A 53871-nucleotide genomic window follows, 5' to 3' on the forward strand; every position below is an offset into this window, starting at 1 on the left:
GGTGTTGCCCCCACTTCCTTAGCTTCCTGTGCCACTGCGCGACGACTCTTCTTCACCCCTGCACGGAATGCATCCAGTTCACAAGGAAACATTTTTAACAGAATTACCCTTCGGGGAGAAGGGTATAACAATTTTGAAATAAACTCTACTAACAAAATAGATTCCCTCAGCAATTATGGGCTTGTGGGAACGGTATAGAAGAGGCTGCGAATTTTTAAATTACAGAAGTTACCAAAAAGTAAATATAAAATGTACAAATGTAAGTATGTAAATATATAAATAAATATCAATATATCAGTATATACCTTTTTGATTGTATGAACAATATAATTACAATGTTATTACCTAGAAATAAAAAGAAAGATATATTTATTAATATTATGGCAATGAACAAAAATATATAAGAAAAAGCCAAAGATTTGTATAATATAGGATATTCTCAAGTCGTTGTAGTCGGACTGTAGAGTAACAAAGCTAAGATCAAGGAAAAGGCAAAAACTGCGCTGAAAAGTAGAGTCCCGTTCTTTTAGTCCATGAGGTTCATGCGAGCGGCGTTTGTATTCACTGAGAGCAAGAGAGAGCCGCCTCGGCATTTGTGCTGAGACATCAATAGAAAAAGAATTGCGAAAATGTGTGTCTGCGAGAAGAAACGCTTGCGAAATGGAGAATAATTGTTGTACAAAATTATCCAAATAATACTCTGTTTCAAACATTTCAATTTAATTCATTTCAATTTAATGTGAACAAAAATTATCTTAATTTAGTTTTCTTACTAACTAAAGGCAATAGGAAAGAGGAAGAGAGTGTTTGCGATCAAGAATCGAAACGATCAATCAGTTTGAAGTGAAATCCACCTGCAGGAATTGGTAAGAGAGGAAGCATAAAAATCAAGAGTATCCCTCATTCCGCTCAAAAGTGTATCCTTCATCCAACATTTTTGTGTTATTGTTTATTTTTTGCCAAAAAGTTAGCTGTGTCAACTGTGTTGCACAGTTGTTGCACCGTTGCCAGAACAAAGTGGAAGTGGAAAAGCTGTTACATGGGAAATATTTGTACTGCAGGAAATGCGAAAATATTGCAACACAGAACCAGGGGAAAAGCATCCAAGGGACACACAGTGAGAGAGATGGAGGGATGAATTTCCATTTTGTAAAATTTCCCCACAAACTTTTGTCTGTTTCTCTGTGGCCCCGTGTACGAAAGATGGGTAAATTTGTTGTTTGTGCACCGGCACGCGTTGCTTCAAGGGAAATGGTTTTAGTTTTGTTTCACGTGTCTTCCTCTCCTCTCTCTAGAATAATTTTTTTTGCGCAGATATATCAAGGTACGGTGGTCAAATGGGTTACCTTTTGGACAAAAAATAAAAACAAGAACTGCCCCCCTAAAACTCACTTGAGTGTTTTTAATGACCCCTGCTGGCTGTAACCTTTTTGACCAGTAATTAATATAATATTCTGTGGCTATCGCAGTTTCGTGTTTATTTAGCGGACAGCGGGTTCATTAAAATGCCAAAAAAAAGTAAATAAACCCCTGGAACAACAAAAAATAGCAAATAAAAATATATTTACTTCGACTAAAGAATACCGCATAGAGAGGAGAAGCTATTACATGTCTTATTGCTAAATACTTTCTTTTGCCATTTTCTATGGTAATTCTGATCCAATCGGATTACATTTTTGTAAATTGGTAGATGATTCACTAGCACTATGTATTACAATGCCAATGGAAATCTATAAAACATTACATATGTGGGCGTCATGGTCGAACCAATAATATTGTCCCTGCTGGAAATTAATTGAACCATTTGTTTTCTGATTTGGATAAGGATTGTGCATATTTACATATGAGTATGAGAAATAGCACCAATATACCCTTTAGAACCCACAATTACATGGAACACAAACACATAGGTGAAAAAAGCTAACCAAAGCTCAACCACCACTCACTTTCGCACTATTTTTGGGTTATTTTTCTGCTGGGGATTCGCTCACTTAATGATTCGCTTTTTTTGGTTTGAGATTTTTGCGTGTGTTGTTTTGTTTTTGTTTCTTTGGTTTTACTGGCACACAATTTTTGCTTTAATTGAATTTCCTCTTCGTTTTTATTGAAATTACATTTTTAATGACATAAATATTTCAGCAGATTGTTGTTGGGTGCTTTTTTTATTGTCTTGTCAATTGTCGCTCAGCTAATTTTAAATAATACATGTGCGTATAAAAATATTTTAATGGTTTCCATATGCCCCTCCAAATTACACAAAGAAAGAGGGAGCGTGAGAATAGAGATGGAATTCATTTTATTAAAATAAAAGATCGAAAGAGTTTAAAATTGCATTTTAAACAGATCCTTAAAGACTCTAAAGCATTTCTGAGTTCTTGGGTGAAAAAGAGCAACATTCAAGCTTTAATCTTTAATAATATTATTTGCTCTGCGTGCATTTGTTGGCCTTTTCTTCATATTTTTTAACGCATTATTATTCCCCTTTATTCGAATTAATTCAATTTTTCCACAATGCTGATGTATTTATTTGTTGTTTTATTCACATTTTCCAATTGCATTTGCACCCACAATATTCCACTGAATTGATATCGATTTTATTTGTATTTTCATTGTATTTATAAATAATTACGTTTGCTTTTGTACGACTATGAGAATATCATTTATGATTTATTGCCAGTCGAAGGAGCATTAAATTATCAGCATGGTCAGCACTTTATATCAGCTTTAAAGCTTATCAAACAAAAGTTGGGGGAGACAAGAAAAGAGTAATCAGAAAATAGTACGAACCAGAGGGGAACGACTTGATGGATGCCCTGTGTGCCCTGTGGGTTTGCTGTGGTTTCACCTTTAAATTAGTTCAATTCTATGAAATATTATCCCATGGTTTCCTCTCCTGAAGCCACCACTCAAAATTGATTTTGCATATTTTCGTCACCTAGTTTCGGGTAACACATGGAAGCACACATTCCACAAATTACATTTTCTAGGGCACCACCAAATATTGACCCATGCCACATTTTGAGGTGACTAATTGGCAACGTAAGCGATGGGGAAAAACCAACCCGACGCATGAAATTTATAACATTTTATGGCCAATTAGTGGCCATCCCATAAACTGTTTCGCCTGGTCCCTCCTTCTTCTACCATAAAATGTGGCCTAGAAGCCGCAACAAAACAAAATATACACAAAAACGTTTTCACAGAGAGAGAGAGAGAGAGAGAGGTGAAAACCAAAGAGAAGTCTCTTTGAAATGCGCTTCAATTTCAAATTGAAACCAATTACGGGGCCGGCAAATATTTCTCAAAGCATTCTCATTCTCAATTCTCATTCGAGTCTGAAGCCAAGGAATGGCTCTTTTTTTCTTATTTGTTAAATGACCAACAATTTTCAAGAATATTTCTATTTTTACTTTACTTTTTCCCTTTTAGTCGAGATTTCTAGGTTTCTCCTGCTTCCTCTTGGCCCCACTCTTTGCCACTCGTTTAAGGCTATTAACAGCTTGTCAAAGCCATGGCCAAAGTCGTGAGTTATTAAAGAAAAGAAGAGAAAACAGTCAGTGAATGGTCTTGAGAGCACCTGGGTGATGAGGCTGCTGATGCGAGAGAGAGAGAGAGAGGAGAGCGGTGGGCGGTAGTGAAACTTTGGTGCACGGCTCTAGCGAAAAACTGAATGAGAACACTCTGCTTCCCACTCTGCTCCCCCCCACTGGCACTTTTTTTTGCACCTCTCCTTCTGCTTCTCTCTATATGTCTGCCTTCATGGGGGCCCGAAAAAAGTTTTAACTTCTGCATCGCGTGGCCCTGCCTTCCTGGCTTCCTTACTTCTCTTTATGTCTTTTTCCTTTTTATCTCTCATTTCTCTACCCCTTCTTTATGGCTTTGAGTACAGTTCTACTTCGTCTGCTTCTCCTTCTACCTGTGCTTCTGCCTCTTTGGATTTTTTTTATTACTTGCGCACTTTTGCAGTTACGCCGCACCATGGAAATGCGATTGCAACTCAAGTACTAAAACGTCACAAATTCATACAAACAGACACAAATAAGAATTCGCATAAAGCAAGTACAGTGCGTGTCAAAGTGTTAAGGCATAGCTAAACACAGTTGATTAAGTTTCTGTGGTAGACTGCTGCGACAGAGATTTATTTGCTGGATCGTATGTAGTATTTTATAAATTCCATAAAGGAAAATCTTTCTGGATTAATTTATTCACAAGGCACATAATTTATGTACCTCCTCTTCAGATTCTAAAATTGTGACCACACTTAGAGATTACTCATTGCGAAACGCACTGTACTTATGCACGAGAATGTATATATGTATGTACAGCTATGTATGTAGAACTTCTTGTACATAGCTGGCCGACTGACTGACAGTCACGGGTCTATTTCAGTTAATTATCGCACACACCAGCAGAGCAGAGCAGCGCCAGCAGCAGGTTAAGCCGAGGGTTGGACCGGGTGAGCACCCGTACCCGTAGCCCCCTTCATTGACTGACATTTCGCCTCGATAAATGATCTAATGAAAAAACAAGTTGAATTTGAATTGTTGTTGCTGTTGCCTGTTGCCTCTGTTATTGCTTTTGTTGGCTTTGAATCAAAGGCAACGGACAGTCATATAGAGAAGCAAACTTGGGGGGAAAGAACAGAGGCATTATGACAACATCTATATATAGTCGTTAGTACCACCCCAAAATCTGATCGTGTGCGCTTATAGATATTCCATTTTAAGTCTCTGTACATCGCTCGCTTGTTGACCCAATATTCGGTGTACATATAATATTTGTTTTCATTTGAGTTTTCATTGAATTCATTTGGTCATAAACAATGTTCTAGAGGAAGATATCTATGGAGGATGATAATTCTATCTATAGATAGCAGAGGCAGCATTGTAATTCCGAGGTTTTGAAAAACTTTAATGGATATTATTTATGTAAAAGTATTTTTTAAGTATTTTTTGAGCGAATGTAAGCACTAAATGTAATACATATATATTTATGTAATCTCTTCATGTGTATGAATATTATACCTATTTTATTTATTTATGTGATATTTTTACGGATATGCATGTACATATTTCAAAGTATTTAATGTACACCAATCACTGAACATACTTCTGTGTCATTCCCGTGATAGCCACCTGGTGGTCACTTCGATATGAAATATCATTAAACTAAAACCCCGTGACCACAAAAAATGGTTACAAATACGCTCCATACGAATGCCATTCGAAATGTTTTTCATTTATTTTTTATAATTTGTTTGCCTTTTGAAGTGGTGGTGGGGGACTGGCGGGAGTCTCGCTAATCATATCTCGTGGAACATATGACTGGTGTAGCTGCCAGACAAGCCTTTGTTTTAGCATGCCACATGCCGTTAAATAATCACGAAGCCAAGTGGCAACGAAAAAATATACGAGTATGTGGAAGGAAACGCTCTATTCAATTCTGTCTTTATCTGCCAACGACTGCGTTGACATTTTCTGTTCTGTTTTTTATATTTGCTATCGCACAAATCAGCAAAAATGTAGGGGGAAAAAAAGAAAGAAGTCGTTTAAAAAAAAGCGTGAAATATGCCTCGTGCACGATGGGACGGATCGAGACAGCCAGCTAGAGAGAGAGACAGCAGCAGACAGTAGAAATTGCGTGGCGTGGCGTGCCACGGCGGGGTCATCAACTGTTTGAGAGAGACCCCCCTTTGGGCCAAAATCAACAACAAACTTTATGGCAGCCGCAATAATAAATAGCAACAATAATAAGCCTCCCAAAGAAAAAAAAAACAACAGAAAAAAAGGCTTTAGAAAAATAATAGAGAAACAACCAGCAGAGGCTCAAGAGAGTGGAGTGTAAAGAGGGTTGGAAGGTATGGAATGGGATTGAACAAAAGACCAGAAGTTTGATTAATGGAGATTAAAGGGGTGTACCTACAAGAGGGGTAAACATAACGTAACAAAGAAGATGAGATGAGAGAAGAGAATAAGTAAAGCCGGCTTTTAGTTCTATGGCCTCCTCTCCAGAGGTCGGGCAAAACGAAAGAAAAACGAATGAAAAGTTATGGAAAAGTTACTGGCTCTTAAAACAAGGAAATTGTTCTCAAACAACTTCTACCGACTGCCAGCAGGCTAATTGCCTCTGAGCCTCTCTCTTAGCCAACACACAGACTGGGAGAGAGGTTTACTCTCGTTGGAAATTGAGGTTACAGCAGATGAAATTGCTTCTGGCAGTTCAAGATAAATACATAGATTGATAGATAGCTGGATTCTTTTGCTAAACTTGAAACTAGAAATAGAAGCTGAAAGAAGAGAAAGTGTTAATTATAGGCAAAATGTAATGTATTCTTGATGGGAATTGGTAATTCACGTATAAACGATATTATGATACTATGCATAACAAACATGGACCAATCCGTCTATGATAATATTTCTTCAATTATGTTTTTACTTAATCTAATCTGAAGATGTGAGAAACCAACAATAAATCATAGTTTGAAATGCTATTTATCGATGGTGTTTTCTACCCATACTTAGCTAGGGAAAACAGTTTTCTAACATAATCTTGTGATTTGGGTTGGAATTTTACTTGTTGCCTTAACGAAGTATCCTCCATAGACATATGGCAAAAACACCATCCAAATATCATTATTTAAACGAATTACTTAACTCAAAGGTCAAATTTCTCTACCCTTCTGAACCTTCTCTCGCTCTCACTCTCCATTTGTGAATCAAAAAACAAATCAAATAAAACAAAAACAGAAACAGAAAATATACACAACTTTTGGGAGCTTTCGAGCTATTAGCCGGCAATTAAAACGGAAAATGAACTTTCAACTCTCTAACAAAAAAACAACAACAGCCAAAACACTAAAAACAAAAACAAAACAAGAAATTAAAGAAAATGAGAAGAAGCCTAAAAACTAAACCAAGCCAAAGAAAGTCAATAAAACAAAAGTCAAACAAAAGCCAAAGCAAAACAAAACCAAGTTAAAGCCACACAAATTAGAAAACAAAAGCACAACTGTTTGTTAACTCTGTTTAAGGGCGTGGCGGCGGGCGGGAATGGCGGTGCGAATTTCGGAGGCGTGGGTGTGAGACTTTTGGCCAAAAAACAACGTTTGACACCCCCTACCGTCGGAAAAAATGTCAAACTTTAAAAGTTTTTGTCAATTGTTGTTCTGGGTTGTTGGGCAATTTTCGGGCTCCGCAAAACTAGCAGGCCAAACAATACAGAGAAAGAGATGGACAAGAGGGTCAAATAATATTTGATACCCATTAATTAATTACCAAAGAAAAATCTTAAAAATGTTTCATTTTATGATTTTTTAGAAGATTTACTCAGAGATCTCCTGAGATCCTATTCCCTTTTCCTCCCATATACCCTTGCTACCTTATGATCACAGGGTATATAGTAAACAGATAAAAAGACAGCAGAACAGAGAGACAGAAAACAGATGGTGAACATAGCGTGAGAGAGAGAAGATATCCAAAAGAATCGAAAGAGAGACAGAGACGAAACAATGCCCGAGTGGAAACTGGTTCAAAAGTTGTACTCTTTTCGGTAGCATCAATTTCGAGCCAGGCCAAGCCCCGGCCCCGACACAAGAACAAGTCCATTTATTTTTTTGTGATGCTGCCGGCTAATTCGCATAGAAATTTGATATGGCTAAATTAGAGGCCATGAAGATGCGGACAAAAGTTTTGAAGAAGGTCAACAGAGATGCTGAATTTTGATAACAGTAATTTGATAGAAAGTTAACCCAGAGGATGCCATGTACTCAATTTTGGAGGTCGTAGGAATGAATTTCAATTGGCAGAGCTTGAAAAGCTGTGTATTTTATTTAATATTTATAACATACAATTCATTCTGTATTTAAACATTTCCAAAGGCAATAGACAGGAAACTTTTATAATTAAAATACTTTTAGCGATTCACCTTTTTTAGACAATTTCAGATTAAAAATGTCAATCAACTGAATTTTGAAGAGAAACTAAACCCATCTATTGCTTTGGGAGTACAGGTATGAATTCTTAACAATACAAAGATCATTTCAATTGTGTGCATAGAATATTTGCCCCAACAATAGCGACCATGGGCGGTTAGGAAACCTTATCTAATCAAAAAGTATTCTTTGGAGTACTATTTTACCGTGAATTGTTCAAATTTGTATGCGATATGAATTCCTGTTGCTTTCAGAATTCACCCTCATTTTCCCTGAGGGCCAATCAACGTCATCATCATCTCTCAAGAATGCACAATGGAGAGAGAGAGAAAGAGTACTGACAAAAGTCTTTTGTGTCCAGTTATTCCACTACGCTTGTCTCCCCTTCTCCATCTCTCTTGATCTCTTTCGTAGTCTCCTTTGCATTTGGCCAAGCCAATTCACACGGCACTAATTGAATTAGTTAACTGACTTTTGAGTCAGTTTTCATCATCTTCATCTTCGTAGCAATGATACCGTTAAACGGGTAAGAACTTGCAATAGAATGCCAAGTGCGCAATTAACAAGTTTGTAGCGCTCCCCGGCCTGGGGCTGGAGTGGGAGTGAAAAGGGTACATAACGGGTTAATAAGCCAACTCACTCTAAAGAAAAGTCGAGCATTAAATGCACTTTAAAAATGTAAAGGCTTGATCACCTTCTTTCTGCGTTGACAAACTTCTCTCACATTATACCACATATGCCCTCTGAAAGGGTATTGAGGCAGACAACCTAAAGGGTTTCTCCACTGGGGACTGTCTGGTTGGTTCTGGTCAGGTCTGGTTTTGGTGACTGGGTTTGTGGTGCCAGTCCAGCTGCCGTCGCGTTGTGCACATAAATTGAACAGCTGCGTTTATGGAGTCAAGGAGGTGGACAGAGTAAAGAGAGACTTCCTCAATGTCAAAGTTCCCAGCAAGGCATTGAAAGCTTAAACAAAATGTCAAGTATTTTTCCCAGCAGATGTCTCAAACTGGGGACCACAAACTTAAATTCCCAAAACCCACAGAAAAAGAGAGAGTCCTTGACCAATAATCCCCACTCATTAACCCGTCGCTTAGTTCATAAATTAAAGTCAAGCCAAAAGGCCGTCGCTGATTAGTTAGCTATTGTGTTCTCTCTCTCACTCGCCGTCTCCCGATTGACAGGTAAATAACAGAGTTGAACAAATTACGTCAGGCTCGAATCGAATCGGAATGGGCCAATAAAAAAATGTGCAAATCAATGCAAATGCTTTAGCGGTGTGGCGAGGGCAGGGGGAAAACCAACCGAAAGCAAAATTAATTAACTAAAGTGAGAGCTGGAGAGAGGGAGTGAGCAAAAGATGTCAGTGTGTCACAAGGATGCCAATAAACGGGTTCCGTTCCGTTGCGTTCCGTTCCTCTTTCTCGTTTCTTCTTGCGATTTTGAATATTAGACAAATTGATGTTTGTTTGGGTGCGAGTGAAACAGGAAAAACAAGAAAGAGCAGAAAACGCAATGAGCAGAACGACCCAAGGATTCCCTATAATTATTTGGAAAGTAGTTAAAAGCTAAACTTGTGGTGGAAATAATGAGCTATGAAGTTTGGATTTTCTTTTCGTTGCTTAATGTAAGGAAACCTCAGATAAATGAGCCACAAATAGAGTTGTGATTCATATAAACGATGTTGTGGTGGAAATAGTCGATAGATATGAAAGGAAATGATTCAAATGATGACTAAATGATTCAAATGAATCAAGCATACGACTTATAGTGATATAATTAACTCCAACAGCTCTCAGTAATGATATTACTTCTTCTTTTAAGAGTTCTGTGAATATCTAGATACCTTTTCTTTACTCTTTCCATCTATTCATATGTGTGATATCTGCCCATCCTCTTTTTAATGAAAGTGCAGCAGCAGCAGCCGTGGCAACTGGAAACAAACAGCGGCAGCAACAAGTGGCACTTGCAACACGGCAGCCTGTGCAGTGAGGCATGCAACAGATGAAGATAGAGGGAGGGGTACATAGAGCAGGGCAGAGAGACAGAGATAAAGTGGGAGACCTGCATAGGTACTTGTATAGGGTATAACACGCTTTAGAATCTTTAGTTTAATGATTTGTAACCGGTTTTCGACAGTCAACTCCCATGAGAGGCTGTTGGCTGGCTTGTTGCTGTTGCTGCTGCCGCTGCATTTTCTGTTGCCGAGGGTTATTTGTGCCGCACTCTTTGTCTGCGTTGTCCGCCTCTGTTTAATTACACTTTTTTTCAGTGAACAAATAAAAAATAATAATAATAGTAGCGGAAGTTATACAAAAGCGGCAGAACCGGCTATATAACACAGAAAAAACCCAACAACAAGGGTTGAGATAAGGCATGGAACATGTGGTCGGAATGAGAGGAGTGCAAGACAGAAGAGAAGTTAAGCCGCATATGACATGTGACAAAGAAGACGGAGGGAAGACGAGAACACAGGTTTAATAACATATAACGGCTCTCTTCAGACTGTTCCTTGGCTGTTATACACACAAGTTATAATGAGGGAAATATACAACATACATAAGCGGATTTCCATAGACTACCAGATAACATACCCAATGAGAACCCATGAAAAATTGCCCATTGCAGCAACAAAAAATTGTCCCCTAGGTCCCGTCTCTATTCACAGCATCGTTTTCTTTATGTCAAATATACCCCTCACTCCACACATGCAACATCATCAAAAATTCCAGTGCTGTCGGCTATTGTATTGCCTGCAGGGACTTTCAACAATATAAGTTTGCTTCAATTGTTTACATTTATAGCCTGGCCAAAGGCAGAGAGAACCTTATCTAATTAAATTGTTCTCTCGAATATTCCGAGAATTGAGTGTATGTTTGCTTTGGAAATTGTGTGCTCCTTTTATGGTAATGAAAATATGCCACATCCTTATTGGTACTAGCTGCTTTCATCACTACTTTGTAGTGTAAATATGTACATACATACGCATTTGCATGCATGTAAGCATGCATGTACATGCATATGTATGCAAATATGTATGCATATAATTCCCAAGTGTAAACAAAAAATTTCTCAAATGTCCTCCCCTTCTCCATGTTTGAGAGCAGCTTACCTTCAAAATGAACGAAGATGAAGAAGAAGACGAAAGGCCGACAGCTGCCATTCAGTTCCAATTGCAATCTCCTTCGTTTTTTTTTTTGCGTTTATTCCGCTTGCTTTTTTTTGTTGCAGCGCAAGTGGCAAGTGGGCTGCCTTCAATCAAATTGAATCAAATCACACAAAAAACACAACTGCAAATTGTAAAAAACTGTATTTATTATAGACATTGACTTGGCACACACTTTCTTCACAGCACAGATAGTAGAGCACAAATTAATTGGCTAGATTTTTCTCTTTCTTTTGCTTCTTCCGACGGCGGACGATGGAACAGCTGGCCCGACTTGAACACACATTTCGCACAGTGGACACGGACACCCGGCCGTAAAAAACTTTCGCTCAAAAACGGATGCAGCCGCCCAGTTGCTTGGCCAATAAGAAATGCTAGTTGGAGGGGCCGGTGGAAGGGGCACCACTCTGTCGGCCGCCTAACTGGTTTCTTGTAACAGGAATTTTGGCGTTGCCGAGGTATTGTAGGCGGCTAAAGAGAGACAGGGACGTGGGTACCATGACCGTGTTGAATTTTCATTAATTTTCACATTTCCGCCTTTAATTTTATTGAAATGGAATTCACATCCACCTGACTTATTTACGAGTTGTTCTAATTTATTTACTTGGCCCACAAACAAATTTTATTTTTCTCCGCACTTTCTTTTGGCATTTATTTACGGTGATCTTCTTTTTTTTCGTTTCGTTTCCTCTTCTCTTTTGCTATTTATAACAGAACACACGCAGCTCACCACCACCAAAACACACACGCAAGCACCTACGCACGCACACAGAGACACCCACTGCACTGCCTGCGCTCAGGTAAAAATTAGTGCAGAAATCTTTGATTTGTTTGCGCTGATCGTACAAATAACAACTTTGGCTTCGCATGCGTACCACAAACTTTACTTGTCCAGCGCGCGAGAGCAACAAGTTTTCAAACAGGGCTGCCACTTGCCACCGATGGCAATAGCGGCTGTATTTGCTGTTTTTTTATTTGTGTTTGTATTCACTTTTGTTGTTACCGTTCACCGTTCACCGTTTGCATTTGTTTTTGGCTTTACCTTCTTTTATCTATCGATAACCTATCGAAAAATACTGATATTTGAAAAATATGCTGCAACTATTCAGGACTATAAATTAAACTCATCCAGAAATTCAGCATGTCTGCATGTCGGTTAGTTTGTCGAACTCCCGGGACTACCATTTATCTTGTTGATTTAAGACTTCTTCCAATTTGATGTTAACCCGCCAGAAACTTTGAATTCGATATCGAAAACAAACACTTTTAATGTTAAATACCGACTTTTTACGACTATTGGGGAGCTTTCACCAGGTATGAGAAAGGAGAGGTCCTTAAAAGAAGCTAGTCCTTTTTACATGCATAACACACCTTGCCATTTACCTGTCAACTAGAGGACTAGAACAGCAGTTTCCTCTCTTTCTCTCCTCATTTTGGCGTTCCAAACATGAGCGCTGAAAATAAATATACCAAAAAGAATTTGCGATCACACTTCCAAATATACCGTAAATTCATAGCATTTTCCTTGATTTTTCTATTCTATTTAATATTAAAAGCTAGTTAGGATTCTCATCGCTAAAACTATAATTTTATTCCATTTAACAATCAATTCTTCACAAAATTGACTAGTTTTCAAGATTCTTTTTATCCGATTGTTGCACGAGGTTGCAACTAAAAGGTCAACCAACAATTTGAGAACATGTTGCTTGTTTACTGGCAGCAAGGTATAGTACGGTCGTTTTTTTACCCTATTTCTATTAATTTATATTGAAATTTTGCTTTAAAAGCTGATTTTAAACATAAATATTGACTTTATCTTAGAATGACATGCTGTTCACCTTTTCTGTGTTTTTTATTCAAGGTATTTATAATTTGTTGCACACTTTTCGCAGCCAGAATTAATTCCTTCAAGAAGCGAACATTTTATTTAATTTATTCTAAGAGAAACTACAATAAATGACACAATTGAATTAACTATGTATATGAACGACGAAAATACACATTTCACTAAACTATTTTGGCAAATTACATACCTATGCGGTGGGGTGGTTCATAAACAAGTGAAAACTTTGATCGAAAACCTTAAAAAATAAACACACACATTAAATATAAGGCCCTAGGATCGGTGGGTAGCTTTGCAGATAAGCGAGTCTTCCTCTGTAGCCTGGGAAGATGAGTTATTGCATTAAAATATTTCCAACTGCAGCTGAAGTTGATGTACAGCTGTTGGTGATGTCAGGAGCGCGTGGAAGGCGTCGAGCAGCAGGCCATGGATATGTCCTGGGAGCAGGCAAAAGTCGAGGTGCTCGACGTCTCGTTGAAGCCACTGTCCGCCCTATAGAGACCAACACGCTGCGCCGGCGGATTGGCCACAGGCGGAGCCGTTTCCACCTGCTGGGGCTCCTCCACTTCATCCAAATTGGCACTAAAAGATTGCGAGAGATTTTTACGATTGGCAGAGCGCCGGCGGCGGGATCCACGCGGCGTGTCCGAGTTGGAGGAGCTGCAGTTAAAGCTGAGCGTGGACAACTGCATGGCCTCGGCCTCCTCCTCCCCCTCCTCATCGTCCGTCTCTGGTTCAGCCTCGGGCTCGTCCGTGTCCTCCGTTTCCGCCTGCTCCACAGTCTCCAGCAGCGACTGGCTGGGCAACTGCCGCGTGCTGTTCACCCTCAGACGGCTCACACGCTGATTGATGCTGCTGTCCGACTGCTCCAGTGCCTGCATCGGCGAGGAGCTGCGATCCGGTGTGAATCTGCAGGCCGGTCGCCCCGAACCCGTCAGCTCCGACAACGTGTCGTGCTGCTCACTGGTGCTGATGCTCACCTCCACCTTGGAGTGCACCAGCCGACGGCTGAGATGCTCAGACGGAGCTATCGGCGAGGGCAGGTCCAGGTCGTGCATCAGCAGAAGCTTCCGCTTTGAGGAACGATTACCGTCGTCTGGTGTGCCCGTGGGCAGGCCGCACAGATTCCTGATGGGCGACAGGGAACCAAAGCTGCCATCGCCCTCGCCCGACGCCGAGTCCGAGAGTCTGCCGGCGAACATTGTCTGCTTGCCCTGCGGACTGGAGCCCACCATTTGGGGAGACTGCGCTGCCTCCTGCTCGCCCAGCACAATCACATTGTGCAGATCGAACAACTTGCGCCTCATGGAGCTGTTGAAGATGTCGCTGCCGCTGGAGCGGGACATGGCTCTGCCAGACATGCTGCCAGCCAGATGGGGCTGCAAGTACGGGCGCAGCGCATCCTCCAGGGCCTTGGGCAGAATTGGCGGCAGTGACAGCTCGGTCTGGACACTGCAGTCCCGATGCCGTCGTCCGCTCGAGGACTTCTTCGAGATGGGCGTGAGATCCTCGTTGAGTTCGTTGAGTATGATGCGATTCTTGCGCAGGGGACAGTCCACGGGGCTGGGCACTATGAGAGATTCCTTGAAGAACGCACTAATTGCCAGCTGGGCCTTGTTCTCCACCTCAGGGTCGGGCGAGTCGTGGAATTGCGTCTCGTGCGGCTCCACATCGGCGGGCTTCAGCTGCGCCACCTCATCGATGTTCCACTCAAACTGTGTGGACGAGAGCTGTGGTGTTCGTGACCGGAACAGCGAAGGACTGCAAATAGACAGAATAACAAAATGTTCTATGAAGGCGTGGCCGGGCGACAGGATGTGCGAGGCAGGCACTCACCTGGCAATCAGCGGCAGGTGCAAACGATCCGCCAGGGCACCTTCGAAGGGATTGCGTATCTTGTGGAAGCGCTTGGGCGGTGGCGTACACACCAGCGAGGACATTTGGGGACTACATCTCGTATTTTGCTTGCCGCCATTAGTTGGCGTTCCAGACGACGCCACGGAATTGTTGGCCGTGGCGCTGTTCCTGCGCACCCGGCATTTCAGCTCGGTGAGATTGGAGAAGTATCGACTCTTGAGGGAATGAGGTGTTCGCACCTCATCTGTGTACATATTTTTTTAGAGCACAATTTAGTTAAATTTTCTTGAAAATTGATGGCCAAAAATGCGCCTGCTTCGACTGCAGGCAGATGTCAGTATTTTCAAATGCATCAGTGTTGGCAAACACCGCTAGCGACCTATCGAATACGTTGCTGTTTGAATATAGAATTTAAAAAATATATATTTCAAGGGAAGATCAATAGATTTGTGACTCTTTCAAGTGGTCTATGCGCCTTTATCTATTTATTTTTCAATATTTTATTGCAACTATTTGCTTTTCGAATAATTTTAGTATTTTCGGAGTGCGCGCCACTCAATCGATAGCATGTCAGCTGTCGCAGCAACCCTGTTTCGATTCAGCTGTCGCTGCCGACTGCGTTTTTCGCGTACACATACGCGTTTGCTCTGCCCTCTGCCCGTGCGTGTGTGTGTGTTTGGTATGTGCGCGTGTGTGTGTTGGCTGCAGAAACAGAAACTAAGCGAAAAAGCACAAAATTAAAATTAAACAAACGCCAAATTTAGTGAAACGGAGTTCCTATTTTACAGCACTTGTGTGTGTTCATAGCAAAAGTGGCCAAAATTCGGCGAAAACAGCGCAAGTGTGACAAAGCATTCGTGCCGCAGCCGTGTTCCAAACGAACGAAAACAAAAGAGAATAGTGTTGATAGTACTACAAGCGTAATAAGTAGCAGCAGCAGCAGCACCCACAGCGGCGGTAGCGTCGTCGTTGTCGGCGGCCTAAACAGCAGCGGCAGCAACAACAAACGATTCTACACAGGGCCAGGGGAGGGCCGGGGAACGGCCGAAAACGAAACAGCGGCAGCAGCAGCAGCAACAACAACAACAACAACAACAACAACAACAACAACAACAAAGGCAACTGCAGAGTCAGCTGCCGGCCGGTGTGTGGCGACTGAGGAAAACGAAACTGTTGCTAGAAGTGGGCGTGGCGGAGGTGCTGAGGGTGGAAAAGAGGAGGACAGTGACGGCGACAGCGACAGCGAGAGCGGTGCAAAGCTAAGAAAGGGCCCACTGAATCGGGCGCATTTGTCGGCCTGTTTGCGCACAGTGGAAAAACTTGCCATTGAACTTGACGTCAGCACTGACGCCAAGAGCATCGCCAGCAGGGAGGCGAGCGGTGTCATGTCGGAGACGGGCTGCCGGCATTATCAGAGCTACTTGAAGGAGCACGGATATGATACATATCGGGTCATCGATGCGTACTTTTCTGCCTGCGTGAACCAAGATGCGCGTCTGAAGAAGGTGAGGGAGGGGGAAGAGAGCGAAAGAGAGAGAGAGCGCGAGTGAGAGAGTTACGGTTATGTGTGCGGTGGGGTTCACTGACACACAATCCATAGAGACGGGGGAAGAAGAAGATCGGCGTGTGTGTGTGTGCTGTCAATAAAGTGATTACCGAACCAAAATTTGATTGGCGGCCAACTCTTTTGGTGTGTGTTTTAAACACTGCCAACCGTTACAACTCAAATCTTGGCCTGGCCATCCCCTGAGCGCACATGTGCAGTGACATTTGTGTAACCCTTTTTGTAACCCCCACCCCTAGGCCACACACTGCTACTGCTTCGAGTGCGGCAGTGCCAACATCCAGCTGTACGCCTGCCTGCACTGCATCTACTTTGGCTGTCGGGGCGCACACATCCACAGCCATTTGCGGGCCAAGAAGCATCATGTGGCGCTGGAGCTGTCCCACGGCACGCTCTACTGCCATGCGTGTCGAGACTTTATCTACGACTCGCGCAGTCGGGAGTATGCGCTGATCAACCGGAAGCTGGAGGCTAAGGATCTGCAAAAGAGCCTCGGCTGGCAGCCCTGGATACCCACGGCCAAGGAGTCGAATCTGCTGCTGGCTAATTCCCGGCGCCGACTGGTGCGGCCCAATCAGACAATCGGACTGAGGGGTCTGCTCAATCTGGGTGCCACCTGCTTCATGAACTGCATTGTCCAGGTGAGTGGTGACTTCCAGGAAAGAAATTCCCCCCCCGCATCACCAAATTGTCATCCCCCCAGGCCCTGGTACACACTCCACTGCTGAGCGACTACTTTATGTCGGACCGGCATGACTGCGGCAAGTCCTCGCACAAGTGTCTGGTCTGCGAAGTGTCGCGTCTCTTCCAGGTGATGCACAACCTGCCGCTTGCCACTTGCCACTTGCCACTAATGTTGCAACTCTTTTTCCCTTGCCAGGAGTTCTATTCGGGCTCCCGTTCGCCGCTGTCGCTGCATCGCCTTTTGCATTTAATTTGGAACCATGCCAAGCATCTGGCCGGGTACGAGCAGCAGGATGCGCACGAGTTCTTCATTGCCACGCTGGATGTGCTGCATCGGCATTGCGTCAAGGCCAAGGCGGAGCACGAGAGCAAGAGCAACAGCTCGGGTTCGAGCAGCGGCACCAATTCCACCAGCAGCTCGACAACGTCCAGCTTTGGGCAGTGCAACTGCATCATCGATCAGATCTTCACGGGCATGCTGCAAAGCGATGTGGTGTGCCAGGCCTGCAAGGGCGTCTCCACCACATTCGATCCGTTCTGGGACATTTCGCTGGACCTGGGCGAGACCACAACGCACGGCGGGGTAACGCCCAAGACGCTGATCGACTGCCTGGAGCGGTACACACGGGCCGAGCACCTGGGCTCCGCGGCCAAGATAAAATGCTCAACCTGCAAGTCCTACCAGGAGTCCACCAAGCAGTTCAGCCTGCGCACTCTTCCCAGCGTGGTCTCCTTTCACCTGAAGCGCTTCGAACACTCGGCGCTGATCGATCGCAAGATCTCATCGTTCATCCAATTCCCCGTCGAGTTCGATATGACGCCCTTTATGTCCGAGAAGAAGAATGCCTACGGCGATTTTCGCTTCTCTCTGTACGCGGTGGTCAATCACGTGGGCACCATTGACACGGGCCACTACACGGCATATGTGCGGCATCAGAAGGACACGTGGGTAAAGTGCGATGATCATGTGATAACTATGGCATCGCTCAAGCAGGTGCTGGACAGCGAGGGGTGAGTGCGGGAGTCCACCGAGTTATGCAAACTTTAATTTTCGCTCTCTCTCTTTTAGCTATTTATTGTTCTACCATAAAAATGTGCTGGAGTACGAGTAAAGAGGGAGCACAAACGCACAGACCCATAGGCACACACAATTAGCATAACAAATACACACACAGAAACACAGACAAGGCCGCGGCAGCGTTTACAATTTAAGATTATAATTTAACGAAAAAAAATAAGGAAAATCCACTTATAAAAGTAAGCCCGCGGATTGAACAAATAGAAGGGGGGAAAAAAATTCAAAAAAAACAAAAACTTGTGCGCCCAACCAACTCTCTTTAATGTGTAATCTGAATCAATCCTGGCAATGCCCTTATTGTTCTAAGTATTTCGAAAATCCATAATCATAAAAACTAAACAAATGCTAAACAACATTTTGATTAACAGACATCGAGACGCAGAGATTTCGATTCCGATTTGGGAAATAGATCTTACATCGCGATCAAGAAAACAGCCACACACACAATGCAAACACTGATAGGCGAAAACCAACGATCTAGGCACAGGTGGTTTTGGGTCTAGCAATTTATTTGCAAAATGTTAAGAAATTTGAAGGTTAGAGCGGAAAAAAAATTTAATTTATGTCCAACTTGGGCTCGTCCGGGAATTGAACCCGGGACCTCTCGCACCCGAAGCGAGAATCATACCTCTAGACCAACGAGCCGGTTGAAGGTGGAGCGCCCTATTGTGGATTTAATGCGCGGGCTCGCTCTCTGTTGGTGCATGTTTTGTTCATGCGTCTGCAATGCGAGTGCGAAAGGGATGACTATAGTGCGAAACTGGGTGCTATTTCAAAACGTGACGCTGCACAGCACTGTACTTTGAAATAAATACTCAAAAATAAATACTTTTAACGCGCTTTCAACTTTCAACCAATCAACATGTTTTAAAAAATCAAAAGTGCTGGAAAGCGTGGAAATGTAATTTTGGTTGTTGTCCGTGCTAGAGTTGTGCTTTCCGTTAAATGAAATAAATTTTAAATATAAAGAAAGTAGTAACTTGTAAACGCTGTGTTGACAATGTGCTCTTTTGGGTTATGCTAGGAATACATTTATTTGCACATCTTTAGGAATATCTTTCGTTTGGGATTTTTGATTATAAGTCTATTAATCTACGACCTTTAACTTGGTTTAGTTGATTAAGTTATTCTAACATGTGAATCGATTTTAGTTAGTAAGAAAAATAAATAAAGAGAATGTTTGTTCACATTAAATTGAAATAATTCATTTGCAAAGGCGCGGTCCATGCATACACGAAGCCCCGCCAAACATCAGGCTCGAGGGCGGGCATCACGGACACACAGGGAGCAAGAAAACTTTCCAACATATCTTCACTCTATTTCCTATTTACATTCGATTGCCGCCATTATCGAAAATAAAATTATATTCTTTTTCGGACTTTGCTATTTACATTCTATTACATTCCATTCCCGCCATGTACTTTGAAATTCTACATCGAAAATAAAGAAATAAATAAATATATAAAATAAATACCATCAAGTCATGTTACATGAATCCTTCAACAGGTGCGAAAAAGGTGGGAGCTTCGAAAAGTTCGTCCTTTTTTACCTGCTTGCATTGGATAGGGTATCAAGGATGTCCTGGTGCGCCCATTAATAATTTGATAAAGTTATAGTATTACCGCTAGGATTCCTAACTAGTTGGTAATATTGTTTAGAATAGCAAAATTAAGGAAAGGGTATAACATTTACGGTATATTTTCGGAATATTTTTTAAATGACAAGATATATTTCGGTATTTGATCGAGAGTCTAGTAGTATATTTAATCGATAAATCCGCGGTCACACTGTTGGTAAGCACCGTTACTTGAAATTGAAAAAAAGTAAAGCGTCATTATCGTATATAAAGAAAAAATGGGTATGATTAGCAATTACAACAAGTGGGATAAGTGCGGCTAAAGATTATTTACATTCCGGTACCAGAAGGAACTGATGAGAACGCAATTCACGCACGCCTGAAGTCGATTTACGCGAATCTGCACGGATCGTCGTCGCACGGCGTCACACACCAGCGGGCAATAAAGCCCTCTGCTCAGAAGAAAACCGAAACGCAGTGGAACACACACGAGTACGTGGACGCTAATAATAATTTGGAGTACGTCGAGCACAATATCGAGTCCAATGTGCCATCGAAGAAGGTCATTATTAAGACATGCATTTGCGATCGTCCAGGAAAGGCGCTCGAGTGTGGCCGCTGCCACCAATACTTCCATGGCCGCATTGCCGCAAAATGCGAGAAGCATCCAGCGGTGAGTTCGACATTTTTTACTGTTATGGTTGTGGTTACGGTTACGGTATAAGATGTGTCCACAGGAGGCTTTCTTGATGGACTTTCGCGAGTGCCCCTACTGCACGGCTAACCATGACCAAATCAAGGAATCTAAATTGACATGGGCTGAGATCCGCAAGATCGAGGACGCCGTACTGCCCAATGATGATTTATAAACGCGAGTTTGATACTCGCCAACAGCATAATTAATTTACATAACCATAATGTATCGATTGTGCATGAAATTACAATTATCTTTCTTCAAACATTTGACGGTCTTTTTCTGTTGCCTCTTTTGCCTAATATTTCCCTATAAAACCAAACATAAGACACACACCAGCACACATGCCAGGGCATCTACTTTTCAGGGCGACATTTATGAAGTGCTCAATGTCATCGTTGAAGGAAGCTCACATAAGCTGTGGTAAAAAAGGAAGTGCAGCACATGGGCATGACCGCCATAAAACCAAATGGCCTAGTCACACCAGCTTGACACCAGCAGCACCACCGTCACCGGAAGCATCAGCACACCCCAGTGGAGGAGTGACTTAACACTAAGTAAGTGCATTGAATTGAAGTGCTGCTAACGTTTTTATGCTTCTACTTTTTTTGTTTGGGTTTCCAGTGAGGAATTCTAAAAGCCTGCAGCACCTTTTGAACAGAACGACTGCTGCAGGATGAGATCAGCAGAAGCTTGTGTCTTCCAGCTGAGTCATAGCTGCGTCGTGCATCTAGTTTGTGCGCTGGCATTAACCTATCTGTCATCTCAATTGCAGTGGCGGATTCTATGCGCAACTCCCAGCGGCAGGGCTCCATTCAAATCAGCGAACAAATTCATGTCACCGATAACAATTCAATCACTTAAGAGTTCAACACATTTTGGAATCGCTTTACAATCGCCCCTAGAGCGACCCACTCCATGGGTCGAACTGGCAAGTTGCACCCGCCGGACGGACACATTGTGGTGGTGTTGGTGCTTGGTCCCAACTCCTGCTGGTAAGTGCGGACGCTTTAGATTGCATTTGCTTCTGCTTATTTTCTCCCTTTTCCCTTTTGCTGCAGCAGTATTCTCAACAACTTGCAAAGCCATTCAATGGATTCACTTCTGCTTGAACTTGTACCACTTCTTGGAGATCCGCATTCTGGTGCTTCAACAGGCGCCTGCCTGCTGATAAATCTATGATGCTGCAGCCTCTGACCTGCTCGAGTCGGGTTGCTGCAGCTCTCGACTTCGTTTTGCCTTCGACTTGAATGGGGTCGCAATGGCTGCTATCAAGTCCGTTCAGGACTTTATTTGGCTAGCACTTGAGCTGCGCATACTGTATATAACTTTATAATGATCTACATATGTGAGGTAAGCCCCTGGCTCTTGTACTGGCATTTTGTGGCTCAACATATGTACTTTACAGGTGGAAAGTCTTGACAAATGCTTTTGCAGCTGCCACAAGTGGAAGTCATAAAGTAAGACCAAGAAGTGAAGGATTTATGCATGGATTTGTAGAGTGAGTTAAGAGACTTTTAAGTGGGTCTTTCTGATAGTATTTCTGAACAGATATTAGAGCTAATGTTAATAGTGTTTAATTTGAGCTCCATCTGGCTGCTAATGTCCCCTTATTACTGTCAGCTAATCCACAAGTTTCCAGCAGCTTTTAGTTGTTAATGCTTAACTATAGATCTAAGAAAACAACATCTAAAGCACTTCCTCCGCCAGTGCACGTCAACACCCTGCAATTCCTTCCTTTTGTAACTCGTTTCAAAAACAGTGGCCTGCCCGCCCTATCCCCAAAGCTGGCGGCATTGAGAGCGACAGCAGCTAACCAACTGGACACCAGTTCAGACTTGGTCTCACTGACAGTCCCCTGTGTCCCTCCGCCCGAGTGTCTTTGGCCTCTGGGCACTTTGGAATAACTTGGACAATTGCTTTCATGCTGATTTCGTTTAGTTTCGCTGCGGCCCTCTCTCTCAGTCAGTGTCTCGGGCCAAACAAGTTGCTTTTAAACTCATTTAAAGTTCCTCTTGATGGCGGCAGCTTAACCATGTATTAGCACTATTTTAGAGGCTGCCAACCAACGACATTTGTTAGGGTTGCGTGCAGGGCTAAATATTCCAATTAGTGTTGCTGTCCAAGAGATTTCGTTTCCTTAGTTGTAGTGTCTGTGAATAATGCAATTGTTTTAAATATTCATGGAAGTCTGACTGTGCTTTGCCTTGTTTTTAGTATAGATGGTAGCTGGGATGAAAGTTTATGTTTTGTGTACCTTATGATAGATATTAAACCCATTGTCACTTTATGAGGCAATTTCATGAGCAATATTGTACACCAAGTGATTGTTTTTCTACCACACTTTTACTCTCTATCTTGTTCCTGCTTGTTCTTTAGTTCACAGCACTGCTGCTTCCTCCTTTAAATCGGCTGGCTGCACCCTTTATGCTACTCCTCCTCACTGAAGAATAGACAAAGATGGGACTTGAGTACCCCTGAGCCGCCTGCGCCATTGTGTTGCGTGTCCAGGGCTGGTGCTGCTTGCTGCTTGCTTGACTGCAGCTTGCCCTCTTTCCATTATTGAAGTGTGCACTTCCGCTAAATGGTATTTGGGGCAAGCACATAAGCTTACCCTCTGCCCAGCACACTCTTGTGTGCCCCCGCTCTCGGCCAATACTGGCGCTGAATTTAGTGGCACTTGCAATTTTTATGGCACACAATGAAAGGGAGACACCAGGCCAGACACTGAGGGCACAAAATGTGTGCCAGCTGCACCACCACCCAACCCATATACATTGACATTGTTCCACTTGTGGAAAGATTTAAATTTATTTGCATGCCATTCATCCTAATGGGAGGCGCTAATAAAGATATACATTTCGAAACTAGGCCAGACAAGGCCTCTTCAGCATTTGCTGCTCTGCGTTAATCCATTTGTAAATTGCTTTGAAAATAACAGATACAAAAAGAAATTAACATTGAATATTCTTTGCAGTTTTGGGAACCTCAAACTTACTCCAACGTGAACCCATGACAACGGGGCAGCCCGCATGACTTGAGAGCTTCTCGGGTTCGCCAGCATTGTTTAGGTTGTGCCAGATCAAAGCTTTTCCCTTCTTGGGCGCCACAGATATTTTTAATTTGGGAAAAACATTCGCTCCACCCAGCTGCACGTCGCTTGCCTAAAAAATGTTTCTAAATTAACAGCTCATGCGGATGCAGATCACTTACAAAGAGCACAACTGTGGCCAGCACATCGCCTCCCCATTCACTGGATGAAATTGCACTGCCAAGACGGAATCTCCCACTAACCGGACGCTTGATGTCTCCACCCAGATCGTAGTTGGACATGTGCAAGGCTGTGTTACCCTGCAGCTCTAGCCCCGTCATGTCTGCTATGCGTTGATTGATCCTCAAGGCGACAGGCTCAGCGATTTTCAGCTTTGCCAATCGATCTTCGCGCTGTGGCTTGCTGGACTGTTTATACATGCTGTCATTTATGTTGGCCATTTCCCGCACTGACTTCAATTCCTTTTCGTAGAGCACCTCGTGGTAGAGCACTATCAGCGGTTGCTCGTTAAGAACTTCCATTTTGAGTGGTGCCAGTCGCAGAAAGGCAGAGTTCTTTCGGTTGTAGCTGCAGGTTAGTTGAGCGGAGGACTGCCGGGGCCACCATCCACGACATCCGCGCTCTAGCCTGGTGGGTTTGGGCTTGTGTTGAGCTGCCTCCTGCCTCAAGATCTCCTCATCTCCCTTAAGGTATTCGTCTAGGGCGCTTTTGATGCTGGGAAATTTGTCCTCGGCGACCATTTCATTGGCCAGTGTCTCCCATTCGGGGTTTATCTCCGTTGGAATAGACAAAGAGAAGGCTAAGAAGAGAGTTTGGAAGAGTTTTAAGTGTTTTATAAGATTTGCTCACCCTCCATGACCAACGAGTTGGCAAACTTTTGGTAGATTCTCTTTCGCTTCAGTCCCAAAACCTTCTTATAGAGTTTACCCTCGGATCTCTGGTGCAGTCGAAGGGCCATGCGATACCAGGGCGTGCCTCTTGAAAATTGCGTTTGATTGTAGTGAAATTCGGCCAGCGCAAAGCAGTCGGGTGCCGTCAACTGAGAGCTAAGAGTACACATAATTTCCGCATTAATTTCAAGCTAAAGTAAGTAGAGGTTAACCCACTCGAAGTGTTGTTCCAATAGGTAACCCTTGGCCATGTCCGCTGCCTCTTGATCGTAGAAACTTTCGATGCGCGCGAAACCTTTGAGTACCACTTGCAGATCATCATTGCTTGGTGCTAATTTCAATTTTGTTTCCATTGCTTTTGTTGTTTTGCTGGCAATATCCGTTCGTAGATAATTCAACCACTTGGGCCAATCCTGATTGAGGCGTCGCAGCAGGGGCAATGCATTTAGCGGATTTCCAATAAATTCCTCCTTTTCTTCGAGAGTTTTCATTGGCTCCCTGTGCAGCATCTGTTGGAAACTGCAAAAGGATTGACAGATTGAAATTTGAGCAAGTTCTGGCATGTCTTACAGCTTTAAGGCATCCAATTTCGTTTGCATGGCTTGGATATAGGTCGCCAGGTTGTGCCTTAAGGCATCTTCCATAGCCAAAAGCTTGACCATGCCCAGCAAAGAGTTGCTGTAGATCATCGTCTTCTCTGGCCCTTCCATGGCAACACATAGATGCAGGAGTAAAATTAAAAGTTTGAGTTGCCAGAGGAACTTCATCTTTAGCTGTACTTTGATTTGCAACTTGCACAGTTTTTGTGTTGTAATTTATCCACAGCTGAAAATTGCAATTTCCATGGTGAGTTAGTTATAGATTCTGTGGCATTTCCTTGTTCCTAGAAAGGGCATTTTAATTTCTCTAATTTAAATTCTGAAACTTCTGTATATATTTATTCAGCTTGATGTTATCTTTTGTTTTATCATTTTTAGATGTCCTCCTTATAACCTGGAGACTTCTTCCTGGGCTTGCAAGGCATGACAAACATTTGAGGCACAATATGCAGCCATTTGGTAAGAGCTGAAAACACATATAATTCATACCATAAAAACATAAAAAATAGTGTTAATAACCTACTCCATCTATCCCCTACGATAACAGGGCACACCGAATGCTGACTGCGAATATCTGGCCTGCCATCGTCGTATAAATTAAACCAGAACACGCTGCTACCTTTGCGTGGAAGAATTGAGACACGATTGCGAGGAAACACCGTGGCCCCGCCTTGCGGCACATCGCTAGCCTGTGGAGCATGAAAGTGGAACTGTAGAAGCTTCCCTCCCGGAGCAATGTACGTACTTACATAGAAGATAATGCTGCCCAAACGATCGCCCAAGGTTAGGACATCGGGCGTCTCGTAGCCATCGGAAGTGTAGTCGTAATGTGGCTTGAAGTGGGTGCCCAGGCCGTAATTGGCCACCTGTAGATCCTCTGTCGGTGCGAAATCGAAGCCAGTCATATCGGTTATGCGTCTATTTATGCGCTCCCTAATGGTTGACCGTTCCGACCACCAGGAATGTCGGCATACTATGTCCCTGATCGTTTTACTGTTTGGCTCCTTCGCGTCTGCCCAGCCATTGCTCATTTGGCTGGAACGCCGCTTAATTTCCTCAATTTCTCGATCCGAAAGAACTTCGTGGTACATAACGATATATGGATCGTGGTTTACCTCCTCCATTTTCAGTGGTGCCAGTCTCAGGAATGGTGTCGTGGTCGAGTTGTAGCGACAGACGAGATTCGTACGCTTCGGGAAACCTCCGCGACAACCGATTTCGTAGGGGGTAGGCCAAGGCTCAGAGGCAGACATTTCCCTGGCAATATCCTCATCTGTTTGATTCAGCAACTCTGCCACAAGTGCCTCCAGTTCTTCCGGACTAGACTTGTGTATCGCTTCCTCTGTTATGTCCAGAACCTGCTGGATGTTCTGAGATTGATTTCCTGCGCTTAGTCCTGGAATTTCAAGGGGGTTAGTGGATAAAAGTAAGCACTGTCTAGCATATACCATAGATAATTGTGGCTCTGGCATAGTTCCGCTTCAAGTTCTTCAGCGGATAGCCCAGAATCTCATTGAATGTCTCAGCATACGGTTCGGGTTCGTGCTTGATGGCCATTCGATACCACATAGAGGCACGTAAAAAGTCGCCTTCCCGGTGCTTGTGCTGCCCCAGGGCCAAGCAGTCCCGAATGGATAGTTGAATGCTGCAAAGAGTTGTGGTTTAACCTTTGTTTCGTGATCTTTGTTATGCGATATTAACTCGTATTGCTTGTCCTGCAGTCGTCCATTTGCTAGGTCATAGGCCTGCAGCCCGTAGATTGTTTCTATTCGTTTCATGCCCGCCAGAGCCTCTTTCATATCCTGACTATCCGGAGCTTTGGCCAGTAGATTATCCAGATATTGTAGTTGGTCTGTAGGAAAGGTATTTTTTAGACTTATTAGAAGTCATGAAAGAAATTCTTACCCTTCCCTACAGTCGTATTTATGTAGTGGTGCCATTTGGGCCAATCCTGATGTGTGCGTCTCATCAGTCCAAAGGCATTCAGCGGATTTGATACGTATTTCTCGCGTTCAGCTACGCTTTTTTCCTTGCCATGATCCACAGAGTCTATAAAACTTTGGAAATGATGGAATTAATTAATGGTTACATCGGTTTCCATCACTTTCACTCACTCTTGTAAAGTATTTGCTTTCGCGGATAGCAGTTCTGTGTAGGTCTTTAGGTTCTCTATAAACTGCATCTCTAACTCCAGCAGCTTCAACAATCCCACTGTGGAGGAGCTATAACGTTCTTTCTTCTCATCGTAGCGTGGATTTGCCACAGTTTGACCGAAAATCAGCAGAGCTGTGATCAAGTTCAGGCAACGTTGCATTATTACTGATTAAAGGCTCTAAAAAATATAATTTTAAGCCAACAAATTAGCTACGCAGATTGGAAATAGTTTAAACTTTATTTGCATGCCATTGAGACAGGAAAAATTACAATTTAAGACTTTCGTTCCACTAGCTGTCGACGCAGACAGCAGGGTTTCAGAAACATTTGTGGCCATTGGTGTAGCCATTTTGTAACCGCTGTAAGCAAGCAATGCAATGAGCTGAATACTGAGAAGAAGGGTTTAGCGTACACTTACTCCATCTAGAACCAGCTATGACAGGGCACACACCATGCAGTGAGCGCGGATCTGGTGTCGAGTCATCGAATGTGTTGTACCAGAACAAACTGTTGCCCTTCTGCGGTTGGACCGTCACCTGAATATCGGGGAATATCGTGGCACCACCTTGTGGCACTTCGCTGGCCTGCAAGGGAATTCAAGTCTTAATTTATGTGCGAAAAATAATGCTTAATGACGTACATAGATGATGAGGCTGCCGGTGCGATCGCCCAACGGGGAGGAGTCCGCTTCTGTGATGCGATCGGTGAGGTAGTCGAAGTGAGCCTTGAAGTACGAGCCCACACCAAAGTTGGCCAACTGCAGGGCTTCAAAGTCACTCACATCGAAGCCGGTCATGTCGCTGATGCGGAGATTCAGTCGCTCCCTGAAGGGCGATGGATCGACCAGCCATGCAACGCGTGCCACAATTTCGAGGGGCTCCGAATTGTTCGCCATGTCCGAGCCCGACAGGCCATTGAACATGGGCTCCGCCAGATTATTCATTTCCTCAATTTCCCGATCCGATAGGACGTTGTGGTACATGACTATATAAGGATCGTGGTTTATCTCCTCCATTTTCAGCGGTGCCAGTCTCAGGAAAGGTGTCGTAGTTGAGTTGTATCGACAGACGAGATTTGTGCGCTTTGGGAAGAGTCCGCGACACCCAAACTCGTGAGCTGTAGGCGGAGTCTGTGGGGTGCCCATATCTTTGGCTATTTCCTCATCGCTTTGTGCGAGATAATAGCCAATGAACTCCTCCACATCTCGTGGACTGGACTTGTTTAGAAAGTCGCTGGCTGATGCGTCAATTGTTTCCCTGCTCATCGCTTGATCCGATAAACCAAGGCCTGTCAATAGAAAGCCTATAAATTATAGCACTTAGCATGCTCCCTCTGATTGCTTACCGCGTATGACCATGGTTCGTGCAAACTGTAGATCCAAACCTTCGCGTGGATCTCCCAAAACTGCGTTGATGAGCTCCGCATTGGGCTCTGGTTCGTAGCGCAGTGCCTCGCGATACCACATGGAGGCGCGTATGTAATCCCCAGTTTCATATTTGTGCTGTGCCAAGGCCAAGCAGTCTCTCACGGACAGATGAGTGCTGTTTAGAGGGTTGTATATTTACTTGGGAATATCCTTTCGATCGATCGCACTCACTCGTATTGTTTTTGCTGCAGCAGACCGCTGGCTATGTGACTGGCTGGCAGATCATAAGTTCTCTCAATGCGATCCATTGACTTGAGCGACTCTGTCATGTCGTAGGAATCTGGAGCATAAGAGAGAAGCTCTTCTATTGCATTCAGCTGTGCCGTGCCCAGTGGCTTCTGGGTGTAGTTCTTCCATTTGGGCCAATCCTGTTGCAGGCGACGGATCAGTCCGTAAGCGTTGAGTGGATTGGAGACAAACTTTTCTCTTTCCCTGTGGCTTTCATGCTGGCCACGATCCAAGTAGTTGATGTACCTGAAAGTAGATACAAATCCATCAGTTTTCCAATTTCCCGAGGGTCTTTCTTTTACTCACATTTGCAGGTTGTCCACCTTCTCCTGCAGCACATCTGCATGGACTGTAAACTCCTCCATGAACTGACGCTCAAGCTCCAAAAGATGTACTAAACCCGAAACCGAAGAACTGTAGTAATCTTTACCATAATTTTCTGGATCCACAGAGTCACAGCTCGGGACTAAAACTATAAGACAAATGAAGCCAACAATTCGGAACATTTTACTCTAGTAAACAAACTTAAACTGGTTAAAGAAAAGTAAACATTAAGTTGCAAAAAGCTTTGGAAAATTCAGCATTTCACGGTCATCATTTGCTGATTTAGTCACGCGGTTTTTTCCTGGGTCTGTGCAAACCTTTGGGTGTGCTGATGCAGCCACTTGACGAGCGCTAAGAATGAAGTTAAATTAAATTAATTCAAGTAAAAGCTACGAAAACGTACTCCACTTGGAGCCCACAATGACAGGGCATGAGATGTGTGCCACACGTAAATCGAGTTCCGAATTATTGTACAGATTATGCCAGACCAGAGCACTGCCTTTACGCGGCCATACTGTGATTTCAAGTTGTGGAAATGAAACGGCGCCACCAAGCTCCACATCATTCAACTAAATTTGGGAGCTAGAAGATTAAAGACAGCAATAGAAAGTTTATAAATACCCACGAAGTACGTGATTGTTGTCTGATAATCCCCAAAGCCAGTCTGAAGTAGAAAATTATTATGATAACTTTAAATTCTACTTTGTGGAAAGCATAACAATACCTTTTGCTCCTCTTTGGCCAAGTTATCCATATGGTAGCGTATATAGCCACCTATTCCATAATTGTAGATGCGAAAATCCTTGTCTTCTTTTACTTTCCCACCCGTCATATCCCTAACGCGTTGATTTAGTTGGCTGTTGGGCTCCTCATGCACCGTAGTGAACTTCAGATTATATTCCCGTCGCTCTCTATAGCGTGAGGTACCCTTCAGCGCAGAGAGTGGCAGCGTCATGACACGCGAAATCTCCTTATCGTAAATGGCATCGTGGTAGATGGCTATATAGGGTTCGAGGCTAAGCATCTCCACTTTGAGCGGTGCAAGCCGCAGGAAGGCTGTTCTTTTAGTCTCGTAATGACAACTGCCATTTGGGATGGGTGGAAATAAACCCAGACATCCGATCCTTTGATTGTTTTGCTCACTTTTGACATGCTGTAGGGAAAAAACCAAAGAAAGTAGGAAGCAATAGTGTAACTTTCAATGCAAAAACTTACTTTATTATCGTATTTCTGCAGTTCCATTTGATGCGTGATTTCACGCTGAAGTTGCCAGAGATCAGCATGCAAATCGGATACATTCTTTAGTAGCGTCAATGCGGCTGGGCCCAAACCTGTTTGTGGTTAGAAAAATCCTTAGAAAGGCAGTGAAGTTTGGTCAAAACCAGGCCTACCTCTTCCTGCCAAAGAACGCGCATAGTCGCCATAAAAATCGGATAATTTAAAGTTGAAAATATCTCTGTAGAGATGACCATCTCTGGCCTCATCGTAGCGCTGTAGCGCTGCCGCATACCAATCGAAGGACGCATGCAAGTGTTGGTTATTTTCATGGAATCTAACCATAGCCAGACAATCTAGCGTTGTCAGGTTAGCGCTGAAAGGGAACTCAAAATGAGATGGTATATAAATAAGCATTAAACCTACTCATATTGCCGTCCATTCAACACTCCATTGGCCATATCCGTTGGCTCTAGATCATAGTGACTCTGAATGGCTTCTATTCCGCTGAGAGCATCTTCCAGATCCTGTGCCGTTGGCTTGGCCACATCCAGTACGCTCTGAATAGCATTGAGCTGATCCAAAGCCACTTGATGTGACATAAATAGCTCCATATGGCTCCAATCTTCATGTAGGCGACGTATAAGAGAGAAACTAGCCAACGGATGAGCAACTAATTCATCCGGAATATGCCTCCAAGGCTCCCTTTTCAGTTGCACTTCCTCCAGAAAGCTGAGTGGAAGAAATCAGTTTATAAATTATGAGGAAATACCTTAAAAAAACCTCTCTATGGTGTTGATTTTCCACTCCAAGTCATTCGAGTATTTGTCTAACTCTGCGATAAAGAAACTTTCCATATCCACGAGACTCTTCATGGCAGCTATGGACAGAGCATGATCTGTCAAGTATTGCATTTGGCAGTGGGGCAGAGAGCCCACGAAGAACCACAACCAGTGCCACATGTTGCTAGTTTTGGGAAGCATCCGCCTGTCAACTGTTTGTAGAATTCTTTCCACTTCAAAGTCGAAGTTTTTGGCATGAAAAATGCTTTTGCTATGGTTTTTCGATCGTTTTTGAGTCTAATTAGTAGGTTTACTTCCGTACAGTCACTGCCATGATCAGGTTTGGTTTCTTGTTGCTTTTTTCAGCGCTGGCTAGCCGCACCCATGCTGAGGAAGCCAGGCGTTATTTGGAACCTTCCACCTTTGCATTTTCGGTATCAATAGAGGCCATGCTGCCGCTTTTGAAATTAAAGGAAAAGGTGGTGGCAAACCTACGCAGCTATGCGGAAACCTTGGAGAAGCAACTGGCAGATGTTCAACTGTGAGTAGATTTATATTTAATATGAAATCGGAAATAAACCAACTATTTTTAGAGCCATTCGAATGTATGAGGAGCTGCAAAGGAGAGCGAGCTTGAATGCCATGAACTTCATTCAACAATTCGCAGTGTTGCGTCACATGCATCTGGATTGGGTCAAGTGGCTAACAATAATGCGGCCCGATGCGGAAAGACTACAGATACAAATACTTCAGGAGCTGCAACCACAAATGCCCACAAATATGGACATTGTGGAGGCAATGAAAGGCATACAGCGCATACAGTACACTTATGATATGGAACCCGCCGACATAGCAATGGGAAAGCTACGCGGCAGACAATACAAGTGAGTTGTTGGATCAGTGTTATTAGAGAGTCCATTTACCTTAATTTATTCTTTTGCAGTTTCAAGCGTTGGGGAGCCTTTGATACATTCGTCTTTGGAGTTCTATGCCAACTTCAGGGGTACTACAAGGACGCAGATGCGTGGCTCAAGCTGACTCAGGACAGCTACAAGCGGCAAGATAATCCTATACAGCTGGCATTCCATCACTGGACGTATGAGCATGTCTTGGAGTACTTGATGCTTGCCAACATGGGCTTAGGTATGGCACATGCCCATTGATAAAGAGGTTTACCACTTCAAAATGATATGTTTCCAGGTAAATTTAAGACTGCTTTGGGGCATGCGAAAGAACTTTTGGTACTACAGCCCCAGGATGAATATATACAAGCTAAAGCACAAGAACTTTCCACGAAATCAGATGAGCAAAAACCAGAACCATCGATGCCCATAGATGTGAATGCGGAGCTAATCAAGAAGCTGTGCCGTCAGAATCAGTCATTGCCTGCTGGCAGGCTCCGCTGTCGTTATGTCAGGGGTGAGGCACTGCTCCCACTTAAAATGGAAGAACTTTCCCTTAATCCAGCCATCAGTTTATATCATGATATGCTCAGCGATGGAGAGCTTTCTATTGTTAAGCGTTTGGCAAGTCCGCTTTTGAAACGGAACAAAATAACCTACAGGGAAATTGACAGCTATACGGACTACATGGCCACCCGGCCATGGCAATCAGCAGAACTAAGTAGCTCAATGCATACGAAAATTGACACATTGAATAGAAGGATACGCCATTCCATACCGGGTGTAAGTTCCATTGAGTCTGAAAATCTGCAAGTCAGAAACTTTGGCATCGGCGGACACTTCTTAGAGCATGCCACAGCGGATAAAGATGTCATCACTGCCTTGCTTTATGTGGGTGCTATACACTTAAATTATATATGGAACCATTTATAATGTATAATTACAGCTGAGTAATGTCGAGCAAGGAGGTGAAACGTATTTTGCCTCTCTAAACCTACGGGTGCCTCCACAAAAGGGCTCACTTCTGGTGTGGCAAAGGACAGGCGATTCCCAAATTGAGTGTCCCGTCATTGTGGGAAATAAGTGGGGTAAGTTGGGAAACATTTTCTCTTGATATGGAAAACTGAATTTCTTGTTGTAGTTGCCACGAAACGGATCCAATAACTTATTTGAAGATCGGTAAAATCGGTCAAATATATAAAACTAACTATTCTTCATTTTCATTTCATAAGTCACAAATGCACATACCCTTTTTTCTGGGCAAGGTTCGTATGGCTCTCAATTTTTGTTGGAAAACAAATTTTGAAATAAAATTAAATGTCTGATTTTTATTATACAAATTAGAAAAAACGCTTCTGTTTAATTTGAATAATAGTAGTCGAAAGCCTTAGATCCTTTCATCAATAATGAATAAATACTTATTTATAAATTATAAAACTAAAAATATATATTGCCACACTACGACTACGCCGAAATATTGACACAAGACTTGCTGAAACAGCTAGAAATAAATGTAATCAAGCATGAAGCATACCAGAATCCTATTAGCCAAGCTTCCCAGCAAATGCTCCATTCAAATGGAGTGTGCCGACCAGTTTAAATCAGTAATTTGCCATGGTTAAAGTGTGCCTGTTCTTGCTGCTTCTAACTGCGGCTGGGGCACAGCTTCAATATGAAACCAAGACAAATGACGTTGCCGTATCCTTGGAGTCTCTGCTACCCATGATAAAGCTGAAAGAAGCCTATGTGCAGAATTTTGAAAGCTACAAGCAAGCGCTAGAGATTCAACTGAAGCAAGTCTATCGGTAGGCACAATTAACTGCGTACTTAAATCAACCAAATACTAACACGTTTCACATTTTACAGACTCATAAGACATACGGAGGATCTGTTGGAAGGAATAACAGCAAAGACTGGGAACAGTTTCTGGCAACAATTCAGACTCATCCGTCACATGCAGTGGGATTGGCAGCAAAGTTTGAAGCTAATGCAAAAAGTTTTGGGCGCCAAAGAGATTGCTTTTTCCCAAGAACGATGTCACGAGCTTCCCACTAGCATTGACTTTGAGGAAGCCCTAGGCGCCATTTATAGACTCCAGACCGTTTATAGCTTGGATCCCGCAGACATGGCAGGCGGCATATTGCGTGGCAAACGCTACAGGTAAGGCTGTGAAATCTCTCTGCTGACTGGCTTCAATTATTTCCATTCCTTTCCGTTTCAGTCGCAAGAAATGGGAACCAAACGAGTGCTTCATGTTTGGGCTGGTAAATCTGTACGTCAAGAACTACGAGACAGCCGAATATTGGCTGGAATTGGCACTCTTCTACTATGATGCACATCGCAATCCAAAACAGTTTGACACCATGGTCATGAAATATATTACCATTTTGGAAATGCTTGTTGAGGCCACAAAGGGATTTGGTATGCTAAACTTCAGTTTATCTATGAATATTAATTGCATTTTCTTTTGTTTTCGTAGGACGTTTTTCCGCATCTATGGAGCATGCCCTTGAGGTACTTTCCATACAGCCCGATCATCCGTATATGCTGCAGCTGTTGCCAAAGCTACAATTGCTGGAAAGTCAACCATTCAAGGGCGCCGAACCTGAGGAAAATTACGTGAAGCTTAAAGCCTTGTGTGCAAAGTCATATCCACGAAAAGTAAATGACGTGCACTGTAGTTACCTACGAGCCACGCCGTTTCTGCAGCTTGCAGCCATCAGAATGGAACAATTGACTAACGAAGCGAGCGTTAATATTTATTATGAGCTCTTCAATGATGAGGAAATGGAGGCATTGAAAAGCTTAGCTAGACCCGAACTGCAACGCCCAAAAGGGTCCAAGAATTCCACCTACAAGATAGCCCAGTTGTCGCAGACCAAAAATGACATCATTAGCACTGTGAATCGACGCATTCAGGATATCAGTGGGATGGACCTGCACGAAGAGGAAAAGCTACAAGTTATCAATTATGGCATGGCTGGCAAATACAATCTGGAAGACAGTGCGGGCTCTGCAGCAACAGCTTTAATATTTGTAAAGATTTTTTAACCTTTTTGGAGTTGTATTTTATTAATCCATTTAATTTCTTGCAGCTAAGCAATGTGCAGCAGGGTGCAGAAACAGTCTTTCCCTTTCTCAGCTTACAGGTGAAACCGCAGAAGGGTTCCATGCTGCTGTGGCGGAACGCGGATTGGAGCGTCTTGCATAAATCTTGCCCTCTAATAATGGGAAATATGTGGGGTGAGCAGATAGAAGCTACCATACATGCATGTATCAAAAGTTAACTTTAATTAATTTCAGTTGCAACAAAGAGGCTGACTTGAGAGGATCTAGGCGAATTTATCGTTTGAATGTATGTATTTTAACTACGTAAATTAATCCTGCATGCAAACTGAGGATATCTAAAGATGAATGCCATAAATTTGTAGGTAATATCTCTCTGTCATCGGGTTGAATCTATTTTTCAGTCTGCTAACCATTTAAGTCATTTAAGTTTTCTTTATCAACTGCGTCAGATGTTTTTCATGTTATCTTGATTGCCATTTGCCTTGATATATGTAGAATTATATTTCTAAAACAAATATGTGTTGGGAGAACTTTTAATGTGTCTACCATAAACCATTGAAATGGCCCAAATGCCATGCATTCCGACTGAATTATAATGACGCCACACTTAAACCATAAAAATGGCAAATTCACACTTGGCATTGGCGCTCGCACTCACTTTTTGTGGGTGTGTGTTGTGGGTCGGTCCAATGGATGGATGGATTTATATTGTATTGCTGTCTGTGTCTGGGTTTTCTGTTGCTGTTTCGGATTCAGGTTCAGGTTCTTATGCCACAGATGGCTGCCTTGGCTGCCTTTTGTCTTTGTGTGACTGTCTGTCTCGGGTCTCGGTGTTCGTTGCAATCAATTCCTCTTGAGCAAACAAATCACTTAAGGGTTTCTTTCTGGTCCGCTTGTTTGAGCCGACTGTCGACTGAAAATCAAATGCAGAAGCCATGTGATAATCGTAGGCGGATTATAATGCTTCTGCGCCAAACAATTTACGACATTAAAAAGCAATTTGTGCCAATAAACACCATTTGACAGGACGTCAATTCGACAATTGTTTGTTAACACGATTGTGCGGCATGTGGCAAACATCCTGAATGCCAGATACGAATGTAGCTGAAGACTGAAGGCTCTGTTTGAAATTGATAATCCCTTTTGTCCCGTCTGATTGCATCGTGTGCCTTGCGAACTTTGAGTTTAATTTTGGATCACTTTGATTACCATTCATATGGGTATTAAAATGTCATGTATGAATGGCTTTCTCTATGCCCCGTACACGTACCCATTCGCGTGCGCGTCACTGCACGCAATTTGTATTCATGGCGCTGATGCTGCTGGAGGATTGAAAATGGCTGGACGGGTCCATTGTCTATTTGGCTGTGGATTGGATGGAATGGGTTGCGTTTTTAACTGCAAGGAAGCTCACAGTCTGTCTGTAGATTAAATGTTGAAAAGTAATCAGAGTGATAGATGTGCGGGACATGTTATACATATATTTTATTTGTTTTTATTGAAATTCTTACATTGGTTACCTTCAATAGTTATTCACCTTTCGCTCCATAAATACTCATCACGTTTTAGACACATTGAGAATTCACTTACTCCGTCTTATGCTGACACTTGTCATGTCGTACATAAACCCAGACACAATAACCATTCCGGTATTCATGCATTTCAAGGTTAAGCTTTCTGAGGCGTCTGCCAAGCTATGTTAAACCTTATCTTGACAACTTGCCAGTCTCTCCTCTGAAGTAATACAATTTACTCAAGCAATCACACACATGTAGCCGTCAGCAGTCCATTGTTCCATTTGCTGTCAGGCAAACGCTGGCTGGCAGGATTGAGTCCTGGGTATCCTGCTTAAATGATTATTTTTATATTAAAGCCGAAACAGAGTTGAGGCTGGAGCTGGAGCTTTGCTGCACACGCACAGACTTATGGATTTCTATGCTGCTTCTGCTGCTGCTGCTCGGCTCGCATTTATTGTGCAGGAAAAACTGTTTTCATTGTGTGTAACAATTGATTTGGATTTCGCCTTTGAATGGCAGACAACTGAGTTACGAGAAATGTGCAAAATGGAAATAGAATGGAATGAAAATACACTCGTCACATCGTCTGGCTGGCAGATCTCACTCTCTCTCCCTCATGACAATCGTCTCTGCATGTTGTATGGCGCTTCATTTACTTTATGTCTTTTGTCTGGTCTTTATGTGAACATGGCTACAATTTGAATGAGTTGGTTGGTAGGTGGTCTGTGACGCTCTTTGCTCCTTTCTCCAGCACTTTTATGGATGCTCTGTCAAATGTTTCTGACTATTCTACTATTTATTATATCGCTACTTGATGGCCATTCGCCGAAAGCATTTTATGGGCTCTATCTCGCGCGCGCCTTCCGATTGTGCGTGTGGGATTATCAATCATGCTGCTGCCATAACACATCCAACGAAATGATCATTTAATAACTCTCCGCTAGACATTTATGAAGTGCCTACAAATTGCATCGGCAAATCCACTTGTCACAACCTGTTGGTTTTGGACACCATCGTTTATCACACAATGCGCAAAATGGCGGAACTAATGTGTGTTCGTTGTATGGAATATTTGAATTATTATTACAACGCATTAGGATTACCGTCGGCCATAATGAGGCGCTGGAACTAAGTGTCGAAAATGCCACTCAATTTACTGGGATCGCGCAGCGTGGGGCAGGCAGACTTTGAAGAGGGACGGACATGTCATTTAGCTGGTTTGTAATTTATAGCCGAAAAAAGGAAAATCGATTTGCGATATCCGATCTGACAGCCAGGCGGCTTTAAACTTAAAGCTACAATGGATGGGCAGTGCCATATTTTGTACTATTTGTCGTCTGGCCAGCGCTGTACATGGAGACGTGACTCCACAGCCTGGTGGATGCCATCAGCAAACTCTAAATACAATACAATAATTCTTAGATAATTTAGTTGAGACAACTTTCCCTTCCCTCTCTCTGTCTGTTCACTGAATTATGGATGCCTTTGTTTGGTATTTCAGTGCAGTACTTTCGCTTGAATTTTACATTTGGTTCACATTCCATGAACTGCGCTCGTTTTGTGCCTCGTTAGTTACCCAATCGACGAATGCTGCGCTGAGATGCTGCTTGCTCCTCGGACCTGTCTCTGTCACTGCTCTTAGACCAATTTGCTGTCTTTGCCTTGCCCTCGTCTTGCATGGGGCACACGCACTGCCGCTAATAATCCAATTTACACGTGTTGACTTTACGTGTTGTGACACTTGGCATTGGGTCTTTGTGAAGCAGTTGTGTGTTAGGCGAACACTTCCTAAAAGATTAAACTGCAAAACTCAAATACTTTAAGCCGCAGATCTCTTCATTAAGTGCACTTAAATCAAATGCAAATTGATTTATCCAACGAATCTTCAATGATATCCAATTTGGCAAATTCGTTCACAGACCGCTGGGTAATTAGCAAGTGGCCAGAAGAGGAATTGCTGTTATTTTTAACTTGTACGTCTGTCTATCCATCTGCTTTTTGGCTTCGTGCCACACCAAGCGGCACCGCAATAAATGGCTTGTGGCGTTGGGCGCGAAAGTGGGTGGATGGTCCGTCGTTATAGAGAATACAACTTGATTGTTGTGGCGTGGCTGCAATTAGAAATTGTTTGGCCAAGGGGGGAGTTATATTTTTTTGGCTACTTTAATGGGTGGAGCATACTCCAAATACATTTTTGATGATTGGCAATGGTTTTTGCTCTCAGATTCGAATTGGTATAATTTTATTTATAATATTTTAGCTTAACTTCTCGGTAAATGTAGCCATTACGATTGTCCTCTTTTCTGTGCATTATGTGTCTTTTAGTCTTCATGATTCATTCTAGCAATTCCGTTTCTTAGTTCACATGGTCCTCGACACTCTCACGAGTCGCTTCAGCAGCCGCCGCAAGTGTGCCTACTCGCAAGTGTGCAAAAATCCAGAGCCCCTACATTGTTGCGGTGAACAGAATTTGGCACCAGAATATTTATTAAGCCAGTGGGCAGTGTGGGTGATGAAGAACGATAATTTTGTGCTGGGTCAGGCCAAATATTGTAATTTTGTTTTATAAATTTAGCTATATAAAAATCCGCCGTCTGACTTTTCCACAAAGACTTTGATTGATTCTTTTACAGCCAATCAATCAACCCGTCAATGCCGTGGGCCACAAAGTTGGAACCAGAATCCAGACTTGAATGGACTTTTCGGTTGGCAGTGCCTAACAACAGATTATGCAGACGCTACCAAGGCATCAAAATACAAAATAAAATGCAAGTAAAACAACTAAATTGTGCCTTAAGATGTATAATTTTATTTAAAAATATTTACAGGGACTGCTATGCTGAGCATTGCTAATGACCACGCACGGTCCGTGCTGCACCTTCACGGAGCTCTCGCTGCGCCAGTCGCACTCGATGGGCACAAACTGGCCCTTCCGCATGACCGTCTTGGGCTTGGTGATGCCATAGCAGGCGTATTGAAAGACATTGCGAGAAATGGGCAGACACTGCTCATAAATCTCGACAATATCCGCGTGCATGCTGTCCACGGTGAAGTCCTGGCCGCAGTGCAGCTGCTGGTGGATGTGCAACTTGCTGCGGCGTGTGAACTGAGTGCGACACCGACGACACTGGAGCGGACGTGATGGCGAGGTCGGTGATGATGTTGCTGGCGCTGACGACTGGCCTGATGCGGAGCCCATTATCGGAGTTGGCAGCTCGTGCAGACGCTGGAACTGTCCCATGATGTTGTTCAGAATGAGAAAATTCTTATTTGGAAGCTGTTGCAGCGTCTCGCTGATGTGGTACGGCACCACATAGAGCTCCTTGGTGGTCTTGCACTGCTGCAATCCGTGCAGATTGACGCGCATGTTGGGTGGAAAGTAGCCGAGGCACTCCCGGTAATGTTTCAGGTAAGCGGCCTTCAGGCTGGTTAACTCAGCGTCGCTGGTACTGGAACTGGGACTGACATTGCACCCTCCTTCCTCCTGCCTCAGCTGCAGGGGCAGGGCGAACGATGATTCCATGGCTGGGGAGTCGGCATCCTGTCGCTGGCGCTTCACCTGCACTCGAATTCTGGTAATGCTGCACTCATCCAGCCCATACTCACTGCTGCAGCTCAGATAGTTCTCGATGCGCTGCATAAGCATCTCGTACACCACACTGACACACTCCTCAATGTCATAGTGATGATCCACGCGGAGGTTGCCGCTCTGAAAGACCAGAACCTGGTTCATCACGTTCACATAGCAGGCCAGATTGAACTCCACGCTGAAAGTGTTGTTGTGGAACATCCAGCGCAGCAGTTCGGGCACACCGCGGGCACAGCTCTCGCCCATGAAGTGATCCAGCTTATCCTTGGCGCTCTCATCGCACAGGAAGAACGTGTCTATCTGGCGCGCTTCGATGATGTCCAGCACGGCCTGCTGCTGCTTGCTCAGCTTGAGGCCCTGCGAGCTTTCCCCGCCGCGCACCCAATGCTGGCTGGGCGGCTCATCAGCGTCTATGCAACTGTAGCATGTGGGGCACTCCTGCACCTGACCCTGGACCACCCAACGATGGTGAAATGTTTGTGTGGTTGCCTCATTGGTGAACACAAAGCTCGAAATGGGCTCCTCGTCGTACATAATGTCGAATGGCATTTTGGAAAATGATAATTTTTTTTATGGAAACTGTGAAAACTTCTGGTGTGCCGTGTGTCTAGGACAAGATGCAGTTGCCTACTGATGTATTCTGCCTCGACTGCTGTGGTTTTTATATGCCTGGATGACAGGGTAACAGGTAGTCGTTGCTTTTACCTGTGTCACAGGTATGCCCTAAGTAAAGCCCTGCAAACATCTGCCACGTGGTATTTCCCTGCCTAATCTGTGTTCGATTTATTGTGGTGGCTTTTATGATTTCCAGCAGCTGCCAGCATACCTGTCGCTCCTTTAAGTTCCATCTGTCCACCTTAATTCTAGGATTGAGCCATTAAAGCCACTGCAAATCGAGCACAAGGACTGCCACCACAATCCACCAAGTGACAGGAGAAGGCAAAAAGATCAGCCGAATGAAAAATAAACCAGCGACGCCCAGGCGTGCTCTGCAATTTGCACTAGTCCGAAGGCAGAGCAGAGAAGAACAGAGCAAAGGAAGTGGATGGGATAGACAAACCGCCATCATCCGCCTCCTCAAGCCCTTGTCACAATGCAAACGAAGTGGACAATGGCCGACGCCACCGCGTGTGGCAAGTGAGGCGACAATGGCGCTGAAGCTGGAGCTCTGGTCATTCTCTCTCTTGGTCTCGAGAGTCTCTAGCACTGCAGTCACTTAATTTCCGTTTCCTTTTTTCACGCTTCATTGTCTGCCTTTTCGGTGTGCCACTGCCATTGCCCCTGCTCTGCCCCTGCTTTGCCCTTGCTCTGGCTTAGGTTTTGGTTTTCCTTTCCACTTCCTCCACAAGCGCTTTTCTCGATGCAATTTAAAGCTCGCCTTCGAGTGAAATATGCTCGAAAATTAACAAACCCAATTAGAAGGTGCTTAAAGTGGACAATAATTATTTAAACAAGTTGCTCAGGCATCTGGCTGGGGTTTCTATAGAGAGTTATTGGATCATTTTAATGAAATAATGGGACAACTTTGTAGGAGATTCGAGAAGGGCATATAATGCGCAATTTCTACACATTTGGACGCCGCGCAGAGGGCCAAAACTGAATTAACTCGAATGCATACAGAGGGTAGACTGTGGCAAATGCAAACGCGAATCAAATTACAGTGGACCCCCGATCCCGATTCGGAGCTAAAAGATTACCAGTGGAAATACGAAACAGGCTCTGCCGATTGCCGCAAAGTTGCCGATTTAATTGGGAACTAAAACAGACATCAGTTCAATAGCCTTTTCCTAGGGGATATCCCATTTCGCATCCATCAACGTGGCACTCAAAATCGAGCTGTAAAAATGTTATTTGCTATTCCAGAGTGAAGCCGAATGTCAAACGCCCCAGCGTCAAGCCAAGCGAAGCAATCAAGCGGATGCACACAAGCCCAAAGGATAGATGGATGAGTCCAGCCAAGGATAGGAGAGAACTAGATATCGACCGAGTCACACCTTTTGGCCATTCCGTAGCTCGTCATAAAATTGTGAAACGTTACAGTCGCCTCCACCTCCACCTCCTCCCTTGCACCGCCTGAGGCATGGTGCTTAAAAGCTCAGCTAAGGGTCCCAGTCTAATGGATGCTGCTGCTGCCAACGGAGGAGCACTTTCTGTTCAGGCTCTGTTTGAGGTTGAAGTCCAGGCACCCGGCAATCCGGTAAACCCTACAAAATTGAGCTGTATAAAATCTGTGCTCAATCGGTCTCTGCACCTCCGAGCATCTCAGAGTGTGTTGACATTTTCTGTGTGTGTTTGTTTTACTTATATTTTTTTATCCCTCTCCATTTTGCAGATTACTTTTACACAATACCCGCCCAGGACTGTGGACCTGTGACCCGAGCTTTGGATAGTTTGTTTTCCTGGGTAATTTGCAATGGAGAAAGCTCAGGATTCCAATGAATGCTAATGGTTAGAGTCAAAAGTGGCTGCTCAAGTGTCATAATTGGTATGAATTCAATTTACTGGAACCGAAACCGAAACCGAAACTTAGTCCAACGGAAAACTTTGCCAAAAATTTCCCTGGTCAACTTGCAGTTGAAGCAGATCTTGATTTGTTTTGCAAATGTAATTTGCTTCGACTTGAGATGCAGTTTACTCATAAGTTGAAGAAGCTCAGCGTAGTCTTTTTTTAAAACCATTTTTGATATTATTTTTAAACAAGAAACTTTTCCACTTAATTTTACAGGCGGAGGCACAGGGCCCAGGCTCAGGCCCAGGCCTATGCGGAAAAGTGTGGGTGAAAAGAACTTGTAACTTGGTTATGCAATTTATGCTACAATTTTCATATTCATGCAACTAACAACAACAACAACTGCAACAAGGCAAACAACTACAACAAGGACAACCACTTCAAGTGTCTGGCTCTGGCTCTAGCTCTGGCGAAAATTGCCATAAAAAACTTGGCCGTCTCAATGGCAAAAGTCGTCAACATTCACCGTCATCGTCGTCGCCGTCGCCGTCGCCGTCGTTCTCCTCCTTTATGCCACAGACGCCTCACAGACTGTGGCGGGATTTAAGGTGTTGACGTTTCCCCCGTTAGCCTGGGCCACAATTTGTCAGCAAGTTTTCCTAACAACTAAAATCTATGCTCGGTTTGAGTGCAATTGCATTTTCCTCGTTCGCACCGCCTCGCGGCCTGCCGCTGTCGCTGCTGCTGCTGCTGCTGCTGCATGCAAATTATGCAAATTTGCCTTTCAAACGAAAGCCCCTTTCGCTTTCTAGCTGACTGGGTGCAAGGTCAACATATTTATGCCCTTTCAAGCTCCCTTCTCCTACTGCTACTCAAGCCCAATCTCAAACCACTCACCCATTTCATTTTGTATGCAACGAACTTAAGCCAGCCAAACCCCCACGGACCCACCGAGACAGCAATTAAAATGCTTTAGAATTTAGTTTACTGTCAGTCAAAGATTGAGTCACAGCTGCTGGATGACTGCCTGATGGATGTCATTAGATGTAAGCCCCCAATGAGCCAGTTTTGCTCGCGAAAATTCTATTCAGAACTCCTCAACACAGGCAAGAGCTTTGTAAGCAAAATGTGTTTCTGCTTAGACACGGTTCAAAAAGGTTGTATGGGCATGGGGAAAATGCTGCACATGGTTCTTGTCTTATACGCAGACACATTAGCTCTGAACAGTTGCAACTGTTTACCGGGTCTTAACATGGAGTATAAGACTGTTATTGGAAATGCCCAAACCCCCAAATAGAGAAACTGTTTTATAAGTTAATTAAACTGTTTGTTACCATTGCAAAATATGTTTTAACTGCTGCTTAGCATACATCCTACCGCAAATATCTAACTTAAACATATGTATAAGAACCAATCTCGTCTTGGGGTATCAACTATTCAGTTACCAACCATCAAAACCTCTTCTCAGTGGCTTCTGCCACCATCTTATTTTCTGCTTAATGTGCAATCTTTGTGGGCAAACGAATGAGTTCCACACTCGATGTCCTTGTTTCTCTGCTACGCCACTTGCTTGGCTAATTAATTATGCAACATTTTAGGGACTCTGGAATATGGAATTCGACCAAATGCTTTGCTCTGCTCTCTGCCAGCATTCTATTTAATTTATTGCATTTAATTGAAATGCATTTTGTATGAGTTTCGGACCAACTGGCTGCCCGGCTGATGTTTGTATGCCTTATTGGTTGTTTAGACTAAAGTTGTCAACGCTGCTGTTTGGCTATTAAATTATTCAGCAGCTGCCACACACTTGTCATTTCTTTCAAGAGATTTCATCAAAATGGCGAGAAATTTTAGATTTAGTCTGTCAATAATAAACTCCTCAGTCTTTTCTTTAACTTAAAATAATTGCATGTCTTTAATCTGTCTTTTCTTATTCCACAACTTGATGGATTAGGGAAAATCTTTGACATTTTCTTAGAAATATCTTAGCATTTCTAAACGTTTTTCTTCAAACTATTTCCAGCTTATTGCACAGAAATTATTAACATATTTTTCGCTCAAAACGAAAGAGAAAACTTATTAATTAAATTCAAATGAATTTCTACTCGTTTTACTTTATCATCATCATTTCCGGGCACATTGTAAATCAGTCGTTTATTTTCCTCAAGAAAATCGTTGATTACTTTATCCTCAGCGTTCCCTTTCATTTGCTTAACTGTTTGTGCAGGACAAGCTTCTGCATCCTGCTGCTGACATCGTCGAAGAGCTTTTAGTCCAATGCATTTCTTAATAAATCCCCAAATCCTTCGAAGACCTGGTTTCCTTTCTCTTGTCTCCTTCATTTACACAATCTAGTATTTTTTTCCTTCCTAGCCTTTTTGTATATTTTATTCTCTCATTAAATGAGAAAATTCGATCAATCGTTAAATTCATTTACGATTTGCAAGTTGAACATTTCAACGGCATTAAATTGAAATTGATTTAACTTAATTCCCTTTGACGTGATGTTGCCAACCTTTTACGACAACTTTAAAGATTGTGAATTTTGTCATAAATTGCAGTGACAGCATTGGGTATACATTAAGGTGGCGCTGAATAGCCCCACGCCGAAAAGTGCCACTGGCTATGTGCAATCCGCAATAACTCCTATAAGGTGACTTTACCATACGGCAGCAATTAAATTACTCTTGACATGGCCAGCTTACTGGGTTGTAAGCCAACTGATGACTTTCCACCCGGCGTTACAGCGGGTGACAGGTGATTAAACCAGGCTCAGTGCACCGCCACCCCACAATCAGCGAAACTGCATCGCCCACGCCCCGGGCATCACATCACTCAAAATCGCAGTTTCAAAATGCATCAAATGAAAACAAAGGCACGTAACTGGCTTAATAATTCTTTGTGTTTCCGGGCTGCTTCGGCTGTCCCACAGCTCCCACATGGAATCCATGGCCTAGGTCCGTGCCAGACCAAACCTGCCAACGCGGCATAAAAATGGTTGGCGGTTGACGTTTTACTTTTTTTTTTGCGTAATTTCATAATTTATGCATAATAAAATGAGGGCGTGGTATGGCTGTGTTGGAAGTGGGGTGGACTTCCTGGTCCTCCATTCTTTGTTGGTTGTTGGGAACCCCCGACTCCTCCTGCCATATTTCTACGCCTTCCTCTGGCAGTCCCGGAAGAAGTCTTCCTTTCGCCACCTACTCCACCCCATGTTGGCTGGCATCCAACTGACTTTTTTCATAAATGCTATATGGAGGGGGTACGTATACTTTCCTGGAATTTTTTTCTATGCTCCCTCCCTTTCCTATGTTAATGTCCCGCTTTGCTTTTTTACTAATTTAACATTTCAGCGTCCAATTAACATTTTAAGCCAAAAAGCTCTGGGGGAGTTCTATACGAGAGAAGTGTGAGCAAGGGGCCGGAAAATTGACAGACACAGGGACGGAGGGAGAGAAAAAAAATGTTGATTATGAAATTTTTGTATTCCCTGAATATAGTTAAGGTGTGGGAAAGCTTAGTGACTGAAGCAGAGAAGGCGGGGCAGTCGATTGGAATTTCATTTGTTCATGATTTTATTAAATTTGTTTGGGAGTTTCATTTCAGAGATTTCAAATTCCGCCGTGCTTATTTAATATTTTAATCATTTTAGCAATGAAACATTTAAGAATATAAGAGAAAGCCAGCAGGGCCAGAGGTTATGTGCTCTTTAAGTTGTTATTTCATTATTTCCATCCATTATTTCGTATGTAGAAAAATGAAGAAATTCATAATGGGTCATCAAATCTATCCGGTTAAAATACCTGCAAGCAACTTCTGCATCTCTAAGGTCTTGGGGCGAGCACGTGTTCATACGCTTACGGCAAAGGCCGAGAATGGCAGGCCACACTCATCGAGTTTGTGGATGCCACAGATGTTCGGTCTTTGTGTGGGCGGAAGGAGGCTTGCACCTTTTTTGTATGTATTTTATATATTTTTTGTTTAATTTAGAAATGTTCTTGTTCTTTTTTGGGATGGGGGAATGAACCCGCTTTGAACCACCCCCTGCTAAGTTTGTGGCGACCGATCTGCAAGCGGAGATTTGGCTCGCTCACGCTGCTCTGCAGAAGCCCACTCACCACCCACACCACCCACTTACACTCTTCCACTTCGTTCTGCTGTCATAAAACGTTCGTGCCGTGAGAGAGCTCTAAATGCAACGCTGGAGCGCTAGTTCGGCCACAAACTTGCGCTCTCGCGATTGTCAGTGAGATGCGGAGAGATGAGTCGTGCAGAAACGAAGACCGATCTGCATGCCGAGATATGACTCGCTCACGCTGCTCTGCAGAATCCCACTCACCAACCACACCACCCACACCACCCACTTACTCTCTCCGACTTCGCACTTTGCATAAACGAGAGCCGATCTCAATCGAAAAGCTTTGAGCCGGCGGCGATGCTTCATTCTTATCACAGCTTGCAGTTATTTTCGGTCCATCATTAAAAGCGGTCATAAAATCGGTTAATTAAATCGTGTTTGTTTGTTTAGTGAGCGCGCGCAAAAAAAACATTCTTTCTCTGTGAGCAACTACGCATACATATGCGCTGCCAGCTAATTTGGCCACAAGCTTCGCTCTCGTTTTTATCAGTGACAAAGTGAGAGACAAGACGAGCAGAAACGAGAGCCGATCTCAATCGAAAAGCTTTGAGCCGGCGGCGCTGCTGCATTCTTATCACAGCTTGCAGTTATTTTCGGTCCATCATTAAAAGCGGTCATAATAACAGTCAATTATATCGTGTGTGTTCGCTTCGGTCCATCAATCAAAGCGGTCAGTTAAATCGAGTGTTATTGTGCGCAAATTTAAATAAATATTAAAATCAAATAAATAATTTGAATTAAAATTTGAGAACAAAATAAATACAAAACCAAGGTAAATAAAAAATAAATCATTTATAAGATTTAATATATAACTGTGAAGTAACTAACGAAATAAAATAAAAAAGAATTTTAATAAAAATACTACAATAAATATTAAATAAATAAAAAAACCAATCTAAATATATACAAACAAATAATAATAATAATAAACAAAATTGAAACAAATTGAAAAAAAAAATATTAAATAGATTCAAAAACCTATGAAATACATAAAATTAATAATTTTTGATAAATGAAATGCCACTCACGTAAGAAATAGCTTTTTTTTTGTGAAAATATCAGTTGAATCGGAGTGTGTATGTGAGTAAGGCATGGGTGATTGTTTATTTTTGGTGTTAACAACAATAAAAACCACAACATTGCACAACTGGATTCAGCGCTAGGAAACAACAACAACAACGACCAAAAAGGACATATCAACACCAACTCCACAGCGATAAAAACCAACGCGTTGCAATAAAAGGTAGGTTAGGTTAGGTTACAGGAAAAGGACAATAATATTCAACTCCTAATGAATTGTGGAAGTGGGTGAGTTTCTCCCTTTTTGTTTATTCTACTCTATATACCGACATTAATAAACCGGCATTTTAAAATTGATATTTTACATATTTATATATTTTTGTTATACTGTGTATTTTGAATTCGATTATTTCCTTCTTATCTATTTTTATATGAACATATTTTTATTTTCTATACTTTCCATATTTTGTATATTTTCTATTTCTATATTTTTATTGCATCATTGCTCAGACCCTGTTTCAGTACTTCTTATGCATATATGTATGCACATATAAGTAAATATATATATATTTCTATATTTTCTATAGTTTCCATGCTTTTTATATTTGTATTGCCTTATTTTATTTAGTTTATTCCTGCAATTTATTATGATGTAATATTTCAGAGTTTTGTTTTTGATTGTTTTTAACCCAGTTTCAGTACTCCTTATACATATTCATAATTTTATATTTCTATATTTTCTATATTTCCCATATTTTTCATATTTTCCATATTTGTATTGCCTTATTGATTAGACAATTTATTCTGGTGTGATTTTTTCAGAGTTTTCTATATTTTCTTTTTATATTTTAACTATATTTTCCATATTTTCTATATTTTGTATATTTCCCTTTTCTATGTTTTTATTGCCCCATTGATCGGACATTTTTTCTGGTGTGATTCTTTCTAGGGTTTTTTTTTAAATTGTTTTGCGAACTTTTTCACAAGTATTACTTTCTACACTATTTCTATTCTATTTTTATATTTTCTATATTTTAATTGCCTCATTGATCAGAGTGTGGTCTTGTGTGCATAACTCTAAGGCAGAAGCCCCAGGGGGAATAAGCGTTTCTTCTTGATTTTGCCAGAAACTCCACATAAACATCTGCAGTATTGTTTTTTAAGGTTCCATATGAACAGAACCAAGCTCTATCCATCTGTTTTAACGTTTGTGAGGTCGTGTAATTGTAAGCTTCGTGATATCAATTGTAGAATTTGTAATTGTATACATTGTCATGTTTATTTATTTTTATTATTCGTATCCTATCGTATCGTATCAGCTGAAGTTTACAACAGTCGTATCCTCTATATACAGGATCAGCCTATTAAAAGATTCTCGAAAGAGGCACTGCATGTTTTTAAATTATGTTAACAATAGATTCTCAAATGAGGCACTGCATGATTTTAACCGATTTTACCAAAAGATTCTCAAATGAGGCACTGCATGATTTTAACCGATTTTATTTAAAGATTCTCGAAAGAGGCACTGCATGTTTTTAAACTATTTTACCAAAAGATTCTCAAATGAGGCACTGCTAGGTTTTAAATTATTTTACCAAAAGCTTCTCAAATGAGGCACTGCATGATTTTAACCGATTTTACCAAAAGATTCTCAAATGAGGCACTGCATGATTTTAACCGATTTTATTAAAAGATTCTCGAAAGAGGCACTGCATGTTTTTAAACTATTTTACAAAAAGATTCTCGAAAGAGGCATTGCTAGGTTTTAAATTATTGTACCAAAAGATTCTCAAATGAGGCACTGCATGTTTTTAACCGATTTTACCAAAAGATTCTCAAATGAGGCATTGCATGATTTTAACCGATTTTATTAAAAGATTCTCGAAAGAGGCACTGCATGTTTTTAAACTATTTTACCAAAAGATTCTCAAATGAGGCACTGCTAGGTTTTAAATTATTTTACCAAAAGCTTCTCAAATGAGGCACTGCATGTTTTTAACTGATTTTATAAAAAGATTCTCGAAAGAGGCACTGCATGTTTTTTAAACTATTTTACAAAAAGATTCTCGAAAGAGGCATTGCTAGGTTTTAAATTATGTTAAGAAAATATTCTCAAAGGAGGCACTGCATGATTTTAACCGATTTTACCAAAAGATTCTCAAATGAGGCACTGCTAGGTTTTAAATTAATTTAACAAAAGATTCTCAAATGAGGCACTGCATGTTTTTAACTGATTTTATAAAAAGATTCTCAAATGAGGCACTGCTAGGTTTTAAATTAATTTAACAAAAGATTTTCAAATGAGGCACTGCATGTTTTTAACCGATTTTACCAAAAGATTCTCAAATGAGGCACTGCATGTTTTTAACCGATTTTATAAAAAGATTCTCGAAAGAGGCACTGCATGTTTTTAAACTATTTTACCAAAAGATTCTCAAATGAGGCACTGCTAGGTTTTAAATTAATTTAACAAAAGATTCTCAAATGAGGCACTGCATGTTTTTAACCGATTTTACCAAAAGATTCTCGAAAGAGGCACTGCATGTTTTTAAACTATTTTACCAAAAGATTCTCAAGCGAGGAACTTCATGTTTTTAAAATCTTCCATATTGCCTTCAATGCGCAAAAGATGTCCCCAAAATTTCGGAATCACGTTCGTCATTTGTTACACCATAACATCGTGTGACATTGGTTCTGTCTGGGTTGTCTGCACCCGCCTGCAAGGATTCAAAGAAGCTTCTGCGATTTTATCAAAAGGTTCTCAAATGAGCACTGAACTCCTAGCATTAATAATTAAATTATTTAAGATTAAGTTGAATATTTAATGATTTGTCTGTTGGCTTTTCTCTGATTATAATTGGCTGTGAGCTGTCGCACCGGGTCAGAGGTTTTGCCACAGTCTGTTTTTTTTAATTTAAAAACATAATTGCTACCTGTTGAAGGGCATTTCTTCAGTTACTTACTTGATATTTAATATATAATATAATGGCCATAATCAGTTACCATGCACGTCAGTGATAATATAAATTAACTGTGCGATAATTTCTCGAGTGTAAATTACATTACAAAATTGATTCAGAATTATTTGAAACGTTGGTAGAGTTTTGAAGATTGATTTTGATTAAATGTGTGTACAAGTTGAATTTTAGATTAAAGCAAACCCAAAAAAACAAACTTGTAACGTGTAATCGTCATGTGTGCACCATTCTTTTGGTTACGTATAACGTATTTAAAACCTGAGTAGCAGAAATGTGTTGCCTGTTCCTTAAGCAAAAAGAAAAGGTACAAAAAGCTGAAATGGAGTACAGAACCCTTCGAAAAGCCAACGAACTCGTTGGTAAAATCTAGCACTAAATGACTAAGAATGAATGATGTGATGGAGGGTGGGTGTTTGCATAGGCTCTCACAACCGCACACAACCGAACCCAGTAGTACTCGATACTCGGCTCGTCTCGACTCCACTCCTGTCCCTATATTCTGTCCATTCCTTGTCGTTATTCCTTATTTAGCAGCCATCAGCATCAGCATGCACTTAGGACTCGTTTTAATGCAAATTGTAAATGGAAATGCACTCCAGCAGCGCCTGAACATGTACCACGTTATGAGGAAATGTTGGCCAAATCCATTTAACACCTAACCGCCTCGAAGGGGAATTGCAGTTGCATTCCAAGTAAAAATAGAAATGCAGTTTTAATGTAACGAAATTTCTCCGAATAATTCTGCTGCAACGAAAACAGGAACTGCAGCAGAATGTTGCTCATTAAAATTGAAATTATGTGATTTTTGTATATGTTTTTAAATTTTTCCTCCCCTTGCTTTCCCATCTGCGTGTTGCCTTAACCCTTTGTCGTTTGTGATTTCCTCGTCGTCCTGGATGGCAAAAAGTTGCCAGTTGCCAGCGTGTTAATTTGTGCGTAAACGTTGCACTAACGAAGCGAAATGGGGAAGGGAAGAAGCTTTTTCCCTCTGAATAAAACAGCATCGTATAAGGGGTATTGCGAGGGCTTTGTGGGGTGTGGCATGCCACAATGCAAACGTATGGAACGTGTAATTGAAATGGCATTTAAATGTTTTGGGGGCGTCAAAAGCGTGCTGCATTTTCCATGTGAGAGAATGTCATACAAAATTATGGGACTTGATTAAAGAGCGCATTGCTGGAGCGCAAACTGAGTGGATATATGCTGCAAAATCTATAGATATAGAGGTGAAAGGTGACATGATTTAGTTCAACCATTAGATAAGGTTGTTGGAAGATAAATCAGAAGAGAATATGTAATGTAGGACGGTCTCTTGGATAAGAAATTTGCTTGAATGGAAAACTATTTAATACAGGAAAGTTATGGGAAGCCATTTCTGTATTTCTTTCTCAACCATTTGTCTTGGAACATAAACTCTGGGACGTACAGATCCACCACAACTGCAGGTTGCACCACATATTAATCCAATTGAATTTTATAGATTTATTTTTATGGAATTTTCTAGATATAGCTTTCCATGTCTGAACTAAGTTTAATTTATTTCAAATTGAATTTTCCTAATTGCCAAAACGGGTTTGCTGAGGCTTCACCTGCAGTACACCGCAAAACCAATTACAATCTAGTGGGTGGAATTGTGTCGATGCTTCATCTTGAGTCACGTAAAGCGAATGGCAGCCAGAATTTGCACCGGAAACCGCAAACTTTTCCACACTGTCCAACACTGAGAAGCGAGAGTGGGCGGGTGGTGAGCTCCATTAGAAAGTTAAAACCACACATATCAATTACTCAAGTTTTCGTTAGATTGCGTCGCCTTGGTCGCCATGGTCCTGGGTATTGGAACTGCAACTGCAAAGCAAGCAACAACCGAAAGTTCTTGGACGGTAGTATATTCGGTGGATTTTTAATTTGCATTTTGTTGCAGCCAGTGCTGGGTAACGGCTCATAACTTGACGGTCAGACAAGCGTTTCCGACTGCATACCGGAATCTATTTGTTCTTCTTTCGTTTGTCCTTAAAGTTTCTTCTTCTGTGTTTGCTTGACATTTTATTTGTTTAAGTAGAGAAAACAAATTCGCTTATTGTTATGCCATTGCCATTCCCATTCCTCCCCCATTTCTTGTACTATTTGTTTCTTCTACTTTTGTCGACTTTAATGCGTAAATATTTTTACGCTTTTGGCATGGAAAGCAGCAGCCAAAAGGCAAGGCAACAAGCGAACAAATTTCATAAAAAATGCACAACAGGCCAAAAAGAGAAAATAAAATAAAATAAAATTCACCCTGCTGTGAGGAGGTGGGCAAAAAGTTGTCCTCTTTTTTTGCTATCTGTTTCGCTTTGTGTGTTTGTGTGTTTGTGTGTTTGTGTTTGTGTGTGTCTCTCCCAGTCGATATTAAATGAAGCTGTAAGAACTTTTGCCTTTGTAGTTGTTTTTTTTTCGCCTTCTTTTTTGGGTCTGTTTCCAAAGTTCGTATTGAATTTATATCCTTGTGAGTAGTGTGTGCGTCGTGGAAAGAGAAGTAAAATGGTTGAAAAACGGTTCAATTCCTGAGCCATGGATATTTTTAGCTGAAATCTTCAACCCAGGTGCAGTTCTCAGTTCAGTGGATACGCAGGTATTTGTTTCTTGTTTTATGACAGTTTGAAAGCATCTTTGAAATATATTTGACATAAATCAAAGAAATACTTGTAAAGTGATTGCAAAATGTTGCCAATGTTGCAGGGGCGCTGAAATCTCAGCTATTATTTCAATGGCACATCATAATTTCTGGTATTTTTAAGTACTATTGAAGAGTTACAAATTGTACTATATTTATTTATTCTAAGTAATCAAATTTGCTTTTCTTATTGGTATTTAGAATGTCTTACTATTTATTATATTATTTAAATGGGAGAATTCTACTTATTATTACTTAACAAATTGCTTACATTTTGTAATGTTTGAGGGGTGTTTGTCCCAATCGAATTTGACGGTTCAGTGATGAATTAGCTCTTGGTGAATTAATTATAAAACTTAGCGACCACTGTGGTATTTCATTTGAACATACAATTTTAGGAATGTGGTGATTATCAATCTCTTTCTTGCCAAAGGCCATCTCAGTATTCTCGAACTTAATTTATACCAAAATCTCATTAATTAGCGAACGATTTAAAA

At 42.2% G+C, this 53871-nt stretch overlaps 10 protein-coding genes and 1 non-coding gene across 11 annotated transcripts; 4 read left to right on the top strand and 7 right to left on the bottom strand.

The window, feature by feature from the left end:
* Positions 1-13010: 13010 nt before the first annotated feature.
* Positions 13011-15200, bottom strand: LOC117580241 (protein aurora borealis). Its single transcript, XM_034266664.1, has 2 exons — positions 14773-15200; positions 13011-14697 (listed from the first exon to the last, which is right to left on the bottom strand). The coding sequence occupies exons 1-2, from the start codon at positions 15045-15047 to the stop codon at positions 13329-13331; spliced, it is 1644 nt and encodes a 547-aa protein (XP_034122555.1). The 5' UTR covers positions 15048-15200; the 3' UTR covers positions 13011-13328.
* Positions 15201-15560: 360 nt separating this feature from the next.
* LOC117580538 (ubiquitin carboxyl-terminal hydrolase nonstop) lies at positions 15561-18469 on the top strand (the record flags this gene model as incomplete). Its single annotated transcript, XM_034267131.1, has 5 exons — positions 15561-16298; positions 16597-16998; positions 17061-17168; positions 17238-18052; positions 18111-18469. Coding segments are annotated over 5 exons (2106 nt in total), but the record flags the coding sequence as incomplete, so codon positions are not given.
* Positions 18470-18692: 223 nt separating this feature from the next.
* Trnap-cgg lies at positions 18693-18764 on the bottom strand. The gene has a single exon. It is a non-coding gene; the product is annotated as a tRNA-Pro (tRNA).
* A 1164-nt stretch (positions 18765-19928) lies between these two features.
* Positions 19929-20654, top strand: LOC117580246. The gene is made up of 3 exons (XM_034266669.1): positions 19929-19977; positions 20043-20368; positions 20433-20654. Exons 1-3 carry the CDS (start codon positions 19974-19976, stop codon positions 20562-20564), a joined length of 462 nt encoding a protein of 153 aa, XP_034122560.1. The 5' UTR covers positions 19929-19973; the 3' UTR covers positions 20565-20654.
* Positions 20655-23175: 2521 nt separating this feature from the next.
* LOC117580243 (prolyl 4-hydroxylase subunit alpha-1) lies at positions 23176-25094 on the bottom strand. Its single transcript, XM_034266666.1, has 6 exons — positions 24902-25094; positions 24548-24850; positions 24291-24487; positions 23603-24240; positions 23388-23553; positions 23176-23315 (listed from the first exon to the last, which is right to left on the bottom strand). Exons 1-6 carry the CDS (start codon positions 25039-25041, stop codon positions 23257-23259), a joined length of 1503 nt encoding a protein of 500 aa, XP_034122557.1. The 5' UTR covers positions 25042-25094; the 3' UTR covers positions 23176-23256.
* Positions 25095-25277: 183 nt separating this feature from the next.
* LOC117580539 (prolyl 4-hydroxylase subunit alpha-2) lies at positions 25278-27244 on the bottom strand. The gene is made up of 7 exons (XM_034267132.1): positions 27045-27244; positions 26836-26987; positions 26632-26782; positions 26379-26575; positions 25680-26326; positions 25454-25619; positions 25278-25396 (listed from the first exon to the last, which is right to left on the bottom strand). The coding sequence occupies exons 1-7, from the start codon at positions 27242-27244 to the stop codon at positions 25305-25307; spliced, it is 1605 nt and encodes a 534-aa protein (XP_034123023.1). The 3' UTR covers positions 25278-25304.
* A 103-nt stretch (positions 27245-27347) lies between these two features.
* Positions 27348-29259, bottom strand: LOC117580242 (prolyl 4-hydroxylase subunit alpha-1-like). The gene is made up of 6 exons (XM_034266665.1): positions 29045-29259; positions 28682-28984; positions 28429-28625; positions 27725-28371; positions 27503-27668; positions 27348-27443 (listed from the first exon to the last, which is right to left on the bottom strand). The coding sequence occupies exons 1-6, from the start codon at positions 29242-29244 to the stop codon at positions 27358-27360; spliced, it is 1599 nt and encodes a 532-aa protein (XP_034122556.1). The 5' UTR covers positions 29245-29259; the 3' UTR covers positions 27348-27357.
* A 9-nt stretch (positions 29260-29268) lies between these two features.
* On the bottom strand, positions 29269-31259 carry LOC117580244 (prolyl 4-hydroxylase subunit alpha-2). The gene is made up of 8 exons (XM_034266667.1): positions 31061-31259; positions 30704-31009; positions 30454-30653; positions 30278-30393; positions 29787-30215; positions 29688-29726; positions 29466-29631; positions 29269-29413 (listed from the first exon to the last, which is right to left on the bottom strand). The coding sequence occupies exons 1-8, from the start codon at positions 31237-31239 to the stop codon at positions 29349-29351; spliced, it is 1500 nt and encodes a 499-aa protein (XP_034122558.1). The 5' UTR covers positions 31240-31259; the 3' UTR covers positions 29269-29348.
* Positions 31260-31371: 112 nt separating this feature from the next.
* LOC117580245 (prolyl 4-hydroxylase subunit alpha-1-like) lies at positions 31372-33200 on the top strand. The gene is made up of 6 exons (XM_034266668.1): positions 31372-31600; positions 31653-31943; positions 32003-32202; positions 32260-32852; positions 32908-33049; positions 33103-33200. Exons 1-6 carry the CDS (start codon positions 31392-31394, stop codon positions 33123-33125), a joined length of 1458 nt encoding a protein of 485 aa, XP_034122559.1. The 5' UTR covers positions 31372-31391; the 3' UTR covers positions 33126-33200.
* Positions 33201-33551: 351 nt separating this feature from the next.
* LOC117580058 (prolyl 4-hydroxylase subunit alpha-2-like) lies at positions 33552-35333 on the top strand. Its single transcript, XM_034266297.1, has 6 exons — positions 33552-33766; positions 33828-34121; positions 34183-34382; positions 34441-34997; positions 35057-35204; positions 35265-35333. Exons 1-6 carry the CDS (start codon positions 33576-33578, stop codon positions 35285-35287), a joined length of 1413 nt encoding a protein of 470 aa, XP_034122188.1. The 5' UTR covers positions 33552-33575; the 3' UTR covers positions 35288-35333.
* Positions 35334-39333: 4000 nt separating this feature from the next.
* On the bottom strand, positions 39334-40776 carry LOC117579296 (protein terminus-like). Its single transcript, XM_034265101.1, has one exon. The coding sequence runs from the start codon at positions 40683-40685 to the stop codon at positions 39360-39362; it is 1326 nt and encodes a 441-aa protein (XP_034120992.1). The 5' UTR covers positions 40686-40776; the 3' UTR covers positions 39334-39359.
* Between the last annotated feature and the right edge of the window lie 13095 nt (positions 40777-53871).

Source organism: Drosophila guanche, unplaced genomic scaffold (assembly GCF_900245975.1).
Source record: "Drosophila guanche unplaced genomic scaffold, DGUA_6, whole genome shotgun sequence".
Classification (NCBI taxonomy): Eukaryota; Metazoa; Arthropoda; class Insecta; order Diptera; family Drosophilidae; genus Drosophila; species Drosophila guanche.

Coding starts and splice junctions, on each gene's coding strand:
- LOC117580242 (XM_034266665.1), bottom strand. CDS start 29,244: ATGTTCCGAATTGTTGGCTTCATTTGTCTTATAGTTTTAGTCCCGAGC. Junction 28,626..28,681: donor CTGCAGCAAAAACAATACGA/GTGAGTGCGATC, acceptor CCCTCTAAACAG/CACTCATCTGTCCGTGAGAG. Junction 27,669..27,724: donor CCGGCAGCCTCATCATCTAT/GTACGTCATTAA, acceptor ATTCCCTTGCAG/GCCAGCGAAGTGCCACAAGG.
- LOC117579296 (XM_034265101.1), bottom strand. CDS start 40,685: ATGCCATTCGACATTATGTACGACGAGGAGCCCATTTCGAGCTTTGTG.
- LOC117580243 (XM_034266666.1), bottom strand. CDS start 25,041: ATGGAAGGGCCAGAGAAGACGATGATCTACAGCAACTCTTTGCTGGGC. Junction 23,554..23,602: donor TGGCCACAGTTGTGCTCTTT/GTAAGTGATCTG, acceptor AACATTTTTTAG/GCAAGCGACGTGCAGCTGGG. Junction 23,316..23,387: donor TGTCATGGGTTCACGTTGGA/GTAAGTTTGAGG, acceptor TTATTTTCAAAG/CAATTTACAAATGGATTAAC.
- LOC117580246 (XM_034266669.1), top strand. Junction 20,369..20,432: donor AATGCGAGAAGCATCCAGCG/GTGAGTTCGACA, acceptor ATGTGTCCACAG/GAGGCTTTCTTGATGGACTT.
- LOC117580058 (XM_034266297.1), top strand. CDS start 33,576: ATGGTTAAAGTGTGCCTGTTCTTGCTGCTTCTAACTGCGGCTGGGGCA. Junction 33,767..33,827: donor CAACTGAAGCAAGTCTATCG/GTAGGCACAATT, acceptor CACATTTTACAG/ACTCATAAGACATACGGAGG. Junction 35,205..35,264: donor AATAATGGGAAATATGTGGG/GTGAGCAGATAG, acceptor AATTAATTTCAG/TTGCAACAAAGAGGCTGACT.
- LOC117580245 (XM_034266668.1), top strand. CDS start 31,392: ATGATCAGGTTTGGTTTCTTGTTGCTTTTTTCAGCGCTGGCTAGCCGC. Junction 32,853..32,907: donor TCATCACTGCCTTGCTTTAT/GTGGGTGCTATA, acceptor GTATAATTACAG/CTGAGTAATGTCGAGCAAGG. Junction 33,050..33,102: donor CATTGTGGGAAATAAGTGGG/GTAAGTTGGGAA, acceptor TTCTTGTTGTAG/TTGCCACGAAACGGATCCAA.
- LOC117580539 (XM_034267132.1), bottom strand. CDS start 27,244: ATGCAACGTTGCCTGAACTTGATCACAGCTCTGCTGATTTTCGGTCAA. Junction 26,988..27,044: donor AAAGCAAATACTTTACAAGA/GTGAGTGAAAGT, acceptor TCATTTCCAAAG/TTTTATAGACTCTGTGGATC. Junction 26,783..26,835: donor AAATACGACTGTAGGGAAGG/GTAAGAATTTCT, acceptor CCTTTCCTACAG/ACCAACTACAATATCTGGAT.
- LOC117580241 (XM_034266664.1), bottom strand. CDS start 15,047: ATGTACACAGATGAGGTGCGAACACCTCATTCCCTCAAGAGTCGATAC. Junction 14,698..14,772: donor CACCTGCCGCTGATTGCCAG/GTGAGTGCCTGC, acceptor GTCTATTTGCAG/TCCTTCGCTGTTCCGGTCAC.
- LOC117580244 (XM_034266667.1), bottom strand. CDS start 31,239: ATGTGGCACTGGTTGTGGTTCTTCGTGGGCTCTCTGCCCCACTGCCAA. Junction 31,010..31,060: donor AAAATCAACACCATAGAGAG/GTTTTTTTAAGG, acceptor TCTTCCACTCAG/CTTTCTGGAGGAAGTGCAAC. Junction 29,632..29,687: donor AGACAACAATCACGTACTTC/GTGGGTATTTAT, acceptor TCCCAAATTTAG/TTGAATGATGTGGAGCTTGG.